The following is a 72,089-nucleotide window of genomic DNA, read 5'->3' as shown; positions in this document are numbered from 1 at the left end:
CTTCAATTGCCACATCACTCACGGTGCTGTGATGGTCCAGGCTGAGGGAAGACTTTGGAAGATCAATATCAACACTTTCAACCCTCTGTGTGTGGGAGGGCGCAGGGTTCCTACAGGTGGTCTAGTGCAGACCCGTTGCATTCGCGTCCTGTTTTCGAGTGTGTGGAGGAGTGAATGAGATCTTTCTCTCTTCAATTTTGCACTTGGGAGAGTCTATGGGAGGTTTTAGGTTTCCATGGATGTGTGTGTGCAAGGAATTGAGGGAAGAAGGTGCGGATTTCTGCAAGACTATGTGACCCTGTATCGGTGCCATTAGGGTTGGCGCTACTCCAAAGAGTCCAACAGAGTGGAGTTTGATGAAGCTTTTGCAATGGTTTGAGAGTGGCCTTTTGTGGCTGGAGTTTTTGGTTTTTTGATGGTTTTTCTTGTATATTTTGGTCACCATTAAGCGTGATTTCAAGTGTTGATCACCTCGACTCACAATGTAGTGTCGCGGGCAGGCAAGGGCTTGTAGGTCGAGGCGTTTGGAGTTTGAATTGAGCTTGTGGGTAGAGTTTTTAGGGAGTTTTTGAGTGGTAGTGAGTGAGGTGAGGAATCCAAGTAAATTCCTTGTGTTGTGTTGAGTAGTCTGGGTGTGTGAGTGTGCGCACGACATCTTTTTCTCCATCATTCTTTGGTGATCCCATTGTGGAGCGGAAATTTGCCGATTGTGCACCCAGGTGAAGCGGTTTTGCTGTGAAGTTCGAGCTTCATTGAAGAAAAGTGGTGGTTTGGTTGAGGGGCAAGACTTCAAATTTTTTGAATTACTCACGCAAGGGAGAAGGGACTTCAAAGGGATGGCGTATAGTCGGCCAGTGTTTACAGGGAAGGAGGATGTGAAGGACTGGATTGCGGACTTCGAATGCATACGCTTGGCATGCACATTGTGAATGATGAAGCAAAGCTTCATGTATTTCCTCTTGCGCTCAAAGGAGAAGCTTGCGAGTGGTTTGAAGGTTTAGAGGAAGACAAAAAGCAAACATAGGAGCAGGTGAAGCTGGCAATTTTTGACAGGTTTGGGAAGAAACTAACCGCAACAGAAGCGACGACAAAATTGAGAGGTTTGAAACAAGATGTTCATGCTAACTTTAAAGAGTTTTCGCAACACTTCAAAGGACTTTGGGTTCAATAAGAGGCGGCATCCCAAGTACCTCCAGAGGATTTCTTTAAAGTGCGTCAGTTTATGGATTGTCTCCATCCAAGTGTAAGGGAGAAGGTCGATCAAGATGAGCCTGCTACATTTGAAAGAGCTGTGGAAATTGCCGAGGCCAAGAGCAAGAAGATCAAGAGAAGGTGGGAGCAAGGCATGAGACACGCTGAGCCATTTGTGGTGCAACCAATGGTCCCTGTGACAACGGATGATAGAGTGGAGCGAGTGGTTCAAGGTCCAGATCTTGTTACGGCCCGGGTTCTACATGATCTTGCTGGTCAGTTGCAAGAATTAAGAATTAACATAATGAATAGAAACCAAAGAGAAGAGCGGCCAGTTGGAAGAGGTAGGGTACAAAGGCTACAAGGAAGATTCTACAATTGTGATGAAGAGGGTCACTACGCCCCTTATTGTCCTGAACCACCAAGAGAGAGAGAGGAGGGATATACCCCCTATATGGACGTTGTCAAGGAAGAATAGAAGAAAATCATCAAGAACGGGGAAGCACCGCCGTCGCAACAACAACCGCAACCGTTGCCTGCAAATGGAGAAGGTAGGGCTATCAACATCATTACCCTTGAGCATCAAGACGTGGATGTTTTGGCCAATAAGAGAGCTAGGCATGATAGGGAGAAAGAGATCACAGAAGAAGAGAGGGAAACAAGAGAAAGGAAAGGAAAGGCTAAGGTAGAAGACAAACCAGAAATTAGTAAGAGGCGGCGAAGAAGGAAAATTGGCCCAAAGGACTACCTCCTTGGCCAAGGTGTTGAAGACTATGATATTGTCGACGACATACGAAATCAAAAGGCAAATATATCTTTTGGTCAATTGGTGGCTTTGAACGCTAAATTGTGGAGGCAGTGGACCAAGTGTGTGAGTATGCGGCTTCCTTCCAAGAAGGAAAATCATCAAAGCATGGTGTCATCTTTGAGGGTTGGTCACCCAGTGGATATGGTGCCAATAGTTGAAGCTATGCTGGGAAAGAAGACGGAAAAGCAAACATATGTGGATGGTGGTGCCCAGGTGTGTGTCATGACCAAGGCTATCATGAAAGAAGCAGGTGTCAAGATGTCAGTGAATGCTTCGATCCGTATGAGAATGGCCAACCACAAAAATGCACGGTGTCTTGGAATAGCTGAAGATGTGAAGATAAAAGTCTTGGGGATTGAGTGCTTGGTTGATTGCTACGTGATGCAAGCGGGTGAGAATGAGTATCCAATCATTTTAGGGAGGCCATGGCTTATAACCCTTGGTGCTAAGGAGGATTGGGGCACGGGCTTGATCACCATCCCCGACAAAGAGAAAGGAAGGACCATTGTCTACAACATGAAGACACACGAGAGCCGTACACAGCCCCTAGTGGAGATGCAAGATACGAATTCGATGGAAACTACATCATACGATAGTGATGCTTCGTCTACATCATCAGAAGAAAGTGTAGAGGAAGGCTTGATGCAATTATGTCCTGATCTTTTTGGGATAAGTGTTGAAAAGGAAGCATCGATGCATGATGTCAAGGTCAAGGAGGATAAGGATAGTCCAAAAGCAATTGTAGAGCCTTCCAAAGTGAATTTAAGGAGCATGCTAGGAGAGGACTTGACAGAAAAAGAAAAAAAGGAGTATGAAGACATGTTTACAGAGTTTCCAAAGCTATTCGCCACTGAATATACAGAGTTGCAAGGAGCTAAAGGAGTCGAGCATAGAATCAATCTAAAAGAAGGTGCCAAGACAAAGGTTCAAAAGCTTAGGAGATTGGGGGTCATTCATGAGAAGGCACTTCATGAAGAGGTGATGAAGCTTTTGGAAGCATATTTCATCTTTCGAGTGGAGGAGTCCGAATGGGTCTCTCCAGTTGTTATTGTGCCCAAGAAGAACGGAAGATTTAGGATATGTGTTGATTTCAAACCTTTGAATGCTGCCACAAAAAGGAATCATTATCCACTACCCTTTTTAGATGAAATCCTCAATCAGCTTGCAGGTCATGAACGTTACTCAATCATGGATGGATTTTCTGGCTACTTTCAGATCTTGATAGCGATTGAAGATCGATTGAAGACGATCTTCATTACTCCTTGGGGTTGTTTTGCCTACAAAAGAATGCCTTTTGGGCTGGTTAATGCATATGCTACCTTCCAAGGATGGATGAATAGAGTATTTGGTCCCTACTTGGGTAAGTTCATTCGTGTTTTCATGGATGACATTGGGTGTTATAGCTCAAGGGTCACACATTTGGAGAAGCTGAGGTTGAGTTTTGAAAGGCTTCAACAAGAGGGTGGGCAACTCAACCCAAAGAAGTGTAAGTTTGCTCATGCCAGAGTCCATTTGCTAGGACATGTGGTTTCCCAAAATGGAATAGAAGCTGACTCAGAGAAAGTTAAGGCTTTATTGCTTATGGATACGCCCAACAACACAAAGGATTTGCATCATTTGTGCATAAGCTCAGGTACTTGTCACGTTTTTTCTGGATGCTATGTCAGTATGTGTATCCTCTCCAGAAATTGAGTCAAAGAGTTCAAGGGTTTGAATGGAATGAAGACATGCAACAGGCTTTTGATGGCATCAAGGAGGTATTGTGTGCTTTACCAATAGTGAGTCCTCTCGACTTGCAGTCGATTTTCTATGTATCTATTAGTGTGGGGTCAGTAGCTTTTGGGTCGGTTCTCTTACAAAAGCAAGGAAGGAACTTCAAACCAGTTTATTTTGAGAGCAAGATGAAGAATATAAGCGAGTTCTCCTACACGGAAATGGAACAGTGGGTATTCGCCTTGGTTCTTGCTTGTCGAAGGTTTAAAAGCTATCTGTTGCCCCCAAAAGTTCTATGTGCTCACCACATCAAATCTTTTGCCGGATGTAGTACAACATTTGAAGCCTAGCAAGCGCATCTTAAAGTGGACTTTGGAGCTTCAAGAGTATGAGTTTGAGTTTAAAGTGGATCATTCTGTTAAAGCTCACTTGGCATACATAGTCGTACATAAGGGGGGCGAGCTTCCATCTTACCCAAGGGTTGACAAGGATGATCATGAAGAGGAAGTAGATATTACAGATGTGTATACAATGATGTTTGATGGTGCATACACGAAAGCTCTTCAAAAGGCAAGTGGTGGGGTAGTCATTAAGAACCCAAAAGACGATGTAATCTTTTCTAGAGCTTACGATCTTGATGAAGCTGAAAGTAACAATGAGGCCGAGTACCTCACGCTTTTCCTTGGGTTGAAGTAGTGTGTTGAGTTTGGACTGAAGAGGGTCATTGCAAAAGGGGATGAATTGCTAGTCATGAATCAATTGCTTGGTTTGTGGAATGTTAAGAAATACAATTTGAAGAAGTGGTTCTATGGCATCAAGAAGCTTTTGCATGAGTTTGAGAAGATATAGTTTAAGCATGTTCCTCATGAGCAGAATAAAGAAGCTGATGAGTTGGCTAGGGACAACTTGGATGCCTTGGTAGCTCCTTTAAAGGTCAAGGAAGCCTTATATGCAGGAAGAATCATTGCAAGATGTAGAAGTATTTCTTGGAAAAAGGCAATGTCCAGAGGGCATGTCAAAGGTTCGTCGTAAGAGAATAGTTGCAAAAGCAAGAAACTACACATTGGTAGGTGAGGATCTCATGCTTTATGGCAAGGATAGCATTTTGAGAAAAGTGCCGTACAAGAAGAGATAGGCTTGATTTTGGAGCACTGCCATGAAGAAACAAGCCATCAAGGCAAGGATCAGGTTGTCTTTCGTGTTTTGAGAGCAGGTTACTGTTGGCCCTCTATGATGAGAGATGCTTATTTTTGGTGCAAGTCATGCCATGAATGCCAAGTGTTTGCAAATCGAAAGCTTTTGGCTGAGCCTCAGAAAGCTATAATGTCTTTTGATGCATATGCAAAATGGGGAGTAGATGTTGTAGGTCCAATGCCAAGGACCAACAATGGTAAAAGGTATATCCTTGTGGCTGTGGACTATTTGACAAAATGGGTGGAGGCAAGAGCAGTAAAAGATGTAAGAGCAGGAAGAGTGGCCTCTTTTTTATATGAACAAGTGTGTTGCAGGTTTGGAGCTCCTATGGTTATTATTTCTGATTGTGGACCAGGATTTAGGGGAAAACTTGTTGCTGCTCTCATGGAGAAATTGAAAATTCAACATAGGAATTCTCCTCCTTACTACCCACAATGCAATGGGTTGGTTGAGAACTGCAATGGTCAAATTGTGAAGATGCTATCAAAGTATGCTAGAGAGCATCCTAAAGAGTGGGACTTGGACTTGGAAAAGTGTTTGTGGGCTTATAGAACTGTGTATAGAGTGTCAACACAGTTTACACTATATGAGCTTGTTTATGGAAAAGAAGCTCTTATGCCCATACAAGTGCAGTTGGATGCCTTGAAGTTGTTGTGCAGAATGCAAGGTGAGCATAGTGACAAGCTGCAAGAAAGAATTCTTTCTCTAGAGTTGCTGCGAATGAATAGAGAGAAAGCCAGTGATTATTATTGTCAACAAGCAGAGACAAGGATGGAAAAAATCAATAAGAGGCTGCCAGAGAAACAGATCAAAGAAGGAGATTTGGTGATGAAGTATGATTCTCGCTTGGATTTTACTTTTCAGAAGAAATTGAGGGACAAATGGTTGGGTCCATACAAAGTGAAGCATGTATTTTCTAATGCCACCTATGAGTTGGAAAAATTATCTCATGAATGTTTGCACTACAGAATAAATATGTATCGATTGAAGAAATATTTTGCAAGGGATGTGGTTCCAGATGCAAATAGTCTCTTGGTTGAGCATAAATGCTCTACCTAGAGGGTGGGTAATGATGATAGACCGCTTTTGGCGTGTACAAAGTAGCGTTTATATGCATGGTCATATGTACAAAAAGATGTAAATACATGCATTTGGGAGCTTTGCAAAGATGTTTCAAGTTCGAAAAAAGGTGCAACGTGTGCAAATTGTAAATATGCGTGCTTGCGTGTCGGCAGACGAGCATACGTATATGCCTGGAAAGGGTATCGGGGCCTTGGATATGGTTCTAGGTGGTTTTCTTTGGCTCTAGATACTGTTTTTGAACTTTCTAGAATGTAAATAATGCAAGTGACAAGTGTAGGTACTCTCATCCCGCTCGAGAAGTTTGGCACATGCGATAACTGTCTATTTGCGGCGCCTGATCTACCGTGATACGTGCATCACCCTAGAAGTGGTCAAAAATGGAATGTGGGGATGTGAAAATGTGATTTGGGTATCGAGGATCAAGCGTGCAAAATTTGATGAATTTTGGAGTCCGTTTGGGGTTTTTCCTGCGAAAAATGCCCGCCAGGGGTCAAAACAAGCCAAAACTGGGCCAAAAAAGGTCAAAAAATGATCAAAAAAGGTGTGAAATGGCTTTAAATTTCCACATCACTCACGGTTCCGTGATGGTCCAGGCTGAGGGAAGACTTTGGAAGAGCAATATCAACACTTTCACCCCTCTATGTGTGGGAGGGAGCAGGGTTCCTACAGGTGGTCTAGTGCAGTCCGTTTGCGTTCGCGTCCTGTTTTCGAGTGTGTGGAGGAGTGAATGAGAGCTTTCTCTCTTCAATTTTACACTTGGGAGAGTCTATGGGAGTTCTGAGGTTTCCATGGATGTGTGTGTTCAAGGAATTGAGGGAACAAGGTGCGGCTTTCTGCAAGACTATGTGACCCTGTATCGGTGCCATTAGGGTTGGCGCTACTCCAAAGAGTCCAACAGAGTGGAGTTTGATGAAGCTTTTGCAATGGTTTAAGAGTGTACTTTTGTGGCTGGATTTTTTGGTTTTTTGATGTTTTTCTTGTATATTTTGTTCACCATTAACCGTGATTTCAAGTGTTGATCACCTCGACTCACAATGTAGTGTCGCGGGCAGGCAAGGGCTTGTAGGTCGAGGCGTTTGGAGTTTGAATTGAGCTTGTGGGTAATGTTTTTAGGGATCTTTTGAGTGGTAGATTGGTAGCAACCCCTACCCTATCAGACTAGTAGCTACCTTTACCGAGGACAACATGGACGCTGCCAAAGTCTAACAGTGGTAATTATAAGGATCACAGGTGGTAGCTACCAGTCATGTATAGTAAGCTACCTATTTGGCAGTGGTAGTTACTAGGTCTAAAGCAATGTGCAACAATAATCAAATTGTACAACATTCAACTGAAGTACAACCAAACCAGTGCCATAATTGTCAATGAAAATAAGCTTGTAGTTACTTAAGAAGTCAAAACAAACCTGGGGTTGCTCAAGAAGATGCACTGGGTGTTTATTGAATACTTTGCGTGCAATACGCTTTCGACACACATCCTTTTTGTTGGGCGATACGCGAGTATTGTGAGTCCACAAGCTCATCACTGTGGCCTTCACTTCCTCTGTAATTACACTATTTGTGTATGGTTGTCGCCCACACAAATGCAATGGCAGTTCTGTATGATTATGTTTCAATCGAGATCTAGCTGCATAGAAGTTCCTTCGATGGATACCAAGAATCCTCGATGCAACTGCTATATTTGGTTTATGCTTGTGGAATTCATACCCATCATGATACTCACCCGTTTAATAAACAACTCTGCCGAGATTTTTGGTCTCTTGATTACCTTGAGAGTGTTGCGCATTCCATTAATCAATACCCTCTGCTCATCATTGGAAACCTCACCTCCTGTAGATTGAATTTTCAGGTCTCTCAATGCTCGATGCTTGAGAATGCTCCTAATGATTTCCTCCTTTGCCTTGTTGTCAAGACCCTCTGTGCACTGCTTGAAAAACTTGATCACCTGTGCAATAATTTTGCGGTGCTGAGATTCATTAGTATCGACCTGTTTAATTCTAGCTTCCCTTTCTTTGATTCTCTCACAATATGCGCGCTTTTGGTTTGATTCATAATCCTTGATTACACTCTGTTTGCATGAGCTACACTTGACTGAGTCACAACAAAGGCATGTGCTACTTGTTAAACTCACAACATCCTCAACTGGAATGATTTCCACCATCTTGTGAGTCTTTGAGAGGTGGAAAGAGGATGCCAAAGTGGGTACCTTGTCCAAAGCTAATCCCTAAACCCCAGCTAGGGATTCGCATGCAATGTGTGTGTGTGTGTGTGTGTGTGTGTGTGTGTGTGTGTGTGTGTGTGTGTGTGTGTGTGTGTGTGTGTGTGTGTGTGTGTGTGTGTGTGTGTGTGTGTGTGTGTGTGTAGCTGTTTAAATTTTAACTAATAAGACATAATTGAATTTTTACATTCAAAAGACAGCTGGCCAAGGAATAATGACCTCATATGTACAAAAATTACTCAGTATCAGAATTATTTAGGTACAATGATTTTAGGAAAGAGATCCTCTTTCAGTAAGATTAGTAGTAAAAGAATTCCCCGTTCCTCGGTGGGTATTTCGTTACAGTAAGGTTGCCTGCCAAAAAAAAGAAAACCCTCCAAGATAAGATAGAGTCCTTACCTGCATCCATCCACACAAGACAACAATTCAGTTAGCCTTGGATGTGTTTTACAGGTATCAATGGACCATATCAATTGTTATCCCTGTCCATCTTATAGGATTTAATTACTTTAGACAAGCTAGGTTATTTAGTAGTCTTTTAAAAAAAATGAGTGGTACATTTTACTTTCTAATGCGAGTGGTGAAGTCCACCAAGAGTCCAAATATTTCAAGATCCATAGCTCAATAGCTATGCTTAAGCCCAAAAATAGCAACCATATACTTACCTTCAGACTTAGTAATCCCATGGTATCATTGGTATCCCTTTAGACAAAGATAGGTTATGTCCGACCTTTTCTGTATAAGATGCCTAATCATTTAATTTCTATTTTTTGGCAAGAGACGATATCAGCTAAAACCACTAGCATAGCCAGTTAGCAGGGTAGCAAGACTCCCTTTTATTAATATGGAATCCCATTTTTTGAATCATAGCTTGGAAGCTATGCCAAAGCTGAAAATACCAGCCATATACTTACCTTCATAATGCCAAGATATCCACAACTCATTATCAACTTTTAAAGAACGACAATGGCCGGCCCTTGACTAAGTAAGATACCTTACTTGTTTATGAACCAGAGGTACTAGATGCAGTGAATAACACCCCAACCATTTGTTTTATATGAAATTACAAGTGCCAAGCTGTACTTAAGCCCAACAATTTATCACGCCAAGCTAATCACAAATTGTTTTTAACACATAACTTCCAACCCTGCACATCATGCAATATGTCATATTGCTTTAAAAAATGTGTAAATTAACGTCCTGTAATGGTTAAGAACAGAGCCCCAATCAACCAGTATGCGCACAAATGCCAGTATTACAACCAATAGTGCACAGCTTGCAGAACCATAAACAACCAGTAGCTACAAACCTGCAACTGCTCGAGAAGGAGCCAGTACAACACTCAGTAGCAAGAAATAGTTTGAGCATGTATTTGACAGTAACTCAGCCCCATTCTATGCATACGAGGCCTGAAGGCACATGCTACTCATGCCTCGGCCCCGTAGTTTGAAAAAACCCAGTTAACCGTGTTTATATCAACAGGCTCCCTAATTGAAGCCAACCATGCCAAAATCCATAACCAGGTACCTTACTACAAAAACCCATAACCAAAAACCCATACTGAGGTACCTTACCACGAAATGCAAGTAAGGTCCTAAAGCGGCAGAAAAAACCAATATGGCCATTTGTAGAGCTAACACCATTCCCTCGGGTGTTTTTCGCCATTGGTACAGTAAACAAGATAAAAAAACATCTTCTTTTTATGCACAAGCAGTCCCAAGGCCAACAATAATGCCCATGTTATGATTATGCAACGGTTTTTCTTAGAACCGACACCCAAATTACATGCAGGTGCTTCAAAAAGCTTCATAATTTTGCTCAAATGCTAGGCAAAAAAGTTTGTCTCTCTAAGTCTAAGACATATACACAGTGTAGACGACATCTTTCTTACCATGCAAGGTACTGCAACAACATTAAAACAAAAACCAAATCTTTGTAGTAAGGTACCTGTGTTTCTTGACTTGCAAGCTCCATTTTATCAAGATCAGACAGCAGCAAAAAAATGAGCAGAAAAAAACCTATTCCAGGGCTAAGTGAGGGCAAGAGTATGCCCTCACCTCTGTATATAAAGGATGTCATGCACGCTCCCAGAGCCATCAGTTTTGGATGCAATCGGCCACCCTCAATTTGCACAAGCCTGGAGGTGCCATAGCCTGTGGAAGGTGATCGAGAGTGGACAGGGGCCGCCTACCCCATGTAATGATATTACTTCACACTTTACAAGTCCTAGGTTGTCTTTATTATGCAACCATTGGGGGGGGGGGGGGGGGGGGGGGGGGGGGGGGGGGGGGGGGGGGGGGGGGGGGGGGGGGGGGGGGGGGGTGGGGGGGGGGGGGAAGGGGGGGGGATTTTGTTTTTTTGGAAGTTTTTCTTTAAAAAAACACTTTATGACTAGTATACTAGTGTGTGTGGTGTGTGTGTGTGGTGTGTGTGTGTGTGTGTGTGTGTGTGTGTGTGTGTGTGTGTGTGGTGTGTGTGTGTGTGTGTGTGTGTGTGTGGTGTGTGTGTGTGTGTGTGTGTACCCCACCCAAACGAGGCACCACACACAATGGGTCGGTAGTAGGCCCATTGTTTATGGGCCTACTACCTTATGAGAGAGATGAGACTCTCTTTCTGAAACAAAATTCCAAGCCAGTTTTGCCGACTGGAAGCTTGTATGATGGTGTTCTGGATTGATTATGGTTAAATCCGTTCTGGCAGTATTTTTTAACTAGTACAGATATCTCTTCCCAGGCCAAAGAGGGGGTAGATTAAGAGTAGCAAATTAAGTAAAGAAGTCCAATACAGGAGCAAATAGAGGCTTTGTATGGCTTATTGCTATTTCTTTTTATGAATTCTATGTGAGGAAGCTTAAGAAGATCCTTTCTCCAGATAAATCTAAGGTCATATCCACCTGTAGATGGGGTGTGAAGAGATATTGAAAGGTTCAGAAATTGGGTTGATTTGCAAAAGTCCCCAAACACAGTTGAATTATCTAGGAGGGAAGTAGGCTCAATTTTTAGGCAGTGGGGGTAGATTAGATCAACCTCTTTGCAGAACATTCTGTTGTTAACACTCAGCAGGTCATCCATACATCTAAAAGTATGACTGAATGATGGAAGTATTTTATGGTTAGTTTTCATGTTCTTAAGACACCATTTGTATTCGAAAAAAGCCAGGTAAATATTACACATAAGTGGTGAGCAAGAGAACTTAGAGAAGCCCATAGGGATGCCAAGGTATTGGTTAAAGCAGCAGCTGCCTACAATAATAGTGCAGTTATTCAACATCCAGAAAATATAGGAGCAGAGTTTTGTTTCATTGAAGTGTAGAGGGTGTATGGAGTGAGATGCTTGAATCCATCTAGGTTTCTTGGATAGGGAGATAAAACGATACTTTCTTTTTTTAGCATTGGTAAAGGATAAATTAATAACCTTAGCTAAAACAGTCTTAAGGCCGAGATCTCCACTAAGTGGAATGTTTTCGTAGCATTGTGTAATATCAGTTGTAAAGATGTGGAAGATATGTTGAGGAAGGTTAAGTGTGACTTTTGTTGCGTTTTTTGTTAACCAGAAGGGATTATATTGGATATTTAGGAAATCCTTGCAGATTCTCTACTTCTCTGCACAAATGAGCTCAAATTCTGTGAGAATAATATCAAGGCAAAGAGTAATATCTTTGGTGATATCTGTGAAGATACAGTTAGAGGCATCAGATATCCATCTGAATTTATGTTTGTGGAATTTATATGTAGGAAATAGTATTGGTAACCTGGTGTTACTAATAGAGTAACCAAGCTGTCCTAAATGTTTAGAGATCTTGTTAGAGATATCTTGCGGCGTTTTGTTAGTATGAAAGAATTCTTTCCCTGATACTCGATCCCGAGCTGCTTTCCAAGCAAGGTATTTGCACATAATAGTATGATAGTTGGAGCTTTTGTCAAGCCCAACCACAAGCCATTTATCTGAGATTAGTTGAAATCAAAAGCTAGTTGAAGTGTAAGCTTTGTCGCATGCATCTGCAATCACTTTCTAAGTCGAGACCGCCTACTTCAGACGCACAGAACTCATGATGTACAAGTCTGATTCACAAGCTATAAAGCATGACTAAAAATATTTATTGAAAACCCCGTTTAGGGGACTCGAACGACCCAAAATGCTTGTACCTAAGCTTGAAAAAACCAACCCTTTGTACCTGAATTTTTATTGTTACCATATACATGTGGTAGTGATGTGTGTGAACACACTAGGACCGCCGGGGCATTTTTTCCCTCTTTAGGAGGTTTTTTCCCCCGTGCATTGATATATACGCCCATCACTCTAGGGCTATCTATCTTTCCATTGCACACTTAGTAACACACTCTCTATTATGTGCCTTGAGCTTCCTTCGTCTTCTCCAACCTATGTGTGTTTCTCTGCAACCCTAATTCCAACAATTGGTATCAGAGCAGGTCACGTCCTCCCGGGCTTAGTCGCCAGCTGCTCCAGCACACGCCTGCTCACTTTCTCCGATTTTAGTGAGCTTTGGCGAGCGTTCGCAGGTTGACAACTATTTTGGGCGAGCTCGAAGAGTCCGGTATGCTCAGAATTTCGATTTGGGCTCATTTTAGCCTCCGTTTCCACTATAGGCAGTACTGCACAGGCTATTTTGTCATTTTGTGCAGAATTTTTGTCAGTGTCATTTTTTGCATAACAGGTGCCTTATAGTCTTCTACGGTTTCTACTATATAGCACAGGTTGTTCCGTTTCTCCTATTTTTGGGCAATTTTCACATCAAGTGCAGCATGTACCATGGCTGACAACAACAACACAGATGCGTTCAAGATGTTTCATGCTGAGGACAGGTTGGATGGGGACAACTACCCTATGTGGGCTTATATGATGCAACATGTTCTTGTGTCAAAGGGTGTCTGGAACATTGTGTAGGGCATTGATGTACGTCCTGGTTCGGAGGATGTAGGCGATGTTGAGGATGTTGCAGGTCTTGCTGCAAGGATTGCAGTTGTTAGAGTTGTTTTGCCTATGGCAGAACAACCTCGTTGGGATGTTAAAGATGCGCAGGCTCATGCATTGATTGTGTTGTCTATGACGCGCACCATTGTTCCTCACATTCTTTCAGCAAAATCTGCAAAACAGGCTTCGGATATACTAGCAGGTCTTTATGCAAGCCGCAATGAGGCTAAAATTGCTTTGCTACGTAAAGAGCTGGAGTCGAAGATTATGCATGAGGAAGATGATATGGACACTTTCCTTGCTAGTGTCAAGGATATCAATAAGCAACTTATTTCTGCAGGTGAAGTTATTTCAGACAGTTCCCTTGTGCAGACTGTTCTTGATGCCTTACCAGATTCTTACCAGACTTTTGCTAGTACTTGGAGATTTATGACCCAAGGAAATCCAGAAGTTGTCAAGTTTGATGTATTGTGCACATTGCTGTTGCAAGAGTCACTTTCCAGAAAAAACAAGACTAGAAAGCGTGCAGTCGAACAGGCTTTTATTGCTTCTCGAAGAAAGGGTGGTAACAGCAATGCAGCCACTTCTTATGGTTCTGCTGCGAGTGGCAAAACTTATGTTCCTAATGCTTCTACTGGCAGCAATTCATCTGGAAATTTTGGTGATAAGGGCAAAAAGAAGATGCGTTGCCATTATTGTAAAGCCAATGATCACTTGATCAAGTCGTGTCCTAAGTTGACGGCCAAAGAGGCTAAGAAGACAGAGGGTGGTTCCACTGCAAATGCTGGTTCCACTACAAATGCAGCCATTGTGGAGTCTTCTGTGATAGGAGACTGTAATGCTGATGTTGATGCAAAATGGGCTTTTAGCGAAGAGTGCACTTACAATCCTGTTGTCCATCATGCATGCTTGTCAGTTGCTGCAGATTCACATGTGTGGTATTTCAACAGTGGTGCTACAAAGCACATTACCTCACATCATGAATTGTTTACCTCTCTCGAGTCTGCCCCTCATGGGAATTCAGTCACTTGTGCCAACAATGCCTCTCATCCGGTTCAGGGAGTTGGAAAGACTGTGCTTAATGCTGCTAATGGTAGTCCTTCACACTTGTTGATGCACTTTATGTACCTGGGATCAAGAATAATCTATTGTCTGTATCCGCACTTTCTAGACTTGGACTTGTAGTCAAATTTGTGGATGACAGATGTACAGTTCATGATCTCAGTTTTGGTGATGAAATTGTTGCATCTAGGCTTTTGTGCCGTGGGCTGTATAAGCTCACTTTGTATGACAAGTGTGGACAAAATTTTGCAAATGTTGTTGTAGATTCAAGGGCTATTTCAGATGCAAAACTTTGGCATGCATGTTTTGGTCATCTGAATTTTTCCAGTTTGCTACGTTTGCAGAAATCTGATATGGTTGCTTCTTTGCCGCCTCTTGAAGCACCTGTCAAACATGTTTGTGAAGGCTGTATTTTGGGTAAGATGCAGTGTTCTTAATTTTCAAAGGATCGTTCAGTTCGGGCCACATGCAGGTTGCAGCTTGTGCATAGTGATGTTTGTGGGCCCATGCAAACTCTGTCCTTGGGCAATTACCTGTACTTCGTGAATTTCATTGATGATTACTCCAGGCATGCATGGGTATTTCCGCTTAAAGTGAAGTCCGAAGTTTTTATGTGCTTCAAACAATTTTTGGCTATGGCTGAAAATGTCTCAAAATGTACTATGGGCACCCTCCGTTCCGATCGAGGGGGGGAGTATATGTGTCATGAATTTAATGCATTTCTGGCTAGTCGTGGGATAAAACACCAATGTACAGTGCCTTATACACCTCAGCAAAATGGTGATGCTAAGAGAAAAAATAGGTCACTGACGGAAATGGCACGATGTATGGTCAAAAGTCAAGCTTTGCCGCATTCTTTTTGGCTTGATGCCATCATGTGTGCGACTTATGTACTTAACATGTGTCCTACGAAATCTTTGCAATCTATTACTCCATATGAAGCATGGCATGATAGAAAGCCTTCTATTGAGCACATGCGTGTTTTTGGCTATTTGGCATATGCTTTGGTGCCACAAGTGCAGCGCAGAAAATTGGATGATAAGGCTGTCAAATGTATTTTTGTTGGTTATAGTGCTGAAAGCAAAGGTTACAGGTTGTTTCATCCACAAACAAAACGTATTCTGGTTTCTGGGGATGTAGTGTTTGTGGAAGATTCTGTTCAGCCCTTGCTGTCATGTTCTAGAGACAATAATGTAAGCTCACAGGACATTTATGACACTTTGTTGCCTCTTTTCAGTGGTGGAAATACGAACGTAAGATCCAATGAGGCAAATGTACAGCCTATGGGGGTTTCTAAAAATGTTTTAAATCATCCTATTACTGATGGAGATGTACATGATGTACTTGATGAGGAAAGGGCTGAAAATGAGCAGGCTAGAGGTATGCCAAAATGGTTGGTGCACACTCTGCGTGACAGTAAATTGGATGCACCCTTGTCTAGTTGTACTCGTTCAGGCTCTCACCATGCATCTTATACATCAGATTGTTATGCTTTGGCTGTGTCTAGCTTACATGATGTTGAGGAGCCTCTGTCTTTTGATGAAGCACAGAATTCAGAAAATTGGAGTTTATGTGATTTGCCTCCTGGCAAAAAGGCCATTGGTACGAAGTGGGTTTACAAGTTGAAACGCAAGCCGGATGGTGAGATTGATTGCCATAAGGCTGGACTTGTTGCAAAGGGTTATGCACAGCAAAAAGGCATAGATTATGAAGAGACTTTTGCTCCCACTTGTCGTATGACTACTGTGCGTTTTCTATGTGCATTGGCAGCTCATTTTGGTTGGGATGTACATCAATCAGACATTGTTACTGCTTTCTTGAATGGTGACATATTTGAAGAAGTTTATGTAACGCAGCCTCGCGGTTTTGTCATAAAAGGACAAGAGGACAAAGTGTGCAAATGTAACATGGCTTTGTATGGGTTGAAGCAATCTCCTCCTGCTTGGTATGAGAAAGCTGACACTCATTTGGTCAAACAAGGCTTTCGTAACAGTCCAATAGAAATCACATTGTATGTAAAGCCTGAGGGTGATGTACTTCTCATTGTGGTTCTTTATGTTGATGATTTGTTGATCACTGGACCAAATGAGAGACACATTGCTGAATTTAAGGCTGATTTGAATGCTACTTTCAAGATGAAAGATTTAAGGCTCTTGCATCATTACTTGGGTATACAGTTTAAGCAGTGTGATAGTGGTATTGCCTTGTGTCAGAAAAGTTACATAGAGACATTGCTATGTAAGTTTGGACTTGAGGATTGCAAACCTATTGCCACTCCCATGGACACAGGTTTGAAGTTGAGTCTACATGATGCTGGTGATCCTGTCGATGTCACTCTTTACCAAACTGCTGTTGGCTGCCTCATTTATGTATGCAACACGAGGCCGGATATTCAGTTTGCAGTCTCACAGGTCAGGAGATTTATGCATAGCCCAAGGTCTAAGCATTGGCAGGTTGTCAAGAGGATTTTTTGCTACCTTAGTGGCACTTTACATCTTGGCTTGTTTTATCCCAAGGGGGGATCATTGCCGCCAGACTTACATGCTTTTTCGGACTCAGATTGGGCTGGTTGTTTTGACACGCGAGTGTCCACAAGTGGTTTTTGTTTCATGCTTGGAAGTTCATGTATATCATGGTTGAGCAAGAAGCAACCTACTGTGGCCACTTCGAGGTGTGAGGCTGAGTACAGGGCAGTCTTCATAGCTACGGTTGAGTGTGTATGGCTCAGATGCCTTATGGCTGATTTGGGTGTTGGATAGGACACTGCCAACACTATCTACACTGACAGTCAGAGCGCATTGGAAGTTGCGAGGAACCCAATTTTTCAGGCTCGCACAAAGCACATTGAGTTGCATTACCACTATGTCAGGGAGAGGCTCTCACCAGGAGAGATCAGCTTGGCTTATGTGCCAACGCAGGACAACCTTGCAGATCTTTTCACAAAGGCATTGTCTCGTGAGAAGCTTGAAGCTTTCCGCAAATCTTTGGGCTTACTCCCCTTTGTGGACTGATCCTGTCCTCAGGGCATGGCACTTCCCTTTACTCATGTGCCAGCTCTCGTTGACCGCATCACTCCAGGGGGGATTTGTTACCATATACATGTGGTAGTGATGTGTGTGAACACACTAGGACCACCGGGGCATTTTTTTCCTCTTTAGGAGGGTTTTTCCCCCGTGCATTGATATATACGCCCATCACTCTAGGGCTATCTATCTTTCCATTGCACACTAAGTAACACACTCTATATTGTGTGCCTTGAGCTTCCTTCGTCTTCTCCAACCTGTGTGTGTTTCTCTGCAACCCTAATTCCAACATTTACATGGTCCCAGGACATATATACATGAGCCTAGTTAGCAAGCTTTTTGGCACAATCTACTGCTTTTATGCTCATCCAAAAAATGCCTGACAACATGATATGTTGAATGTTGTCCAACCTAGGAATTGGGATTTTTCCACTTTACGTAATATAGTCTTAGACAATAATGTAAGCTCACAAGACATTTATGACACTTTAGTGCCTCTTTTCAGTGGTGGAAGTTTGAATGTAAATTCCAATGAGGAAAATGTACAGTTGTGGGGGCTTCTAAAATGTTACATATCAGCCTATCACTAATGCAGATGTACATGATGAGGAAAGGGTTGAGAATGAGCACGCTAGAGGTATGCGTAAATGGCTGGTGCATACTTTGCATGACAAGAAATTGGATGCACCTTTGTCTAGTCGTACGCGTTCAAGTTCTCACCATGCATCTTATGCATCAGATTGTTATGTTTTGGCTATGTCTAGTTTATGTGATGTTGAGGAACCTCTGCCTTTTGATGAAGCACAAAATTCAAAAAATTGGATGGCTACCGTGATGCACTTATAGAAAATGACACATGGACTTTATGCAATTTTCCTCCTCGCTAAAAGGTCATTGGTACAAAGTGGGTTTACAAGTTGAAATGCAAGCCGCATGGTGAGATTGATTGCTATAAGGCTCGACAGCTTGTTGCAAAGGGTTATGCACAGCAAAAAGGCATATATTATGAAGAGACTTTTGCTCCCACTTGTCGTATGACTAATATTGGGATGTACATCAATCAAACATTGTTACTGCTTTCTTGAAAGTTGAATGGTGACATATTTGAGGAAGTTTATATGACGCAGCCTCGCGGTTTTGTCATTAAAGGGCCAGAAGATAAAGTGTGAAAATGTAAGAAAGCATTATATGGATTGAAGCAATCTCCTCGTGCTTGTTGGTATGAGAAGGCTGACACTCATTTGGTCAAACGAGGCTTTTGTAGCAGTCCAATAGAAAGCACATTGTATGTGAAGTGTGAGGGTGATGTACTTCGCATTGTGGTTCTCTATGTGGATGATTTGTTGATCACTGGACTAAATCAGAGACATATTGTTGAATTTAAGACTGATTTGAATGCTACTTTTAAGATGAAATATTTGTGGTTGTTGCATCATTACTTGGGCATACAATTTAAGCAGTGTGATGGTGGTATTGCCTTGTGTCAGACAAGTTACATAGAGACATTACTATGTAAGTTTGGACTTGAGGATTGCAAACCTATTGACACTCCCATGGAAATAGGTTTGAAATTGAGTCTTCATGATGCTAGTGATCTTGTCGGTTTCAGTCTTTACCGAACTATTGTTGGTTGCCTTACTTATGTATGCAACACGAGGTCAAATATTCAATTTGGAGTCTCATAGGTCAGTAGATTTATGCATAGCCCAAGGTCTAAGCATTGGGAGGTTGTCAAGAGGATTTTCACTACTTAAGTGGAACTTTAAATCTTGGCTTGTTTTATCCCAAGGGGGGATGAGCCAAAATGAATGGGGAAAGGATTGACTTTAACTTGACCATACATTGTGTCATCTCCATAAGCGACCTATTTTTCCTTTCAATAACATCATTTTGTTGAGGTTTATATGGCACTATTCATTCGCATTTTATCCCACAATTAACCAAAAATGCATTAAACTCATGAGACATATACTCCCCCCTCGATCTGAGCAGAGGGTTCCCATAGTACATTTAGAGACATTTTTCAACCATAGCCAAAAATTTCTTGAAACACGTGAACAATTTGGACCTAGCTTTAAGAAAATACACCCACAAAGTAATCATCAATCAATATCACAAAATAGAGGTGATAGCCTAAGGATGGAGTTTGCATAGACCCACAAACATCACTATGCACAAGTTGCAACCTGCATGTAGCCCTTACTGAGCCATCCTTTGAGAACTTTGAATGCTACATCTTACCCAAAATACAACCTTCACAAACATGCTTAGGTGCTTCAAGAGGTGGCAAAGAAGAAACCATATCAGATTTTTGCAAATGCAACAAATTGGAAAAATTCAAATGCCCAAAACATGCATGCCAAAGTTTTGCATCTGAAACAGCATTTGAATCCACAAATGCATTTGCAAAATTCTACCCACACTTGTCACACAAAGTGAGCTTATATAGTCCACGACACAAAAGGCTAAATGCGGCTATTTCATTGCAAAAACTGAGATAATGAAATATATATCTATCATCCACAAATTTGACAACAAGGTCAAATCTTGCAAGTGCATATCTAGACTAAAGGTTCTTTTTTATCTCTGGTACATAAAGTGGATCAAAAAGTGTGAAAGAAATTCCATTTGCAACAGTGAGCACAATCCTTCCAACTCCCTTGATCGGATAAGAGACATTGTTGGCACAAGTGACCGTATTCCCATGAGGGACAGATTCGCGACAGGTAAATAAGTCACAATGTGAAGTAATGCTCTTTGTAGCACCATTATTACACATGGTTCTATATCAAATGATATACATGCATCATGGATAGAAGGATCATAAATACAATCTGCACTAAATGTCCACTTTGCATCTACATCCGCATCACAATCTCCTTTCCCAAAAGATTCAACAATAGTTGCACTTGTTGTGAATCCCACCTCTTTCTTCTTGACCTCTTTTGCCTTCAACTTAGGATATTTCTTTATCAAGTGATCATTAGCCTTGCAATAATGACAACACATCTTTTTCTTGTCCTTTTTCCAAAAATTCCCAGACAAGGTCCTGTCAGCAGCAGAAGCATTAGAAAAAAGTGATTTGCTGCTCACTAAACAACCATGAGAAGTGGCTACATTGCTAATCACCTTCAGCAACAAAAACCTATTCAACTGCACACCCTATTGTTTCATGAAAGTGAATCTTACAATAGCAATGTGCATAATTCATCAAAATTAAGAGCTTGAGGGGTTCCTTCGGTCATAAGTCTTCAAGTAATAGCAAAAGTTTGGTAAGAATCTAGCAATGCATCGAGAATACTCTACACAAGTGAACTGTCAGAATGACTTCACCTATAGAAATGTGTTGCTCATTAATATCATTGATACCAGTAATAAAAGTGTCCATGTCATCTTCCTCTTGCATAATCTTAGACTCCAAGTCTTTACGCAGCAATGCATTTTAGCCTCATTGCAACTTGCATAGAGATCAATTAGAGTATCCCAAGCATGTTTCACTGATTTTATCGAATGAATGTGAGGAGGAATAGTGCGCTTCATAGATAATGTAATCAACCATGGTCCTACGCATCTCTAACATCCCAAGGAGCCTGCTTAGTCATAGGAAAAACAACTCTAGCAACGATAGACCTGCTAGAACTTGCAACATTCTCAACAAAACCAGAAGGAACTACATCAATGCCATGCACAAAATTCCAAATGTGTCATTATGTAAGCCCACATTGGGTAGTTATCCCCATCCAATTTAACCTTAGTAGCAAACATCTAGAAAATATATATGTTGTTGCCATCCATCACGAGTAATTGCACCAATGTAAAGACTACTTAGAATGAGGAAAACAAAGCAGGACTAACACGTTCTATATTGCACAACCCAAAGAGGACTGTAAGGGACCTATTTTGCAAAAAATTGCATTGAAAATAATATTGCACAAAAGGACACAATTGCCTGCATAGTACTACTTGTAGTGGAAAAAAAAGATGGAAATGAGATGAATTAAGATTTTGAGCAAACCAAGCACTATGAGTTGTCCCAATAATTGATCTGCTGACGCTCACCAAAGTTCACCCAAATCAGGGAAAGTGAGCAGGCACGTGTTGGCAATACTGGAAAGTAAGCCCAGGAGGACACAACTTGCTATTATACCAATTGTTGAAATTAGGGTTTCAAGGATGCACACATAGAATGGAGAATATGAAGAAGTTCAAAGCACACAATAGAGGGTGCAACGCATAGTGCACAATAGAAAGATAAGTTAGCCCTAGAATAATGGGCATATATGCAATGCACGGGGAAAAACCCCTTCTAGTGAGGGAAAAATGCCCTGGCAATCATACGTGTGTTCACATACACCACTACCACATATATGGTAACAAAAAATCCAATAATGTACCATATACACTTTGTAAGTAGGCACAATCTTTCCAATTCCTTGATATTATCCATGACAATATTCCCTTAGGACAGTCTCAAGAGAAGTGAACAAATCAAGATGAGAATAATATGCTTAGTTGCACCATTTTCAAAGTACCACACATGATCCATAGCTTTTTCAATACATGCATTATGAACAATGGGTCATATTGGCATTGCACACTAAGAGACCATTCTACATCTTACAAAATGTTTGCTAAATTTGCATTGGTAGAAGCATTTGCAATGGGTGCATTTCACTCTTTCTTCCTAGTGCCTTTGATTTCATATTTTCCCTATAGTGATGACATTTCAACTTCTTCTTACCTTTATCACTAGACTTCTTTGGCATGTTGTTGTTTGAAGAAGCAATAGTTGTGGAGGCAAGCATATTACCTATAGAACACATTGAAAGTGGCAACAGTAGCATTCTTCTTTTGATGTACAACCACAAATGCCTATTCAACAACACACTACTTAGCCCTATATTTTTAAATAGGGCTCCTTGCAACAATACAGAGATAAGACCATCAAACTTTCTATCATCAATTTTACACTCTATCACAAGCCTAAATGTGGAGGCAAAAGTCAGAGCAGAATTTGGCAAAGCATCAAGAACTGTTTTCACAAGATTACAATCATGTGAGCTCACCAATTGCATTAACTACTCATTGATATCTTTACTCATCCTTCTCATGCATAACCTTGGGCTCTAAATACATCCATATCATCCTCTTTGTGCATAACCTTGGACACTAGCTCTTCACGTATATCACTATGAAAATCTCTAATTGTATATCACGGCCTTTTACCGTGATTTGTAGAGAGAAAGTCCAAAATCCAACTGGGAGGGAAGAGAGAGGAGGGCAAGCGGGGGGGGGGGGTTCATTTCAAATATTACCATGCTTATTTGCGCGCTCATTATCGCGACATTTGCCTCGTTATTGCCGCAAAATTATAGCGACTATTCTCGAAACCCGCTTTAGCGCCTAAACATTCAAATTTTATCTAAAACATTCAACTTTTAGTGTTTTGCTTTGTTTTGGTGTTTCCCTCCCCTTAATAAAAATCAAAGAACATTATATGAAATTTTAAAATCTATACTATATATTAAGCAGATAGACATTCAGGGGGCCACGTAGCGCAGTTTACCTCATCCGGTAGTGTGGCTCCCTAGCTGATCCAGTAACGTTGAGAACAGTGCACGCTATAGAGAGAGAGGCAGTCGAAGGCCACTGGCCACACTAGTAATAAAAAAGTACAAAAACATGGAACAATAGTTATCAACATGAAACTACAAAGGGCCTGCTCCATCCTAAAGTAGTGCATGCGGCTCCATGTAAAGCAAGCATTGTATGGGATGAGAAGCTAAACATGGATGACATCTTTGTCGAGGCATGGGTATGATATAGTGAAGTGTGTCCACATTTTACGATACGGTAGCACCTACGTTAGTTTCCTCAAGTTTTATTTTGCAGCAATGTGTACATGGTCTACACTTTTGTTATCAATTAAATTAATCACTACCACAATTAACATAAGATTAACATAATTTAGCATGCTTCACAAAGTTAGAGAGAGAAAGAAGGGGGAGAGAGAGATGAATGGATGACACGACAAAAAATTTCCTAACTTAAATTATACATAATTTTTATGAATCATCTTCCAAAAAATCCCTACAAGAAATGTCATCCAATTCCAAGCCCATGGCTCTTAAATCAATAAAGAGAGAAATAAAATTGTCGTTTGTGGATGTGTTGGCTTCATCATCTTCGAATTTGTCATCCTCCATCTCATCATCATCATCATCATCATCATGGCAATCATCCTCGCTAAGACTTCCGCCCGCCGGACTTTAATCATCGTCTCCCTCTCCTCTGTCTCCCCCTCATCCAAAGTAGGAGGTGGAAGAGGGTCAAAGATGGTCTCCACTTCATTACTGGCAAAAATGGTTCTCCCCCAAGGTGTTATGGGAATTACAAACCAAAGTTTTGGATGGTGGATTGCTGGGATCCCGTGGAGGTCACCTAATAAAAATGAAACCTATCACGTGAGTTCAATAGAAGGGTATTAAAGTTCTTGATACTTACAAAAATATATATACACAAGGGCATTATTTTTTCAAATTTGAAAAAAACTTACAGATTTTAAAAGAAAAGGGTACATTATATTCCTAACAAAATTCACAGATGAGGGGTTTTACAAACATGTTTTGAACGCACGTGATATGGTAGTTTTACACATAGTGAACCCCCCGAGGCTGGGATATAGATGACCTATAGAAGAGAAGATCAAAATGAGTAACATTGGTATAATTAATTTTATAAGCAAATAAGAATAAAAAAGGTAGTCACTCACCTGCTCACAATTGCGTGGCAAAACTAAATTTCCATACCTCCTTATGTGATGCACACTAGAGGACACTATGTAGAGGCCATTCTCATGCCGTCTAGACACATTTGCAAACCACTTGCACTTTAAGATAAAGGTATGAAAGGTTCTATAATTAACCTTTTGTATCCTTTCAATAGTTCACAGTACCTGGCTTCATCACTATCTGTGTAAAAGTTGCCCATGATGCCACAATCCATAGTGGTTCTATGCTCGTCAATGTGGCACGTACAAAATTGATGACCCTTTGACCACATAGAGATGAAGAAAAGGCACTACAAAATAAGAAAATATCTTTTATCAATTACAAAGATAAAATCAAGAAAAAACTATACAATATGGTTTAGGTATATGAGTACTCTACCTTTGGTACGCAACCTCATGCATACACCCATTCTTTGTCGGTGATGTCTTCTCCATGCGCTTTTGCTTTGGTCATTCTCTCATGAATCCACTCCACACTAATGAGATCTGGGAAACATGCAAGGTTTTTAGGCATTGGGGGTGCCCTCTTTCCTCCATGTACTTGTGTCCATGCTTCTCTCTCCTTCAAACACGTTGCCTTTGCCATTCTCCAACCACTTGGTCATAACCTTTGCATTGAGAATAGAAACATTATTGACCACTCAGGATAGATTCATATCCATGTCAAATAATTTTCCCTTTCCACTTGGAAAGTGTGAATTCATCCTTGCATCCTCTTCGTCTAACCACATGCGAGGCATTGACGGATAAACTTGTACCAAATACTCTGAGATGTAAACAAATTCCTCTTGCACGATCCACCCTTCAGCCATACATGCCTCTGGTTGATATCGTATCCCACAAAAGCTTTGAGAGTCTTAAAAAACCTCTCAAAAAATAACATCATCGTGGGTGCACTACTCTGCAGATAGTGATCTCCTCAACCACGTGAACCAAGAGGTGGATTTGACTAAGAGGAACCGATCAAGGAAATGCATCCTCAATGGCACACACAATTTCTGTGGTAAGTGTTTGAGCAATACGGATAGTATATGTTTCAATTTCCTTGGAGCTCACAAATATGCAGGAAAACACACAAGAATACACTAAGTGCTAGTTGATGTTATTGTGTACAAAAAAAAAAAAGTGTAGTTGAGTGGAGTCTTGTGGTGTACCTTACTAGCTCTATTCCTCACTTTCTTGTCCAGGAATATGCACATACTCACCGGCAGAATGAGCTACAATGTAAATTAGAGGAAGGGGAAGTGACAGAAAGTCATACACACAAATCATATGTGTCCTAAAAAACAAACAATAGAGAGAATAGAAAGAGGGATATTGTAGTTGACGATCACCATAGGCCAAGTGCTCCATGAAGTAGACTAAGTGCCAAAGGGGTTGACATCATCACTTGCTAACCCAAGCCTCAAGTGTCGAGGCTCCAACCCAAACTTTGGCCATTATGTTTTGATATCCCTCCATGCAGGTGAATCAACAAGCACACATCATTCCACCATTTGAGCGGTGGTTGGCATGCCACGTGAGAAGCTCTACGAGAGACTTGCTTTTAAACATGTAATGAATGCGAGGGATTAATGGAAAATGTCTCAATACCTTGCGGGGTAGATGCGTTCCGCTCACTCTGGTCTTGTAGCATGCTTCCCGCACACAGGACATGAGGTAGAATTTGCATGCTCATTGTGGTATAGTATGGAGTTGTTGATGCACGCATGGATCCGCTCATACTCCATGCCAAGTGCAGTGACATACAATCTAACTCGTCAATGATCCGAAGGCATGTGGTGATCTTTTGGCAATATTTTTTCCATCAAAATACAACAAAATAGTGTATTAATACAATTGCAAGCAAGGACCATGACGCGAGAGATGTATAAAAAGCCATATAACAAACTTACCTAAGGAGTGCACCTACACTTGCATTGCTCCAACCAAATTTTTCTTGCAAGTTGAGGACTTCCAAACGATGCCCGGAGCACCAAGTACTATGCACCATCTTAAAGAGGTGTTTGGGCACTCGTTAGCAATTTGTCCTTTGTTGTCCCCATCAGGTGCAAGGCTGACAATCCTCCTCGCACACGTCGCATTTATGAGCCAGTAACTCATCACACATGTCGAACATGTACTTATCCTCTAACTCAAAGTGCTCCTGAGACGCCAGAGGAGGAATTGTCGAAGGAGAGCTAGTATGAGGGTCACCATGCGCCATGCCTAATTCTCCCAATAGCTCCAGCGCACCACCATCAAACACACACCATGAGTGCTACACTTTTAAAAGTAAAGTGCATCAGAACTTCTACTAAATGGCTTACTTTTTAATCACAAATAATACAAAAGAAATAAAAAATTATATTAAAAATCTCTAAAAGTGCTACAGATAAACATATGTCAATTATTTAAGTGCATGTTAGTATAAAATATTCAATACTATCAATTCAAAAAAAGAAAAGAATTATTTTTTTTTAAATGATGTATGAAATTATGGTGATCTAAGGGTAGAGGGGGATGGTTCATACCCCCCCCCCCCCCCCCCCCCCCCCCCACCTCCTATATGTTTGTATCCGTTTAAAATGACACAACGCGGTAATACTTGTAGTAATGAACGCGGTAGTATCCACGGTAATCATCACTGGCGCCTAAAAAAAAGAGAGAAGGGCTATGCCACTTATTTGCGGCATATTTTGCCTTTCTCTTCCCGCCATCACACCTGCATCTTTGCTCACCCTCCCCACTCTACCTCCCACATCCTCTACCTCTCTCTCCTTTGTCTATCTCTCCCCTCCTCCCTCACACACACACACACCCACAAACACACTACGATCAAAGCACACACACACACATATACATTCTATTCGGATCGATTACGAAGACGATTTTGGAGTGGGGTTATCCACGAACGAAATTGGACGTTTAACCTCGTTGGCAACCAACTCTTCAATGCACAGTAAATACCTAATCCCCCCCCTTCCCTGTTGTTTTTTACCGCCACGCACACACACATACACACTGTATACACACACGCAATAATGAAAATAGAAAAAATGCATTGATCACGCATACCTCCTCTATTTGTAGGGATTTACGAATGTTGTGAAAAGTAGAGCCTTCTTTTCTTCCCGTGATTTTTGTGAACACGCGGTAATAATGCTTGTTGTTGGTGTGTGATTAGCTCGTAGGTGTTGGTGTGAGATTTCTTGTTTTCTTGGTATATGATTAATAGAGAGAGAGAGAGAGAGAGAAAGAATGAGAAATTAGGAATGATTTAATGGTTATTGTTCCTAATCATTGATCCACTCATGCATGGATTATCCTCTTATAGTGGTAGGTGAAAAACATTTCCTAAATTTGTACCCGCACAAAAAAAAGGTGGTGTGCTTTAAAAATCTTTGGAGTAATGAAACGCTTAACAAAAAGTGCACCATCATCCACAAAACATGTATCCATAGAACTCAGTCTTACATCATAACCCTACACAATGTTCAAAACACCCTTTGCAACAATAAGAATGTGTTGCATCATATATGCCCAAAGTGGGTAGTTGTCCCCATGCAGAGTTTGTTCTCAGTTGACATCATGCCAAAAAAAAAACATTGTTCTCAGCCATGGTGGGTGGTGACTAAACCTGATGCAACCTGTATCAAAGAAAAAATTCGCAAACGGATGAAGTTTCTTGCACAAAAGGAAAAAAATTCCTACCCAAAGTCTGCACATTACTGCTGGTAGCAGAAATGGAGATGAAAATGAGCCCAGATCTAAGTATTGACAGCCTCAAGTTCAAAGATCTCATTCAAAGGTTATGTTGGCCCTACGAATGCTCAACCAAAAGCACCCAAATCGAAAGAATGTGAGCCGAAATGTTGCTAGTGATGTTTCCCTGGATACAAAAGCCTACTTTGATACCAATTTTGTTAGCTATGTAATTCATTAAAGCAGTCAATCAACTTATTATACAAATTTCCAAATACAACCAGTCAAAAAAATGAATACATTCCTTTGTAAACAACCTAGAAAAATATATGTAATCTCCCTTTCATTTGAGACTTTGATTCCCTAGGTCATTCGAACCATCCTCTTATGCCAAAGGAGGGAAGCCCAACCAAGGGATTTCTATATATTCACAACCATCACAACTACCGTCTAGCAATTTTGGGACTTATCGGGAGACCAAGTTGAACATAGAAATTTGGGAAATTATATAACCGCACTTTCACATAAAAGCAAGTTGATTTTCCTATTTTGACCAAAAGACATTATTTTAAGCCTTTGCTATAAAAACCCTTGAATACGAGGAATGTTCAAATACATTTAGCATTGTTTAAATGTAAACTGATAGCTTATTATAAAAACCACAAAAGCAACTAAGGAACAAAAGTCAAAATCTAAAATAGCAATCAAAATTAATCTAGATCTTTTCTAAAATCTACTAACATAATATGGCAGAGCACATAACCCTTTACACGTGTTTCTCTCTGCGAGATGAAAGCTAAACGCCAAGTGAGATGAAGGGGAGCGGAAGAGAGAGAGAGAGCGAGATCGCCGAAGGTGGCCGGCAATACTCGTACCTATAATATCAAGGATCTTACAAAGAAGGTGCGACATACTTTTAGTATCACAATTATTGTAGCTTCATTACATTAGCAAAGGACATGATATGATAAGCTTTTCAACCTTCAATCTCTCATTAAGGAGTCCCTTTACTATCAAATCCATCCCTAAATTGGACATCTATTCACTAACTTCACATGACAACTTTGGTACAAGATACTAGTGGGTCTCTATAGTCCAAGGAGGCTCCATATGATACAATATCTCCTCTCAGCACTTGTTAATTGTCCTTAATATGAAAGTGGTCCTTAAAACCTATGGCTTGTGGATGTTGTCTACTCTATTGTCTTCATCAAAGATTTACTCTCTATACCCCTTTAGGCCTAAATGCTTGTGTCTACAAGATTTTTTTGACTCTTCTGAGTGGCATGGCTAGCCCGTGACCCATCCTTCCCTATACCCCTTCAAATGCTTGTGTCTATGATATTTTTTTTATTTTTCAGAGTGGAGTGGCTACCCCCTCCTTCCTCTTCCCCGGAGCACATTATTTTGTAACTCATTCAATTGTTGACACATTCTTGCATTTTTGCTCATTAAATGGTATTTATATATGTTGGAAAGTTTACATAAAATGGATAAGGAAAGCATCTAATGCACTTGCAAACATTGTTTAGAGCATCCATAGATCATCCTCGAGGTCCACTCAAGCATATTATACATATATGTATGTGAATGCATCTATGATCACATCGAGCAAACCAATGAGCAAGATGATAATGAGATGGGAATGTATCATATGACAATCCATGTGAGGAAGAATTTGTGAAGTTATATAATTTCACAAGCAAACAGTAAATAAGATTATTCAAATGTATGTAAGATGGGAGGCAACACAAAGAGATACATACATGAGTTTTGAGCTCAAGACCTTGTCCTCTGAACCATATTTAGAGAGCCCTATATTGATCCACTGCGCCTAGCTTCAAAGGAGGGAAAAAAGGGTAGATAGGGAGGAGCCCCCATATGGGCTTTGAACTTAGGACCTTGTCCTCTTAATCATATCCAATCCGACGAGACGCATATTGATACATATTGATCCATTGTTAGCAGAGGAGGAGGAGACATGCACATAAGGGTTTTTGAATTGAAGACATTTGTCCTCTCAAACCACTCAATAATATGATATCACAAGCAAACAGTAAATAAGATGATTCAAATGTATGTAAGATGGGAGGCAACACAAAGAGATACATACATGAGTTTTGAGCTCAAGACCTTGTCCTCTAAACTATATTTAGAGAGCCCCATATTGATCCACTGCTAGCTTCAAAGGAGAAAAAAAAATGGGCGGACAGGGAGGAGACCCCATATGGACTTTGAACTTAGGACCTAGTCCTCTTAACCATATCCAATCCAAAGAGACGCATATTGATGCATATTGATCCATTGTTAGCAGAGGACAAAAGGAGGAGGAGACATGCACATAAGGATTTTTGAATTGAAGACATTTGTCCTCTACGAGAGAGACCCAAATTCATTCATTGCTAGCTTCATATATGGGATTTGAGCTCAAGACCTTATCTCTCTTAGCAATATTTATATTGGGTCATATGGGATTCGAACTCAGGCCGTTAGCTAGGGCTTGGAAGGGCAGCGTTTGGTAAGCAAGGTGGCAGTGAGGATGGCGCCGACGGTACACGAGAGAGCCAAAGCGATGAGGATAATAGCCTTGTTAGGCCCTCTCTGCCTTATGTGCATCGCACTGAAAGTATCATCGGCATCATCATCATCAGGCTCTGCTGTGTTGAAAGGCGATGGCGCATCTGCAGCTGGCCACTCCCTCTCACACTCCATCACCCCTTCTACAAGCGCCACGCTCATCACAATAATGCTCTTGTTGTAGCACAAGCCGGGGTTCCCACCCAGCTTCAAGCTGTTCAACCCTTGCAAAAAGCTCTCTGTAAATGGCACCTCTCCCTCCAATTTGTTCGCCCTCATGTCTATGTACCTCAAATTTGGCATGTTTGTGAAGAAGCTGGGGATCGAACCTGAGAACTGGTTATTACTCAGATCAAGGTATACAAGAGAGCTTAGGTTTTGGACGAGGTTGGGTATTTGCCCACTTAATTGGTTGGATGACAAGCTTAGGTATTGAAGGTTCTGTAATGTCCCTAGCTCTTCTGGCAGCTCCCCTTGCAAGCCATTGAAGCTCAGATCCAGGGACTGCAGCTCTGCAAGCTCTGCCATTGAAGGTGGGATATGGCCCCCCAGCTCATTATTGGACAAATGCAGCTGAGAAACTCTCTCTGAGGGCCATGCTGATGGAAGCACGCCTCTTAGATTAGTATGCATGATCGAGACACGCTGCAGGTTCTTCATTCCAGAAACCATAGCATGCAGGCCGCTTGCGTTCACTTGAACATCTGATACAGAAATTTCCACAAGGTTGTAGAAGCTTCCAAGCCATGATCCTGGCAGGGGAGGGGCCATCACATTCGAGACAGACCTTCCGAAGCTCGCAATGATGGTGAGGGACTCAAGAGAGTGTGCCAGAGCAAGAGGCACATGAAAAGGCCTTGCTGGACACTCTTCAAAATTTAAGGCTTGGAGAGAGGAGAGTTGAAGCCAAGCAGATGATGGCAAGATGGCACCCTCTGTACAATATTCCAAGTGCAAAGAGAGGAGGTGCCTATACGGCACACCTCGGTCGCATATGAGAGTATGGTGCGACTCGGTGTTGCAAGGGTCTGGGCCTGTTGCAATGCCAAGTGAGTGTAGGGCTTGTGCCTGTGAAGGATCAAGGGTGCCATTCACATTTTCTAGTCTTGCTTCTTGGGGGGAAGGTGCTTGTGTAGGAGATGATATATTTACACTTGTGCCTCCTCCTCGTAGCTGCGCGGGATTGGATGTGGGAGGCATCACACCATGGTGAAAATGACGTCCTTCTACCGCAGTCAGCGGGCTGCATCTTATCAGCAAATATGTTAGAACCTTCAGCAAGAGATATACAAGTTGCTGCATATTTGCACATGGAAACCTTTGGCCTCTTCTTTTGTGGTCATGAAATGAAGCTCATGGATTTAAGAGGATGGAAAGCATAAGAGAGTGGCACATTAGAAGATGAATGGTAATGAATTCACCCTAGCCTCTTCAATTTTTGGCCTCAACACATGGGTGCGAATCCGGCTCTTGAGCATAGCGGTGCAGCCATTTGGGCGGGCATCCGGCTCTTGAGCATAGAGGTGCAGCCGTTTGGGCGGGCGAGACCTTAGGAACACAAGGCAACAAGATGCCCAAGCTTGTGCAGTTGAAGTAAGCCCAGAAAGCTATGCTGGTGTGATTTGTTTGAAGCTCCTCTTCATGTCCATGGGTGCCAAGCAGCTAAGAATGAACTTTCTAGGGGGCTGGGTGTGTGTGTGTGTGTGTGTGTGTGTGTGTGTGTGTGTGTGTGAGAGAGAGAGAGAGAGGATTGCTGGTGATGATCACCCCCATTCCCCAGTTGAGAATTTGCTCATTGCTAAAGACGCACTTGCTAAGAGCTGCGAGTGGGGTTTCTCATTGCAGCTTATTATTTTTTATATGCCAGCAGCAGCAGCTAGCTAGCTAGCTGCCTTGCAGGCACTCCTCTACAGTTCAACTTCTGCCTGATGGACATCCACCTGCACCTCTCTCTCTCGCTGGGCCTGCTTGCATGAGTTCATTTCCAAGCTCCGTAACACCGTGAGTGTACTTACCCTCTGGAGACCCTCGCTAGGTGCCAAACGGTCTTTAGCTACATGAGACTTGAGCCCAAGCTCTCGGATCGAGGTAGGGGATCGATCCCACGATCACCACATTCGCCCTCTTTCAGCCCTGCCGTCTTTCCATTTAGCCTATCAAAGAAGAGCGCTAATTCCCATTAGGGAAAATTACCAAAATGCCCTTCTAATTTGTGGAAATTCCCAAAATACCCCTCAAATTTCAAAAATTCCCAAATTACCCCCGATATTTTGTCATAATTTCACAAAATGCCTCTCAAATTTTCCAAAATACCCCTGGTTGTGAGAATAAATTTTTCCAAAGATAAAAAAATTGTACCTTTCATAAGAAGAATGATTGTCTATCAATACAAGATACTAAAACTAGAATTTGAGTAGGTTATGTAGGTTTTGGAGATAAATTGCTTCATTATTTTTAGATATAATTGCCCTTTTTTGCGAGATAATTTGTGACAAATTACATGCTAAGCACTCAAAAACGGATCTTGCTTGTCAAAACAGAATAAAGAACTGATAAGCTTGAATAATCTACCAAAATAGATAAAAGGGTATTTTGGGAATTTCCACAAATTAGACGGGTATTTTGGTAATTTTCCCTTCCCATTACCTTTTTGGCATGCCTTTGAGGAGGAGAAGGAAAGGAATCTTTATTCTTAGGCTTGTGTCACACATGAGTGGCCAACAACTTGGACAATGTCGTTGGCTGACTCTCTTGATGTTAAAAACGATGCGCATGTTTCAACAAAACCATCTAGGGTAAAGGAGTCAATTGAGAGACAAAAAAATTTGACCCCCAAGTTAGAAACGATACCACCTCCAATTTAGAGACCAAAATTTTGGCATATTTTAGAATCTTCATTTTGTGTCTTGTTGTGAATTGTTGAAAAGTGTACCATTAGGTGACATGGATCCACATGCTTAGCAAATACCGCTTCTAGAAGTGTGAAAAGTGTAGTGTGTTGTATGATTGTGGAGTCTCTCAAATGTGCGTATGGGGTCAATTTGAAAATGAAAATCGGTAGCAATCTTATTTCATAACTCAATTTGTTTTGGTAGGAGAGCATAGTCCTCATTTACTGTCATATAGATTGACTAGGTTTGAGTAAGAATTAGTCTAGTATACTCATTCTGTTTATGTTTGAGAGAAAGTCGTGTTTATTATTAATAAATTGCTTCTTCTTTTTTTCGGAGAGAGTAGGAACTTGAAATTACAACTCACACACCCGACTCCGTGAGGTGGAGCTTCCCATCCGGATAAGGTTGGCCAACCCATCATAGGGTAGAAGCATGTTAACGTGCACAAAAATGTTGTCTCGAACAATGCTAGTTAGTAGTGCTTGCTAGCATACATTCTCTAGCCAAAATTAATGTTAAATTTACTCGACGCCAAGTTCAAACGTGGCATCTTTTTCAATTACTGAAGTCATGGTGTAGTGGATGACCTCTGTGTGTGTGTGTGTGTGTGTGTGTGTGTGTGTGTGTGTGTGTGTGTGTGTGTGTGTGTGTGTGTGTGTCTCTCTCTCTCCCTCTCGCTCTCCCGACATTCTCCATGCTCTGTGTAAGACAAGCTCTCTCTCTCAAACAGTCTCACCCTCTCCCTTTGCCTCGCATTCTCTCCGTGTAGCCCACTTCCTCCCTATCTCATACAGTTATGGCGAACTATACCTTGCAATCTAATCTAGTAGGTTTACTTACGCGTTCAACCCTCTCCCTCTCCCTTTGCCTCGCATTCTCTCCGTGTAGCCCTCTTCCTCCCTATCTCATACAGTTATGGCGAACTATACCTTGCAATCTAATCTAGTAGGTTTACTTACGCGTTCAACAGAAGCAGATGAAGGTAGCAGAAGGGATCCTTTACAAACAATGAATCCGAACTTGGACGACCCAACTTCTACTGTCATTGAGGATTATGAGAGACAAAGAAAGAGGAAACAACGAGAGAAGATAAAACTTAAGCAGGTTCAGGTTTGAGAGCTTGCCTTTGAGGAGGAAAAGAAGAAGAAAATTTTGTCTGAGATTGTGGCACTGTTCAAGAGGAGGATCGAAGGAATTAGTAAAGAATACAAGCAAGAAATTTGGAATCTAGTATTTCATCATCCTGTCGTGCAAGCAGTGTGTCCAAAGGAGTCTACTATTCGAAGTGCGATCATGTGCAATGTTCGTAACACCTTGGCGCTTGTGAAGCGGCCAAGTTGTAATGAGGAGTTGTATTTGAAGCATACACAATTGTCCATGATTTTGAATTCAAAGGAGAACATGCATATGTCAAAAGTCTCAAGACTCCTTAAAGTTCCGCGTCGATCCTTGCACAAGGCTAAATTGCGGGTGACATCAAATGCTGACTGTGGAATGTTTTCATTGGCTGCATGTCAAAAACATGCTCGTCATAGCACAATCACAAATGAATTGAAAGAGCTGGTTTACACATTTTGGAGGGAAGAGACCCATGTATCCCCCAACAAAACAGATGTTTGTCGAAAGAGGATGGGGAGAAAAAATTACATAAAGCACCGTGTACACCTCCTTGATGAACCTCAGGTAATTGATCTAACCAAAGCACCATTATTCGAGTACACTAAAAAGCATGTGAAACTTTTTAGTTAGCATACTGGTTGTTATTTACATTGTGGTTGTTTATGGTTTATTCTAGCTAGAACATGCTATACTATATATGCAAGTTCAAATCTTGAATATGTTGATCACCTTATAGAGTGTGTTATTTATCATATTAGTAATTAGTAATGCTAATTAGTATACAAGCCATACCTGGAGGCACACTATAAATGCTAGTTAGCATAATGTAAGTGCATCTTAGCATACAGTAATGCTCGTTAGCAATCTGTATGTGCTTACTAGCATATTGTAAGTGCATCTTAGCATATTGTAAGTGCTAGTTAGCATATTCTAAGTTTAAGTCCCCTTTGTAATCAAGGTGATAGTTAGCATATTGTAAGTGCTAGTTAGCATATTCTAAGTTTAAGTCCCCTTTGTACTCAAGGTGCTAGTTAGCATAATGTAAGTGCATCTTAGCATATTGCAATGCTAGTTAGCACTCTGTATGTGCTTACTAGCATACTATGAGTGCTAATTATCATACTTTAAGTGCTGGTGAGCATATTGTAAGTGATAATTAGCATAATTTGTGCTAGTTAGCACTGTTTGTGTTAGTTAGCATTGTTGTGCTAATTAGCATACTGAATATCCAAATTAGCACACCGAATGTACCAATTAGCTAATTGAATGTGCTACTTAGCGTACTGAATGTACCAGTTATCATATTGAATGTGTTAGTTAGCATATTGTCAGTGCTAGTTAGCATATATTAAGTGCTAGTTAACATACTCAAGGTGCTAGTTAGCATAATGTAATTGCATCTTAGCATATTGTAAGTGCTAGCTAGCATATGATTAGTGCTAGTTAGCACTCTGTATGTGCTTATTAGCATATTGTGAGTGCTAATTAGCATACTTTAAGTGCTACTTAGCATATTAAATGTGCTAGTTAGCACTTTTTTTGCTAGTTAGCATACTAAATGTGCTAATTAGCACACTAAATGTAACAATTAGCTTACTAAATGTGCTACTTAGTATACAATATGTGTTAGTTAGCATACTGCACGTGCATGGAAGCATACTGTAAGTGCTAGGTAGCATACTATAAGTGTTGGCTACATACAGTATGCTTTCGTGCATGGCATGTATACTAATTAGCATAACTAACGTAATAACCGCCTTCTAACTCTCATAATTGCACGTTGAGATCTTCTACAGATTCAAAGAAAAGCATCCAGATTACAAAATAGTATGAGAATGTTTGAGATAATGAAGCCATTTTTTGTACGGCGGTTGAAAGATAGATACACCTGCTGCTGCGAATATCATGTGCATCCTTTTTAAAGGACACATTTAACCATATGCAGTCTACATCATTCGGGCTGCATGGAGCCAATGCAGATGTACATGCAGCGTTTGCGTCAGTGGTGATGAAACTAGCATGGGTTGCATGGCTTTATGTAAAACTTTCAAAGGTGTCACACATCTGTGGGAGTCGGTTCTATGCCCGAAGCAGATAGATGTTGGTTACTAGAACAATGAGTGTTTGATGGGAGAATGTACGAAATGTGGTGTGAAAAAGCTAGAAACATGCTGCTTAGAGACACAAAGCCCAGGTAATAATATCTTGATAAAACATTTGCATATTGAAGGAAGCCTGAAGACAAAAAAAAAAAGAGAAAAGATCTTGTGACTAAAGAAATGCAGTGCTGGGAGTTTCTTCAACTCTTACAGACCAAGCTGAAGGTTTTTATCAAACATAACTATATCGTTGGATGGCAAGCACAACAGTTCAAGGATTTTATTCTTAGATTTCCTCACGATGTGGCCCTTTGTCGGTTGTAGACTTTGCAGAAAACTATGCATTCAAGGAGAAAAATGAGATTTAATCCATGCACTGGCACTCAAGTCAAGTAACCATTTTTTGTGCACATGACATACTACCGCAGGGAAGGGGAAGTAGTCAAGACAATCCACTTCTTCATATCAGATGACAAAGTGCATGACACATTGTTTGTCCAACATCGTTTTATGCTGCATTGCGGCTGGTTACAAAGAGAAGGTGTCACTCCAAAACGCCACTGGGTCTGGTCAGATGGTGCTGCCTCACAGTTTAAGGCTGCTAGGCCTTTCTATTTTGTTGCAAGGTATGCTGGACTGACAGGAATGGAGATGAGCTGGCTCTTCTTTGGATCGAGACGTGGCAAGGGAGAGCATGACGGTGCATGCGCAGTTGTTAAAAGAACATTGACACATGAATAGCTGAAGCCTAATGGGGCCACTTTAAAGTGTGTTGTGTAGATGTGGTTGCCTATTGCCAAGCCAACCTATCAAAGGGAGCGGCAGCATCATATCCTCTAAAAGAAAGGGAATGTGCCCGTGTGTCTTGGGAGATCAAAATAGGTGATTTAAACAGGGAGGTTAAATGGAATTGTGCCACGGTTGAGAAGTCTCGCACCTTGCATGCTTTTCGCGGTCACAACCGGCAAGATGCAACTACCATTGCCACAAGACCATTGGCATGCTTTTGTGATGCATGTATGAACCACAATTGGAATCACTGCACTAACAAATCTCATGTGAAGCCTTGGGATTATCACATTCTGATGCGATTGTCGGATGACGTTGAGGATGAAGAAGACACTCTGATAATTTACCATAGGTAGAGAATCTACTTTTTTTTTCTTTTTTATCAAACTAGTGCTTGTGGAAAATTTTGAGTGTTGATAAGGTGAGGTAGGAGGTCAAGAGTAACTAATGGAGTGGCTTCAACAATGACTTCGGGCATGTGGGTATCAATGCTTGACTACTCCTCATGTGAGGGCTTGTCCAGGGTCAACTTCTCCCTCAGGGGGGCAGGAGAGGATGGATTGTTGCTCCGATGGATCCACCTGTGTGTCTATTAGCTCTTGAGATTGTCTTTCAGACCCGTCATGAGGTGCCGACTTGAAGACAGTTTCCTTCTCTTCCCGATTTCTCGAAGAAATCGGGCAACTATCCTCCTTTGTTCCATCCTAATCCCCCATCATGTCATTAGCTAGCTCTATAGCCGTGTTTAGAAATTCATATAGGGGCTTCTTAAGATCTCTTTCAACTCGCCTCCACATCGTTTTCACCACTAGCTTGTTGACAATCACAGCCATTGGGCAGTTTTGAGCATAGTGCCCAATTCAGTAGCATTTGTAGCACGATGTGGGAAACAACGCAAACGCCAGTTCTTCATGGAAGGCTCCAAAACTTCCCATGTTGAGATCTACAAACCTAGGAATAGACTTGTCCATGCTCCAGAGAATGCATACCTTGATGTCGAAACGTGATCTCATTTGCAAACGCCAGTTCTTCATGGAAGGCTCCAAAACTTCCCATGTTGAGATCTACAAACCTAGGAATAGACTTGTCCATGCTCCAGAGAATGCATACCTTGATGTCGAAACGTGATCTCATTTGCTATAGCTTGGGCATAAAGAGTAGTCGGCCTAACTTGGCAGCAATGGATTGAACGTCATGCAGCCATAGCGGGAGACTTTTGAAGGTGACCCACATGGGACAAGAGCACATGATCTTTTCTTCAGGGTAGAACTCCGGGGTCCACGGCATGACATATGCAAAAGATGAAGCACCCCAAATTCCTCCTCTTATGACTAGACCTTGAACCGCGAACTCCGAGGCACACACAGTAACATACAATCCCTTGCCAAAAGCCATAAAGTGTTTCACTTCATCCCTATTGTGGAACACTACAACTACCCAATCCCAAAGGCCTTGGATGGTCATTTGCTTGCCCATGAAATAGAGCACGACAGACTTTGCACAGCACGCCTTCAAGCTTTGGAGAGCATCCTCGAAATTAAAGTCGACCTAGATTGAGGCGCCATCACCTCCTTTAGTTTGATTGAACACATTAAATCCGTGCAAAATCTCTTCCCCCATTTTTCGCTCGCCAAACCGGGTCAACTTGAAGGTTTTTTCATGGGCTCTTGCATATGAGCAGTGGTCAGTACTACGCTTCTTGGCCTTTGAAAGGTAAACAAAATCTGCCTAGGACGAGTAAATCGCACCCAAGACCATTTGTGTTCTACCATTCAAGAGAGGTTTCCCACGGCTCCTCCCGTTCCCACAGTTGATCCTTTTTAAAGAAAACCACTTATAATGTGCCCATCACGAGCACTAATGAAGTCCAGAGTGAGCTCAATGAGTGATTATTATGTATAATCATCACACTAACATAACGAGGGCAAGACTTGAAGCAGTGGTGTGTACCCACCCTTCACAATGGAAGGCATGAGCACCCCCAGAACTCCCAACGAGCGTGAAGCACTGATAGCAACGGCCCAATTCCCACCCTCCTGTGAACCACTTTTTTAAAACCATAGAGGGCACGAGCAGATTTATATTAAAGAAAAAGGAGCAAAGTTACAAAGGGCTACCACTTGGGGTATAGATACAAAGCTTGGGGTGATCAAATGCTTCTGTGCTTTTTACTGAATGGTTTCACTTAACACTTTTCACCTGCACATGCTAATTTATATCGAGGCAATATAATAAAAAGTTAAATTACGGACATGGTGACCATAGGATTTGGACCCAACTTGGGAACCCGGAAGAGTTGTTAATTTTGGCGTTGCATTTTGATGGACCGATTGGAGTAGGCCGTGCCAATTTTGGATTAGAGCCTTCCTCAAGGATAGGCAATACCTAGAGAATGTCAATAGTATCTTTTGTCTCTTATGAGAGATTACCTTTACAAATTTATGATACATTTAGCCTTGAGAGGTCATGTACTTCCTCTTAAGCCATGAAGTTTTAGTGACGTCTTTGTCCATTCTTGAAATTTGAAACGAGGGTGACCGTTTCAACTTTCACTACCTTCTAAACCTTTTTGCCTCATGTAAAAGTGCTTTGTTAAATTTTGGTTTTTGGAATGGTTACCTTTCGTACCTTCACTTGCCACTAGCAAAAAGGCTTGTATTGGATTAGAGGGTTTCTAGGTCTATGCACAAGCGCCTTCACTCCTTCATGCAACCTTTCTCGCACGTTCTCTCTTTCGCGACTCACGCACTAAGGACAAACCCTGTCTTGCTCTTCTGATATCTCCTACTGCCCTTCCCCTTTGGGGGGGGCTCTATTGAGGGAAGCCTCTCCAAGATGCACTGATTAATGGCATCATTGGCAAGGAAACCAACCCCATGAATGTCTTGCTTACATCTCCGACCTCCCCTAAAAGGGGTTTTCCTCAGTTACAAACATCGGGAGGTATCATGCCCCCAACTGAGACCTAGAGGACATACCCCTCTTTCGTATGCTCAGGATGTGCAAGCGTGCCCTTCTTTCAACCCCATGGCCTTCATGCATCAACACCTACAGCGGCAGAATCTCTTCCACTCACCAATGCCCAACATTGCTGCTCAATGGGACACGTCAACACCTCTAATGGTCAACCATAACCAACATCTTCAGGTAAACTTCAACCCACATCCACATAATGGTCATTTTTTTCTAATTTCCAATGTATGGCAAAACATGGATAATGCTCAAGAGGTAAACCACTTCAAGCCCCAATCTCCTAATGCTGAGAGTGTCCAAAACCCGTGTAATGTTGAGGAGGAACACAATAGTGCAGATAAAGAACATACAATACTAGAGGAGAATAACACCAATACTATAGAGCTAGAAGCTACAGAGGGAGAAATAGTGGTTAACCCTGCTGAGCTGACTCAATGGTTTAAGCAGTTGCAAGAGAGAGTGGTTGTTGGTATTTGCCATGGGATTCGACCTCCAGTTGAAGTTTTGAAGCAATGGATTTCTCGAGAATGGGAATCAAGGAACATCTTCCCATCTCAGGTACAATATCTCCCTAACAATTATTACTTGTTCTTCTTCGAAGACTCTCGCAATGCCTTACAAGTAATTAGTAGAGGCCAATGGTTATTGAAAAACACTCCAATGTCAGTCTTCAGGGGTTTGATCCTAAAGGGAAAAAGGTTTCTAACATTCTTGTTTGGGTTGATTTTCTTGATTTCCCTATTGAGTTTTACCCATGGCTTAAGCAACTCGGTGGACAGGTAGGGAAAGTGGTAGGGCAAAAGTCCTCCAATGGCATTAATCCAAGATGGGAACTCTAACTACTCATTGAAGTTGATATTGAATCCCCTTTAAGATCAAAGACAATTTTCAAGGGTTCCAGCAAGTCAGTAGTAGAGGCAGGTACATAGATAGGAACAACGACAATAGACAAGTAAACAAATTTGGAGCTCTCTTAGAGGAAGTTTTTTACCCTCCCCTGCTAGATGAGGTAGGAGAACCTGAAGAAAAGACATCTTTCTCTCAGAAACCTATTAAAGACAAGGGAAATAAAATCCCACCTCAGCAGGAGTCAGACAAGCCAACAATGTAGCCAAATGAATTTGTTCCCTGAGAGAGCCCTATGGATAAATCTAGAGAATTATCCTTAGATTCAGACTCCTCAAATAATGAGTTTAGCATGCCAGCTACCCAAATCCTCTGACCCTATACAACAAGTGGAAGCCCTATCAAAGGGGATTGCAGGTCAAGATCACTTCAATAAAGAACTTCAAGAGCACGATAATGCTGATCTGAATAAATTTTCTCAATCCCTTGATGCCTCAGTGGATATTTTAATGAGTCAAGCAGAGGAAGAAACCCTGCCTCATCCAAGAGGTAAACCAAAAGGAAAAACAAAAAAAAAACAGTAACCCAAAAACAGCCTCAGTTGCCTTTGTTAAACCTTCCAAAGCTTCCAAAAAATGACTCAACCCATCAAAGGTTTATCCTACAATTGCAAGGGCTTAATGACCCATTCATATCTATAAGCATTAAAAAATGGGACCTTGATTCTAACCTTCAACAGATTTTATTTGCCTACAGGGCATTAAAGTCAAAGGCTTTGTTCTAGAAACTAGCCTTTAGAGAATCAGTAGAGATCACAAATGTTTTAACTAGCCATCTTGCAGGTAAATGATGTGTTGTGATTGGAATAGTCTCATGCATGAACATGCTATCACCAATGTTACACAAAGTCAAAGGGGTCAATGGATTTTTGGTGTGACATTAAAGGATCCCTTCAATTACATAATAGTCAGTCTTTATATGCACCTAATTCCTCGTCTGAGAGGACTAACACATGGGCAGAACTTACTGCTCTTAACTCCCCTTTGCTCATTGTTGGTGATTTTCACATGGTTAGTTCCCATCAGGGCTCCTGTTTCTAAGATGGAAAGTTGGATAGGATGTATATATCTTCTGATATCCTACAAAAGCATTGGATGGTTAACTGTAAGGTTGATGCTTCTATCTATATTTCTGATCATAAACCATTACTGTGAGCATTCTTTTAAAAGTTGGTTGGCCACACCTGGACAATTCTTTCTTTAAACTAGCTTCTATCAAGGCTACAATCAAGGAAATATTTCAGAAGTCATTTAGTCTAAAGAGATGTGTTTTCAACTTGGGATGATTATTAAGGGTACTCACAAGAATTAACCGGTTTAAAAAAGAGAGCTAAATAAATAAGATATAACAGAATAATGATGATATGTAATGAGATTTCTCTACTTGAAACAAACTTTGAGTGAGAAAAGTCATCCCTTGACCTCAAAAATTTAAAGGACCGCTCGAGGTGCCCTTGCTTGGACCATGCAATTTTGGGTTGGTAAAATAGACAAGCCTAAGAAAGAAATGTTTTCTCTTTTAAAGAAGAATAAGTGCAATGATTATATTTCCTTTTTAAAAAAAATATGATGGGCATCATGCTTCCTCTCACAAGGAAAATATGGAGATCACCAAAAAGTACTTTTCTCCACTCAAGATTTCAGGACATCACTAATGCAAGGGCAAAGATTGCCCAAGTAAGAAAGAGAATTGTGCCCAAACACATTACTAGGTTGTTGGACTTACCTATTTCAAAGGGGGAGATCAAAGAAACTATTGGAAAGTTAAAATTTGGTAAAAATATCCTTGCCTAGATGGTGTGTCCAATGAATTCTATACATATCTTATCAAGATTTTTTGACTCCCTATCTGCTACTGTTCTGGCAAGAAGCTCTAGAAATAGGATATTGGAAGATGAAGATATGGTTACTAACCTTGTGCACATAATTGTTTCCCGCAAGAAGGTTGTGCCCGTTACATTGACAAGATTGTTGTTTGAATACCTTCCAATGAAACAATTAGGACACAACAAGAGAGATGAAAGGAGGAGTAAAGATAGAATTAGAGATAGATCTAAGTGTGGTGGTGGTATTAAAGATAAATAATGAGAGATAGAGAAGGAGTTAAAGACAAGTATTGGACTAGATATGCAAATGAAAGAAAAACTAGCAACATATATCTTACATGAGAGCAATCGCCACCACCTTAATGGAGAGAGAAGATGAGGCAAGACTTCAGCCTTTCTTCAAGGGAAAGTGTGGCACTAATATGAGTGTGACACTATGGAATTGAGCTATTCTCACTCACTCATAACTTGCCCCAATGAAGAGAAGGTTGCCCTTTTTATAGGTGAGGGAGCCATGTTTTACATAATCACTTGATTAGGCTAAAGAGTTAGCCCAAATCAAATATACTTTGGATATTTCTTAAAATGGGCAATATAAGAACTCAAAATATCATGAAATTCAACATTTTTGGTCGTTGAGGCTCCATGTGGGTGCATGATGTATGAGGGCCCCACCTAAGCATCTTCTGTGTGGCTCCAGCAAGGGGTCCCAACTTGTGTGTCTTGTCCTTCAAGGCATCTTTGAGGTGTCACATTCACATGCTTATGTATTTTATCCCCCAAATATTTTATTTAATGGAAAAAGACCAAGATTACCTCTTTTCACTTGATTCACATGTTTACCATCTCTTCTTGCAGTGTAGTTGTGAGAGGGTTTTTCATTGGTTTCCCTATAACTTTTGACCTGTAACTCGGATTGACATGCTTCAAAAGGAAAAATTGGCCTACTAAAAGAGCTTGACTTGGTTTTGGCCTTTTCTCCATGCCTTTAGGTCAGGATTTTCAAATTGGGATGGTCCAAAAAGCTTTGGATCTTCCTTTTCATAAAGTCTTCTAGTAGGCCCTTCCCTCTTGTATGTATCCAAGAAGGTATGCATTATTGAAGGGTTATATTATTAAATAAATGTGAAAAGAAGAAAATAATTTATATATAGTAGGGTATAGCTGAGATATTAGAAGAAATATACAATTGCTTTTCCCCCAGACAAAAAGAGGCACAATCATTGATACTTCTCTTGCAGTACTTTCTAATAGTAATGTACATTTATATTACCTCAAAGGTAATACTAAGGTATGGTAGAAAGCTTTTATTTATGCATATGAGTATTATATGAAGTATACTTATGCGTTAAAAAGTCATAAGATAAATCGTTTAATGCCCGTTCCCAATATATACGTGCCACAGCACGACATCCACCCCCTCTAAACCTGCACATCCTCCGGTATGTACCACATTGTCTCTTTGTAAGATCATACCTCTTGTACATCTTCCTTGATTTCTTCTTCACTGGATGATTCCAGAGCTTCATGTTCACTTTGATCTTCACCTGTGTTTTGCTCTTCATCCTCATCAACATCTTCTAGATCATTGTCTCCTCTTCTCTTAAACATTTTGATCCTTTTTCCTGCAATGGGAATCTTTACTTATGTACCATCTAGTTCAGACAAGCTGTAAGTAGAATTTTCATGCACATGCTTTACAACATACGGTCCAAACCATCTTTTTGAGAACTTACGCATGACTGTGTGCTGGTTATCAAGGCTACTATCATACACTAAAACCCAGTCACCTTTGTCAATTGCTTTGCTCCTGAGTCGATGTCGCTTATCAAAGTAGTCCTTGTTTTTCAACCTTGCATTTTTTAGTCGTTCTTTTGCAGCTTCAATGTCTCAAGGTCTTCTCTCGAGTTTCCTTATACGCAGTGCAAGGAGACCTTCCCTGCTAAGCCCCTCTTGCCAAGGTAGTAGATTCCATGCGGGAATTGTATATTCAATCGGCATCACTGGCTTTTGACCATACATTAGCTCCGCATGCATGTAGCCAGTTACTGAGCTATGTGTTGTACGATCAGCCCATAAATCATATGGTAACAGTTTTGGCCACTCACCAACTCTTCCTTCGCAACCCTTGGCCAAAGCTTTGATGATAGGAGGATGCCCTCTTTCACTCTTTCCATTGCCTTCAGGGTTGTAAGCTGTAGTAAGAGAAAGCTTGATTCCTAATCTAGAAAAGAACTCCCTTGCTTCTTCGGCATCCAGTTCACCTCTATCTGCAGTGATCTTTCCCACACAACCATAACGGCAAATCACCTCATCAAGAAGGAATTTGCACGCAGCTTCTATGGTTTTAGCTCTTAATGCTCTTCCTTCAACCTGATTAGTTAGGTCCTCTCGTGCAAGAACCAAGTATCTCATCTGCCAGAGTCCTAAAGGCATTGTGACTAGATCCACAACCCATTTATAGTGCATGGCTAGTGGATATCTAGGGTGCAATCCATCACGATGTCGAACATTTGAATACATTTGACAAGTTACACATGACTCTACAAACTGAGATACATCTTTATACATACCCTTCCACCAGTATTTTTCTTTCAACTTGGAGAAGGTTGCCCACACACCCCTGTGTCCAGCCCATAAACTCTCATGAAACTCTTGCATGAGCTTTACTTGAGTCTCTTTTTTACATATAACCCGTTGTGGTGTAGCACCCTTTTGTTTAGGATTCTTCCACAAGTAACCATCCCTTAAAAAGTACCCATATGCTTTTCTGCGTATCCTCTTGAATTCTTGTTCATACCAATCATCCTGTTTTGTTAGAGTATTCAAGTAGCTTCCAATAGAAAGCCAATCACCTTCATAAAGATCTTTCAAGAACAATTCAAGTGAATTAGTCATGTAGACATCGTTACCTTTGACATGAGAGATAGAATAGAAGTTTGTACCTACATCATCTCCCTCATCAATCATTTGTGATTCATCTTCATACCTTGCCCTTGATAGCATATTTGCCACTGTATTGTCTTTACCTGCAATGTGCTTAAACGCGGGATTTAAGGACTTAATGTAGGCAATCCACCGCAACATAGCAATGTCTAACGTTGAGCAGCTTCTAATCATCCCAAGAGGTGGTAGACAATGTGTTTCTACAACCACACATGCACCAATTAGGTACTCTTTCCCACTTTTCAAGGTTGTAACCATACCCCATAACTCTCTCTTTATCTGTGGATAGTTTCTTTGGCGAGCACTTAGTACCTTTGCTCCAAATCTTACCACATACCTGTGTCCTTCTTTGTCATCTTGCCCTATTGCCCATCCAATCCCTGTAGGATTGGTGTCTACTGTCACAATTACTGGCCTTTGACACTCATGGTCTACCTTTCTCAAAGTTGTTGCTGACTAGAGAAACTCCTTTAGATTTTTCATGGATTTTACATGTGCTTCTATCCATTTAAACTTCTGATTCTTTCTAAGCAGCTCATAAAGAGGATCAGCTACATGTGCATAATGTGGAATCCAAATAACATAGAAGACACATGCTCCCAGAAACCTTCTAACCTCAGTGATGCTAGTGCATGTTTCTTTCATTCTTTGGATGGCATCTACCTTTGATGGACAAGGTTTCCTACCATATGGCCGGCACATGTGCCCCACAATGAGCACTTCTTTGACACCAAACATAGACTTTTTCCCTCACAATGTAAGATTCACTTCTTCCAACCTAGACAAAATTTTATCACAATCATTTATGTGATTTACCACAAACCTGCGACATGCCTTGAGATCCAAAACTTCATCTTTGTCACTTTCTTCACATCCTTTGATAGGAAAATCATCAATGAAATGCATTGTGATTTGAGGAATAAAGTCACGTAAGACCTTATTCATCCCATTCATCATATGTGCAACCGAGTTGGTTGCTCCCTGTGGCAAGGTACACATCCTTACCAAACCCAAAGGTGTCCTCATGGTTGTCAAGTCTGCTTTCGATTGCAAGATGAAATTTATCATACCATGAGTAGAGATCCCCCATTGAGTAGATTGCCCTCCCTACAAACACCTCTGCAAACTCATCCACAATTGGACATGTACCTACATTTCTAATTGTCACCTTGTTCATTGGTTGCATATCTTGGATGAAGCGTAGAGAACCATTCTTCTTTGGAACTGTGAACCACCTGTTTGAGTATGGAGCACAAGAAGGCTCCAAGATTCCCATTTTGATTTTCTCATTCAGTAGCTCTACTAACTTTGGCAAATGAGCCTTTGGAACTAGAATAGGCCGCAGATTCCAAGTCACATGAGGTATTGTGAAAATTACCATAGGAGCTACAATAGAAGGATCAACACATCCTATCTCATGTCGCTCAAATGCAAAAGCCTTACCATGCTTTGAAAGTATTTCTTTGAAGCATTTTGTCTCCTCCTGTGTTAGAAACTCCTCGCAACCAATCTGTAACTCTTGGAAAGACTCCTTTGTGAAGGTATGCCCAATCTTTTTAGGATTCCTCAAACTTGGTTGTAAAGAAGCCTGTTCAATCTTTTCCCTATTGTTGGGTGCTAAGGGTTAAGCTACTGGTTTCACCTTCTTTGCTACACTCTTGTATTTAGTTTCAACGTGGACTTCTGGGCCAACTGTTTGATTTTCTTTAAAGTCTTCTATTACTTGATACATTTCCATAGAGCAAACTTCCACAACTTCATTTTCAAGATGCAAACTAGACCCCATTATAGCATCAAGCTCACCCATAGTATCTACAAAAGAAACTTGTTCACACAAACCCAAAACATTTTCAGTAGGCTCTAGTAACCCAGTTTTTTTCATGCCTTTTTGTACATTATGCACATATTGCCTCTCACATCTCTTCAAATCTTCAAGTTTTGTAAAACATACTGATCCATTCCTTGTTACCAAGGAGCTCGTTGAAAAAGTTTCACCTATTTTTGGATCAGGCGAGACCCTTTTTCTTTATGTACCACTGCAATCCCTCTTTACAATGGTACTTGGCCAAAACCCATCATTTCCCTATGGTCATGAAACTCTTTGCTCACCTTTGGTAGAGGATTTTCTCTGAGGTTGTCACGATTTCTTTCATGGTTCACACAAACTGTGACAAATTGGACAGCTCGTTTACCATCTTTGCTACGTATCCTAGCATACGCCGAACCATCATCCATTTCCTTTGTTTTCATTCGAACTCCCACAATGTAGGGTTGTTCAAGGATGAGATGATATGAAGATGTATCCTGTACAAAGAATTTTTGGTCAATCTTTATATCACCTATTGTCACCTTCACACCTGGACATGCTGCATACAATTCACCGGATGAATTGATTGCCACTTTCACCATCCAACCATGATCTGTGTCCATCGGCCATTTGCACTTGTTGTAGAGACTCTTTCACATTATGTTTATTTTTGAACCATGGTCAATCAAGGCAACAAATGGCTCTTCAAGATCACCTACCTTGACCAAAGTTTTTGTAGTAGCCCTTGCCCAGTGACATCATGAATAGTAGCTCCTAGGAATAGCTTCAACTTCTTCATCATCATTTGAGAAATGCACTCGCTTCACTCTCCCACTAGATTGGTAGCATCCTACCACAGCTCCATCATCCTCCTTATTTTGCAGCTGCATTCCTTGTGTCTTCGAGGTTTCCCCTTCAACCTGTGGTGGACGAGAAACTTCAGCAAGGATTTGCCTCTTCCTCTTGATGATGTCAATGATCTCCTCGTGGAATTCATGCTTTGCAATGCCAAGAACTTCTCCCAAAGTAAACTCAATCTTGCTATTCAAGATCCTTTCCTCCAAGACTTTCTTTAAATCTGTAGCAACCTCAATATCAGATTGTAGTTTATAAGTTGGGCCTTTTGTCTTACCTTTTGTTGGCTCTTTCTTCTTTCCTGTTGTAGACTCCTCCATGAGTACTTCAGGTGGAGATGCTCCTTTTGTTGAGGGTGTTTTAGAAGGCATTGAGTGGCTTCTTCCCCCACCTGTAGAAGCTCTTTTTTATGGTCCTTCATCATGTTAAGTATGGAGCCTGATTTACCCTTGTAATTTTCTGGGGTAAAAGCGCACATTTGTAAGGCCCCCATTATGAGGAGAAGCCATCGTGCGTGAAGGAAAATACTCATCGGAAACCAAAATTTTCACGGACAAGAATGAGGGGCAACAAGTGCAAAACTACCAACACTGAAGTGGGCAGTTCGATACAAAATAGCGGTGGGCACAGCACGGGGTTTAAATTATCTTCATTTGGGTGGTCAACGTCGTATCATCCACGGGATATAAAGGCCTCGAACATCTTATTGGGTTCAGACTACGAGCCTCAGGTTTGTATTTGGTGAGCAAACAACAAGTATTGTCACTGTATCATGCTGTCCGTGGGATTTGAAGTACTTGAAGTTTACCTCATCAATATATGGATGGAGACAAATTTCTAGCTTGTGTATTCATTACAAAGATTCATAGCAACATCACACCTGGTTGACCTAGAGGTACTATTTTTTTGTTCACAGATTTTTGATTTTGGACTTGCTAAATGGTTACCTAATCAAGGATCCATTCACATAACAACTCCTATTGAGGGAACCTTTGGGTAAGTTATTTGATGAAGCTCCCCATCTGATGACGGATGGTATCTTAACAAGCATGACTTTTGCCAAAAGATATTGCCCTCTGTGAAAAGGTTGCCAAACTCAGACATTTTTTAAAGTTGAGCTCTGACTGTACGGACAGTTCAGTTCACAAATGAATAGTTATGTGCGTTGTTAAGAAGGGTTTGGCATGCTTTGATCAGGTACCTTGCACCCGAGTATTTTATGCATGGAATTTTTGATGAGAAAACAGACGTGTTTGCATTTGGAGTTCTGCTTCTGGAGCTGATTACAGGGCGCAAGCCAATTGAAGGCGTGGTGATGTTGGTATGATGTTTAATTCCTCAGTTTTTCATGGGCTTACATGCACATAGGTGCTTCACTTCCATGCATAAGCGGCACGATTTTGCTTTTTTGCTTTTGCAAATAGAATTGCATAAAAATATCTGGATGTGCAATCACTTGTGTAAGTTGACATTTGTTGACAGGCAAGGCCATTTTTGCAAAGTATGAATGGGGAGAAGCTGGTTGATGCTCGATTAGGTCGCCGGAATATTCTTTTTCGCCGGAATATTATGGCCGGACGGCGGCCAGAAAGTGGTCGGAAAACAACCGGTCGGTTGGCCGGTGGCCGGTAGTCAATGGCCGATGGCCGGTGGTCGGAAGTCAATGGCCGGTGGCCGGTGGCCGAATTCAAAAGCGGACTTGTCTTCTCAAGGGCGGCCACACATGGGCGGATTGGAGGGTCCGATTTGGACTTATTCGCACAAGGGCGGCTACACATGGCCGTCTCTCATAAGAGAGGGCAGCCCTTTTGGCCTATAAAAGGAGGCCATTTCTACACACATTTCATAGTGTGAAGTTGATGCAACAAGGTGAGTGTGAGGTGGTGAGAGTGAACAAGGCGGGAGCTCCATTAAGGGTATAATCCCTTTGTAAACTACTTCTTGTTTTTAAGTACTAAATCCATTGAGTGGCTACTTTCCCGTGGACGTAGCCCACATTGGGTGAACCACGTATATCGTGTGTACTCTCTCTCTCTCTACTCTATAATCTCGTGTATATAAATCTATCTCTCTCCATTAAGTAATCTACTCAATTATCTATTTAGCTACATCTTATTTCCTAACAACTGGTATCAGAGCAAGGTTTGCTCGTAGCTAAATTATCTCAAGGAAAGGATTCCTTGAATTGAGTGGGAGTTATGGCGGAGGAAGGGAAGCTCAAGATTGAGAAGTTCAACGGCAAAAACTACCAACATTGGAAGATGCAGATTGAAAACTATCTCTACCAGAAGGACCTCTATTTGCCACTAGGCGGTCTTGCGAAGAAGCCCGCAACAATGGCAGATGAAGCATGGATTGTCCTTGATCAAAAGGCACTGGGAACAATCCGGTTAAGCTTGGCGTCAACGGTGGCCTTCAATGTTTCGGAGATGAAGACCACGGAGGACTTGATGAAGTCACTTGACGACTTCTACGAGAAACCATCGGCATCCAATAAGGTATTTCTCATGAAGCGCTTGTTCAATCTAAAGATGGCAGAGAATGGTTCAGTTGCAGAACACCTAAATGACTTTAACACAAACATAAGTCAACTTCGATCAGTGAAAATCAATTTCGATGACGAAGTACGAGCTCTCCTTATACTATCATCTCTACCTGATAGTTGGGACAGCCTTGTGATGGCTGTAAGTAATTCTATCTCTGGAACAAATACTCTTAAGTTTGATGATGTTGTGGGTGTTCTCCTAAGCGAGGAAATGCGAAGGAGAAGCACGGGAGAATCATCAAGTGCTGCACTATCAGTGGAAACAAGAGGAAGGCTTAAGGAGAGGTTCAAAAACCAAAAGGGTCGTGATTGCTCAAGGCGGAGCAAGTCACGCACAAAGTCAGTTCTTGAATGTTGGAACTGCGGCAAGAAAGGCCACGTCAAGAAGGATTGCTGGTCCAAAAAGAAGAAGGAGAAAGAGTCTCAAGACAACAAGCCAACATCCGAGGCCAATGTGGCAGGTAAAGTAGAGCAAGATGCTCTAATTCTCTCATTAGACAATGTGTCTAATTCCTGGATAGTAGATTCCGGGGCTTCATTCCATGCGACACCACACAAGCAACATTTCCAAGACTACACCAAAGGTAATTTTGGGTATGTATACTTGGGAGATGATGAAGCTTGTGAGATTGTCGGCAAAGGTACAGTTTCTGTCAAAACTGCTAACGGAAATGAATGGAAGCTTAAAGATGTTAGGCATGTTCCTTCTCTTCGCAAAAATTTGATCTCTACAGGACAATTGGACGATGAAGGTCACAACATTGCATTCGGAAACAAACGGTGGAAGATCTCAAAGGCATCTTTGGTGGTTTCCAAGGGTGAAAAAGTCGGTACACTTTACTTGTGTACTGTTAGCACGCAACCTTCAGCTTGTGCAGCAACTACAGAAGTTGACAGTGCGGTGTGGCACTACCGACTTGGGCATATGAGTGCGAAAGCAATGCAAATCCTTCAAACAAAGAAGATTCTACCAGGTTTGAAAGAAGTGGACTTAGAGTTCTGTGAAGATTGTGTTTATGGTAAACAAAAGAGGGTAAAATTTCAAAAATTAGGAAATGAAAGAAAAAATAAAAAACTTGAGTTGGTTCATTCTGATGTTTGGGGTCCTGCAAGTACACCATCACTTGGTGGCTCATTGTACTATGTAACATTCATAGACGATGCGACTAGAAAAACATGGGTTTATGTCATGAAGAATAAATCCGATGTATTTTCCATATTTCAAAGGTGGAAATCCTTTGTGGAGAATGAAACAGGTACCAAGGTTAAATGCCTCAGATCCGACAATGGAGGCGAATATTGCAGCCAAGATTTTGAAATCTTTTGTGCTAGCAATGGCATTCGGAGGCAAAGGACAACCCCAAGGACACCTCAACAAAATGGGATTTCGGAGAGGATGAATAGGACAATCATGGAACGAGCACGAAGCATGTAATGGAATTTGCCTATTCAATTTGAGAATAGCGGAATTTAAAGAGAGTACTTTCAAGAAACGATTTTGTGAGCATAGCGGGTATACATAATTGAAGATAGCAACATAATCATAGCAATTAGTTAACTTGGCATAGACAATACTTTTTCAAGAGAGAGAGTTTAGAGAACATGACAACAATTGAGGACCGGATTTATGTGGAGCCGGTCCCCCCTCCAATAGGCATTTGTATTATGATTTCTCCCATAAAGAGAGACTTGTTACAATACAGTCTTTGTGTTCCTTGTGACCTAAGTGATGCCATGAAGATGGAAGGCTTCATGCACCACAAACATAACATAAACTTGAAGAAAGCTTTAACTATCCCAAGCCTCAGTCCCAAGACCTCAAACACCTTCGAAGGTGGAGAGAGCTAGCAGGGAATGAGGGTAGGGAAGAGGAAGAAGAAACATTTCGTAGGAGAAAGAATTAGTTCCTCACTTATCATACTCTTGTTGCTAGCATACATAATAGCATAGTAATGAAGAAGAAGGAGATGGCAAGCTTAAGCATTGAAGCATGGATCTTGCTTGGATTTGCACTCCATAGCCAAGAGTGTTGGTGTAGGCTCTCAACCTCTACTTGCTTGGAGAGGGAGCTCTTGCACTTTGCATATCACACAATGAGAGTGCTTGTGAGTGTGTGTGGGTGAGTATACCCCCTAGGCACCCCCCTAGCTTGCTTGGGTCGACCCCCCCTTGTAGCTCATGCCTGAAGCTCATTGGACTCCTCCAGGCCTAGCCAATCACAAGCAGGAGCCATTACAAGCAACATGGGTAGCCTTGGGACCATTTCCCTTTTGAGAGAGAGGACTTGATAAATGCTAAAACAATTAGATAATTCATGTAATTTATCATTGGACCCCTTTGAAGCCTAGCCAATAGGCTTCAAGCAACACATGAAGGTAACATGGGTAGGGGCCTGACATGTGTCCTTGCTGCCTCTTCAAGATGGGCTTCCCTTGTGTGTGTGAGTAGGTGTTCTCTCTCTAGGCCCTAGGAAAAGGGCTCTCCCCCCCTCTTGTAGGAATGCTTTTGACTTTTAGGTGATCAAGCACCTTACTCACCAAGCATGACAAAGCACTTGAACTAGGGGGGGTTCCCACAAGCATCTCAGGCAAGCTTCTCAAGGCACCTCAAGTACTTTAATCATGCAGCAAGTCAAGCACCTCAAGCATGGAGCCAGTCAAGCACCTCAAGCATGACAATCAAGCACCTCAAGCATGAAAAACACCTCAAGCATGACAAGCACCTCAAGCAGGACAAGCACCTCGAGCTTGGGCCGGGTTCCCACCTCAAGCTCAGCCCTAGCTTACTTAAGGTCAAAAGGACTTTTACACACATTTATTGGAGGTCTTCAATGAAGCTAACCCTAAGGTCTTATGCTCCATTGGTTAGCCTTGCTCTTTGATAGACCATCTCCCTTTTGGGCCCCTTTACATTGGCCCCGTGTTGAGATAGATCTAAAAGCACATACCTATATCTTAACACTTGTTCCCGTTTATTCTCCCACATTAAGTGATCAATTTAATATGAGAAAATCATTTGGGTTAGTTAGATATTAGATTTTATGACATTACCTCTCTCTTGAAATCATAGTCGTCCTCGACTATGAGGTAGAAGAGATAAAGTCTTAGTCATTAGTCAATCGTACTTAGCGGGTAAAGGATCCCTTTTTACCCTACGACATCTTTCCAAGATGGATGACTAATCCATTTGGTGCTTGGGAGACATAGCTGCCGCAAGCATGTCTGCTCTTTAGTCCATTTCATTCTCCCAAAGTAGAGTGACAAATTCTACTTGGTGTTTGAGAGACGTCGTCATCACAAACATGACTCTAAGCATGCATACTAGTTAAATTTGTGCACAATTAAAAAGAGGACTAGTCATACAAGACAAAAACATGAGTTATTTAAAAGAAATTTGTACATTTGCTTACTCTAATGTAGCATTGTAAGCATTGACAAGGTTCATACTATCCTTAAGTTGTACTCCTTGCATCCATTTAGCATCTTCAAAAGGATAATTTTTGAACTTAATAAGATACCGTCGGATAATCTTACCATGTCGTAGTACCTTGTCTTCATGCCGAAGGATAGCTTCGGGTTGTAGCACCTCTTCTTGGTCTTCAACTTCGGGAGGGTCTTCAATAATTGGTTCAATTGGTGGCTCTCCTTTGTAGGGCTTAAGTAAGCTTACATGAAAGGCATTGTGTATAAGCCAATGGTTGGGCAACTTGAGTTGATAAGCCGTCTCATTGATAGGCTTCAAGATTTGGAAAGGACCATAGTATCTTTTTGCTAGTTTAGCATAATACTTTTGATGGCCCGTAGGATTTTTGCCCGTCGTTTGCCTTAATCGAGCCTTAGAAAACTTGAGTAAGACCCAATCATTTTCTTTGAACATTAAGGCTCTTATGTGCTTATCAACAGCAGATTTTTGCCTTTGTTGAGAGATGGCTATAGCCTCCCTAATCTTTTGAAAAGATTCTTGTAGGTCACGGCTATACTCATCGGCGGCGAAGATCTTCCCATGTACTTTCAGTAGCAAGGGACTTTTAGGTCTTCCTTCTATGATCTCGAAAGGTGCTTTGCCCGTAGAAGTATGTACAGTATTATTGTAGGCATACTCTACTAGCGGTAAATACTTTTCCCATTGTGAGCGTTGATCTACTTCGGTAACATAAGTCTTGAGTAGATCGAGTATCGTAAGATTGGCTATCTCACTTTGGCCATCCGTTTGTGGGTGATAGGCCGAAGAGAAATTCCATCTTGTTCCTAGATTTTCAAAGAGACCTTTCCAGAAATTACTGGTCATTCTAGGATCTCTATCTGACACGATGGATGTGGGTAATCCATGGTGTTTGAAAATCTGAGATATGAAGAGAGTTGCCATTTGATGTGCTTTAATAGTCTTTTTGACAGGAATAAAATGTGCTTGCTTGCTAAACCTGTCGACTATTGTCCATATTCCTGTATTCCCATGGATAGACTTGGGTAATCCAAAGATGAAATCCATGGATATACTCTCCCATGGTGAATTTGGAATAGGCAATGGCTGGAGTAATCCAGGTTGCTTCCCTCTATCATACTTGGTCTTTTGGCATACTACACATTTTGAAACATACTCTTGTATGTCCACTTTCATGGTAGGCCAATAGAAATACGTCTCTACTCCTCGGAGAGTAGGTTGAATACCTCTATGCCCTGCATATGGAGGAGCATGGGATTCATACATAACCTTCTCACGAAGGGAATGGGTAACACATAGCCTATTGCCGTGGAGAAGATAACCATCCTGCAAGGTGAATGGTTCGGTTCCTCTTTCTTCCCCAAAGCAAGGGCTGACATTATGTCTCTAAAGTCAGGGTCAGTAGCATACTCATCTATCATAGAGGATAGATCATTGTGAGTAGCTATAGACACCGCATTAACTTTTGGTCGTCGTGAAAGTGCATCGGCAACTTGATTGTGCTTACCAGCTATGTGAGCAATATGGAAATTAACAGCTTGGTCACCGGTCAGTGATTGCTAAGTCTAGATAAAGGAAAGTTAAAAAGAACATATAAACCCCCTAAGCTAACAAGTCTAATATAACTATGAATAGTGTTGTACTAACTTGTCACTGACAGATCTATTACAACAAGCACACAAATAATAAAAGTTAAATAACTGAACAGTATAGTCAGAAGTAAACCACCTGTTTAATCTGCTTGAAAATGCCCCGCTTTAGAGCTACATCCCCAGAGATAGCTTTGACAGTCAGCTCCAATTTGTAACAGGTACTTCTTCGCAAAATTGCTCGGTTCTGCAAAAAGATTAGACTACACTCCCCTAAAGAAATGTAGTTATCCTACTCCTAAGTTTTAAGGGTTTTTGTTTTGTTTTGTTTTTGTTGGTGTTTTTTCCTTTTTAGTGTTTTGTTTTCAATAAAACCAAAGAAATCAAGCATAAAAGAAATGATTCTTTTTGGATTTTGCAAAACTTTTTTTTTTTTTGGGTGTTTTTGTGGTTTTGTTTTGTTTTGATTTTTTAAGCCTCTCGCTACAGATGACGGAATAGTGCAGGTGCATTGGCTAAGCCAAAAGGTGCTACCCGTTATTGACTACAGGTATCCATACATGGTCCAGTTACCTACTTTCGGTAAAAGCTTCAGAATCCTACTCGTAAACCATGACCTGGTTAAAGACATCTATACGAGGTCCAGAAACCTACTTTTATTAAGAAGCTACAGCTCCCTACATGTATGTCAAACCCTATCCACTTTCTTCTATTATGCTATGGATTCCAAACATGTATACATGCTACAGACACCTACTTTCCACTAGAAAGCTACAATGCCCTACTTGTATAATGCCCTATCCACTACGCATATTATCTCCTATCTTGCACCACTGTTTGTTGGGATAATTTCTTCTTTTCACACGATCTAGCAATATGGCCTGCTATACCACAATGCTTACATTTCGGTTGATATTTAGGTTTGATAATTTTCAACTCACTTGTTCCCTTAGTTAGCTCTTTTCTGACTTCTAAGGAACATGAAGTATTGGGTTCTTCCATTTGATAGACACAATAATTATTACTATCTATTTCTCTTAATGCAACTATACTCTCATCTCCCCTATGGCCACTTGTCACTTCACCACCTAATGCTACTTTTCTATACTTTTCAAGTTCCCCTCTCATTGCTTTAACATCATTTCTCAAGGATGCTATCTGTTCAAAATGAGATTTATGTTCGTGGTTAATCATCTGACACATCTCTCCTATTTCCTCTTTTAATGTTATGACATCATAACTATAACAATCATCAATTAACCTGACTAGGTCCTTGTTATATTTAGCTTCAAGCAAAGCTTGGTCCTTTTCAATTTCTAATATGGATATTTTGGCCAAACAATCTCTAATCACACAACCCACATTATAATCTTCACTATTCTCTTGCTCCATTGGTCTAGTTCCTTTAGACCAAAATTAATCAGCCTAAGCAATATACTCTAAATCACCTAAGATGTATCTTGAGCTTTACTCACACCATGTCAACTTTAGCTAAGTCATTTTGTCCAAGGTTACAAGCATGAAAAGTATATATAATATTGAGATAATCCCAAGTCAATCTAAGACTCGCTCTTTTCAGCGTTACTCCACAGACATTGCCTCTTCTTGATTGGCCAAACCCTAGGTACCAGCATGCAAAATATATGCAACGGGGTGCCCCGTAGCTTTACAGCTAGCTGGTTCCCGGCGGACGCACCAAATGAGCGTCGCCTTCCAAGTCATCTAATTAACGTTCAAGTAACCCAACGGTCCCCTAACTAGCCTAGACGTGCACTAATTTGCCATAATTGTGTGGCTTTCAAACCTATTTATCAATTTTCTAATTATGCGTTCGTATTTTCCTTACTTTTCTATGCTTCGTAGTCCAACTCTCTAATATGCAAGATTACTCATGTATGCTCTCCAGATATGCTATTTATGGTTAAAATCTGAGTTCCCATATACATTTTTAATGGAATTTTTAGTCAAAATTCATCAGCATGCAATTATCCAGAATATCTATTTGACTGCTATAATTCAAAACTACACATCAGAACTCACAAAACAAATCAATCAATTACTGGACTTCAAATTATTGAACAATGCAACTAGAGTCATTCAACAGTTTTGCAAATTTTCCAATGAAAAAACACCATAATAGTCTAGTAAAATATAAATTTCTATTGAAATGCCAAAAACTATCAATAATTCAATTCCCCTTCCCAAATGCCACTTACCATGCAAAAATGTGCAGCATTTCATTTCCAAGTATGCTTTTAATGCAGATGTGTCTTCAAACAATGAGATTTGTTTTCAATTATGAAGCTAACAATGCAAATAATGAAACTAGCAATACTTCTTTCTAATGTTATGAACTTGTTTGGAAATCAATAAAAAGACTAACCAGTGAATTTTAACTTTTGATTGCGTGTATTTTGCTTTCTGTCTCCGTCCGAATTCAAGCAGCGGCTCCTCTCACTTGAAAGTGAGTCACTCCGCAGCAAGATTGTGAATTTGCTTTCCAAATTTCTCTTTCTTTCTCTCTTTCCTCTAACTCTAACTCAGCAAGGTTTTATATTCTCTCTCTATCTCACTACACAGAAACAATCTCTTTCTAGCTTCTCCTGTTTGTAGCGTTAACCTCCTACTCCCTCTTCTTGGAAAGAAACGCTACCACACTTCCCATTCTCTCTCTTGCGCTCTCTCACTTCTCTCTCTCTCTAATACTCTGCATACATCATAGTGCCTTGCACACTTGGCAATGGGCATCCCTTTACATCTTCGGCCCCTTTCCTTCTCCCCTAACTACCATATGGCGCAATTCAGGCCAGTGCCTTTTCTCTCTCTACTCTCACTGACGTGTTCTCGATCTCCTCTCCTCTCTGACGTCTACACTGCAGTCCGTTTTTCTCCCTCACATACACAGAGACACACCTAGGATACATAAGGTAGCCCCTTGCGCTCTCCTGGTGGTTCCCTATCTGGCGGGAATACATGGAGGGCGTAGTTAGAGAGTGAGAGCCTAAGCTTGAGATATAGAGTCCCGAGTGAGTGCAGGCAAAGCCATATTGGGAGAGCGCCAGTAGAGAGAGAAAAAGCATTGTATGTAAAGAGAGAGAGAGAGAGAGAGGAAGAAGAGGCAGATATTACTCTCTGTAGCGCTAATGACAGAGAAAGAAAGACCTTACTGTAGCGCAAGGCAGAGTAATTAGAGTAGGAGAGAGAGAGAATGGTTATACCAGTGTGTGTGTATCCATTTGATTGAGAAGGTCTTTGTGTGTAACTGTGTGTGTTATACTTGGCTGCATAGTATAGTAATACACAGAGAAAGTAGAGAGAGAAATGGGTAGCGCTGAAATTAGGAGAGAGAGAGATTCCGTTTTCAGCCACCTGTGTGTGTGTATTACTTGCTTGACTGCATAGCATAGGTCGCTACACAGAGAAACCTGAGAGGGAGAGAAAAACGTTGTAGCGCAAGTTAGAGAGAGAACTGCCTGAAGTGGTAGCGAGGTAGAGCTGAGAGTGGGGTAGTGTGATTGAGGAAGGCGTGACCAGAGACGCCAAGAGACGAGGGTAGTTAGAGAGTGAGAGCGTGAGCACGAGGCCTGAGGGTGATTGCTAGAAGTCGCAAGCATGCTGTGAAAGGAAGGGAGAGAGCATGAACCGATTTCAAGACCAAGTAGGATACTCTGTGTGTCTGTGTGATTGATTTATTGAGAGTGTGTGTGTGTATCATCTTGAGCGTGAGCAATTAAAGAGAGGGAGAGTCACGAGCAGTTCGTGAAAGAATTGTGTGTGTGTGTGCTTGCTTCCATTGGGGAGAGAGCCGAGATATATTGCGTGCTGTTCATGAACGGCTGAGGAGGCTGAGAGGAGAAGGGGTCGCAAAGAGAGAGAGGCAGACTGCTCTGTGTACTCTATATGTGTATGTACTTCCATTGGGAGAGAACAAGTTAGAGCGGTCGTCAGAGATCGGGAGCATGAGCGAAACAGGAGGAGCCCATGAGGACTTCCCTTTGTGTCTATGGGTGTGTGTGAACTTGAGAGAAAGAAGAGTCGAAACTTGTTGATGTAGCGCAGTTAAGACAGAGATAGGAGTTTCCATGAGAACGCAGGCAAGAGGAGATCCTCCAGGAGGCAAGGAAGCCAGATGACGAGAGGGGGGTTGTCGCCAGATGAGTGGGGAAGAAGGGAGCCCAAGAGGGCTACCGTTGCGTGTACTGTCTCCGTGCAGAGGAGATAGGAGCCGAGGGGTGGCGTGCTTGACGAGAGTGGCCAGTGCCGCCAGATAGGGAACCACCAGGAGAGCGCAAGGGGCTACCTTATGTATCTTGTGTGTGTCTCTGTGTATGTGAGGGAGAAAAACAGACTGCAGTGTAGACGTCAGAGAGGAGAGGAGATCGAGAACACGTCAGTGAGAGTAGAGAGAGAAAAGGCACTGGCCTGAATTGCGCCATATGGTAGTTAGGGGAGAAGAGAAGGGGCCGAAGATGTAAAGGGATGCCCATTGCCAAGTGTGCAAGGCACTATGATGTATGCAGAGTATTAGAGAGAGAGAGAAGTGAGAGAGCGCAAGAGAGAGAATGGGAAGTGTGGTAGCGTTTCTTTCCAAGAAGAGGGAGTAGGAGGTTAACGCTACAGATAGGAGAAGCTAGAAAGAGATTGTTTCTGCGTAGTGAGATAGAGAGAGAAATTTGGTGCATCCGCCGGGAAAGTGGTGTGTATGAGAATGAGTGAGATAGAGAGAGAATAAAGACCTTGCTAAGTGAGAGAAGAGAGAAAGAGAGTGAAATTTGGTAAACGAATCCAAAGTCTTGCCGCGGAGTGACTCACTTTCAAGTGAGAGGAGCCGCTGCTCGAATTCAGACGGAGACAGAAAGCAAAATACACGCAATCAAAAGTTAAAATTCACTGGTTAGTCTTTTTATTGATTTCCAAACAAGTTCATAACATTAGAAAGAAGTATTGCTAGTTTCATTATTTGCATTGTTAGCTTCATAATTGAAAACAAATCTGATTGTTTGAAGACACATCTGCATTAAAAGCATACTTGGAAATGAAATGCTACACATTTTTGCATGGTAAGTGGCATTTGGGAAGGGGAATTGAATCATTGACAGTTTTTGGCATTTCAATAGAAATTCACATCATTACAAGATTATTCTGGTGTTTTTCATTGGAAAAATTTGCAAATCTATTCAATGATTCTAGTTGCAATGTTCAATAATTTGAAGTCCACTAAGTGATTGATTTGTTTTGTGAGTTCTGAAGTGTAGTTTTGAACTCTAGCGATCAAGTAAATATCTAAATGATTGCATGCTGATGAATTTTGACTAAAAATTCCATTGAAAATGTATATGGGAACTCAAATTTAACCATAAATAGCATATCTGGAGAGCATACATGAGTAATCTTGCATATTAGAGAGTTGGACTACGAAGCATAGAAAAGTAAGGAAAATACGAACGCATAATTAGAAAATTGATAAATAGGTTTGAAAGCCACACAATTATGGCAAATTAGTGCACGTATAGGCTAGTTAGGGGACCGTTGGGTTACTTGAACGTTATTTAGAAGACTTGGAAGGTGACGTTCATGGCCACAGTAGGTTGCTTCTTGCTCGACCATGATATACGTGAACTGCCAAGCATGAAACAAAAACCACTTGTGGACACTCTCGTGTCAAAACAACCAGCCGAATCTGAGGCCGAAAAAGCATGTAAGTCTGGCGGCAATGATCCCCCCTTGAGATAAAACAAGCCAAGATGTAAAGTGCCACTAAGGTAGCGGAAAATCCTCTTGACAGCCTGCCAATGCTTAGACCCTGGGCTATGCATAAATCTGCTGACCTGTGAGACTGCAAACCGAATATCCGGCCTCGTGTTGCATACATAAATGAGGCAGCCAACAGCAGTTTGGTAAAGAGTGACATCCGCAGGATCGCCAGCATCATGTAGACTCAACTTCAAACCTGTTTCCATGGGAGTGGCAATAGGTTTGCAATCCTCAAGTCCAAACTTACATAGCAATGTCTCTATGTAACTTTTCTGACACAAGGCAATACCACCATCACACTGCTTAAACTGTATACCCAAGTAATGATACAACATCCCCAAATCTTTCATCTTGAAAGTAGCATTCAAATCAGCCTTAAATTCAGCAATATGTCTCTCATTTGGTCCAGTGATCAGCAAATCATCAACATAAAGAACCACGATGAGAAATACATCACCCTCACGCTTTACATACAATGTGCTTTCTGTTGGACTGTTACGAAAGCCTTGTTTGACCAAATGAGTGTCAGCTTTCTCATACCAAGCACGAGGAGATTGCTTCAACCCATACAAAGCCTTGTTACATTTGCACACTTTGTCCTCTTGTCCTTTTATGAAAAAACCGCGAGGCTGCATTACATAAACTTCCTCAAATATGTCACCATTCAAGAAAGCAGTAACAATGTCTGATTGATGTACATCCCAACCAAAATGAGCTGCCAATGCACATAGAAAACGCACAGTAGTCATACGACAAGTGGGAGCAAAAGTCTCTTCATAATCTATGCCTTTTTGCTGTGCATAACCCTTTGCAACAAGTCCAGCCTTATGGCGATCAATCTCACCATCCGGCTTGCGTTTCAACTTGTAAACCCACTTCGTACCAATGGCCTTTTTGCCAGGAGGCAAATCACATAAAGTCCATGTGTCATTTTCTATAAGTGCATCATATTCTGATTGCATGGCAGCCATCCAATTTTCTGAATTCTGTGCTTCATCAATAGACAGAGGCTCCTCAACATCATATAAACTAGACACAGCCAAAGCATAACAATCTGATGCATAGGATGCATGGCGAGAGCCTGAACGAGTATGACTAGACAAAGGTGCATCCAATTTACTGTCACGCAAAGTGTGCACCAGCCATTTTGGCATACCTCTAGCCTGCTCATTTTCAGCCCTTTCCTTATCAAGTACATCATGTACATCTGCATCAGTAATAGGCTGATCTAAAACATTTTCAGAAACCCCCATAGGCTGTACATTTGCCTCATTGGAACTTACATTCGTATTTCCACCACTGAAAAGAGGCAACAAAGTGTCATAAATGTCCTATGAGCTTACATTACTGTCTCTAGTACATGACAGCAAGGGTTGAACAGAATCTTCCACAAACACTACATTCCGAGAAACCAGAATACGTTTTGTTTGCAGATGATACAACCTGTAACCTTTGCTTTCAGCACTATAACCAACAAAAATACATTTGACAGCCTTATCATCCAATTTTCTGCGCTGCACTTGTGGCACCAAAGCATATGCCAAACAGCCAAAAACATGCATGTGCTCAATAGAAGGTTTTCTATCATGCCATGCTTCATATGGAGTAATAGACTGCAAAGCTTTCATAGGACACCTGTTAAGTACATAAGTGGCACACATAATGGACTCAAGCCAAAAAGAATGCGGCAAAGCTTGACTTTTGACCATACATCGTGCCATTTCCGTCAGTGACCTGTTTTTCCTCTCAGCAACACCATTTTGCTGAGGTGTATAAGGCACTGTACATTGGTGTTTTATCCCACGACTAGCCAGAAATGCATTAAATTCATGAGACATGTACTCCCCCCCTCGATCGAAAAGGAGGGTGCCCATAGTACATTTCGAGACATTTTCAGCCATAGCCAGAAATTGTTTGAAGCACATAAAAACTTCGGACTTCGCTTTAAGCAGAAATACCCATGCATGCCTAGAGTAATCATCAATGAAAGTCACGAAGTACAGGTAATTGTCCAAGGACGGAGTTTGCATGGGCCCACAAACATCACTATGAACAAGCTGCAACCTGCATGTGGCCCGAACTGAACCATCCTTTGGAAATTTAGAACGGTGCATCTTACCCAAAATACAGCCTTCACAAACATGTTTTACAGGTGCTTCAAGAGGTGGCAAAGAAGCGACCATATCAGATTTCTGCAAACGCAGCAAACTGGCAAAATTCAGATGACCAAAACGTGCATGCCAAAGTTTTGCATCTGACATAGCCCTTGAATCTGCAACAGCATTTGCAAAATTTTGTCCACACTTGTCATACAAAGTGAGCTTATACAGCCCACGGCACAAAAGGCCAGATGCAACAATTTCATCACCAAAACTAAGATCATGAACTGTACATCTGTCATCCACAAATTTGACTACAAGTCCAAGTCTAGCAAGTGCGGATACAGATAAGAGATTCTTCTTGATCCCAGGTACATAAAGTGCATCAACAAGTGTGAAGGAACTGCCATTAGCAGTAGTGAGCACAATCTTTCCAACTCCCTGAACTGGATAAGAGGCGTTGTTGGCACAAGTGACTGAATTCCATGAGGGTCTGACTCGAGAGAGGTAAACAATTCACGATGTGAGGTAATGTGCTTTTGGTGCACCCCTGTCGAAATACCACACATGTGAATCTGCAGCAACTGACAAGCATGCATCATGGACAGCAGGATTGTAAGTGCACTCTGCGCTAAAAGCCCATTCTGCATCAACATCAGCAACACAGTCTCCTTTCACAGAAGACTCAACAATGGCTGCATTTGTAGTGGAACCAACATTTGGAGTGGAACCACCCTCTTTCTTCTTAGCCTCTTTGGCCTTCAACTTAGGACACGATTTGATCAAGTGATCATTGGCTTTACAATAATGGCAACGCATCTTCTTTTTGCCCTTATCACCAGAATTTCCAGACGAAGTACTGCCAGCATAAGCATTAGGAACAGAATTTTTGCCACTCGCAGCAGAACCATAAGAAGTGGCTGCATTACTGTTACCACCCTTTCTTTGAGAAGCAATAAAAGCCTGTTCAACTGCACGCTGTCTAGTCCTGTTTTTTCTGGACAGTGACTCTTGCAACAGCAATGTGCATAATGCATCAAACTTGACAACTTCTGGATTTCCTTGGGTCATCAATCTCCAAGTACTAGCAAAAGTCTGGTAGGAATCTGGTAAGGCATCAAGAACAGTCTGCACAAGGGAACTGTCTGAACTGACTTCACCTGCAGAAATAAGCTGGTCATTGATATCCTTGACACTAGCAAGGAAAGTGTCCATATCATCTTCCTCATGCATGTCATAAAATCTAATATCTAACTAACCCAAATGATTTTCTCATATTAAATTGATCACTTAATGTGGGAGAATAAACGGGAACAAGTGTTAAGATATAGGTATGTGCTTTTAGATCTATCTCAACACGGGGCCAATGTAAAGGGGCCCAAAAGGGAGATGGTCTATCAAAGAGCAAGGCTAACCAATGGAGCATAAGACCTTAGGGTTAGCTTCATTGAAGACCTCCAATAAATGTGTGTAAAAGTCCTTTTGACCTTAAGTAAGCTAGGGCTTGAGGTGGGAACCCGGCCCAAGCTCGAGGTGCTTGTCCTGCTTGAGGTGCTTGTCATGCTTGAGGTGTTTTCCATGCTTGAGGTGCTTGACTTGCTGCATGATTAAAGTACTTGAGGTGCCTTGAGAAGCTTGCCTGAGATGCTTGTGGGAACCCCCCCTAGTTCAAGTGCTTTGTCATGCTTGGTGAGTAAGGTGCTTGATCACCTAAAAGTCAAAAGCATTCCTACAAGAGGGGGGGCGAGCCCTTTTCCTAGGGCCTAGAGAGAGAACACCCACTCACACACACAAGGGAAGCCCATCTTGAAGAGGCAGCAAGGACACATGCCAGGCCCCTACCCATGTTACCTTCATGTGTTGCTTGAAGCCTATTGGCTAGGCTTCAAAGGGGTCCAATGATAAATTACATGAATTATCTAATTGTTTTAGCATTTATCAAGTCCTCTCTCTCAAAAGGGAAAGGGGGACACTTGTCCCAAGGCTACCCATGTTGCTTGTAATGGCTCCTGCTTGTGATTGGCTAGGCCTGGAGGAGTCCAATGAGCTTCAGGCATGAGCTACAAGGGGGGGTCGACCCAAGCAAGCTAGGGGGGTGCCTAGGGGGTATACTCACCCACACACACTCACAAGCACTCTCATTGTGTGATATGCAAAGTGCAAGAGCTCCCTCTCCAAGCAAGTAGAGGTTGAGAGCCTACACCAACACTCTTGGCTATGGAGTGCAAATCTAAGCAAGAGCCATGCTTCAATGCTTAAGCTTGCCATCTCCTTCTTCTTCATTACTATGCTATTATGTATGCTAGCAACAAGAGTATGATAAGTGAGGAACTAATTCTTTCTCCTACGAAATGTTTCTTCTTCCTCTTCCCTACCCTCATTCCCTGCTAGCTCTCTCCACCTTCGAAGGTGTTTGAGGTCTTGGGACTGAGGCTTGGGATAGTTGAAGCTTTCTTCAAGTTTATGTTATGTTTGTGGTGCATGAAGCCTTCCATCTTCATGGCATCACCTAGGTCACAAGGAACACAAAGACTGTATTGTAACAAGTCTCTCTTTATGGGAGAAATCATAATACAAATGCCTATTGGAGGGGGGACCGGCTCCACATAAATCCGGTCCTCAATTGTTGTCATGTTCTCTAAACTCTCTCTTTTGAAAAAGTATTGTCTATGCCAAGTTAACTAATTGCTATGATTATGTTGCTATCTTCAATTATGTATACCCGCTATGCTCACAAAATCATTTCTTGAAAGTACTCTCATTAAATTCCGCTATTCTCAAATTGAATAGGCAAATTCCATTACAATGCATAATCTTCGACTCCAGCTCTTTACACAGCAAAGCAATTTTAGCCTCATTGCGGCTTGCATAAAGACCTGCTAAAATATCCCAAGCCTGTTTTGCAGATTTTGCTGAACGCATGTGAGGAACAATGGTGCGCTTCACAGACAACGCAATCAATTCATGAGCATGCGCATCCTTAACATACCAACGAGCTTGTTTTGCCGTAGGCAAAACAACTCTAACAACTGCAATCCTTGCAGCAAGACCTGCAACATCCTCAACATCGCCTACATCCTCAAAACCAGGACGTACATCAATGCCCTGCACAATGTTCCAGACACCTTTTGACACAAGAACATGTTGCATTATATAAACCCACATAGGGTAGTTGTCCCCATCCAACCTCTCCTCAGCAGCAAACATCTTGAACACATCTGTGTTGTTCTTGTCAGCCATGGTAAATGCTGCACCTAATGTGAAAACTGCCCGAAAATAGGAGAAATGGAGCGGGAACAACCTGTGCTATATAGCACAAACCGTAGAAGACTATAAGGCACCTGTTATGTAGAAAACGGCAGTGACAGAAATTCTGCACAAAATGACGAAATAGCCTGTGCAGTACTGCCTGTAGTGGAAACGGAGGCCGAAATGAGCCCAAAGCTCACTGAAATCAGAGAAAGTGAGCAGGCGTGTGCTGGAGCAGCTGGCGACTAAGCCTGGGAGAACGTGACCTGCTCTGATACCAATTGTTGGAATTAGGGTTGCAGAGAAACACACACAGCTTGGAGAAGACGAAGGAAGCTCAAGGCACACAATAGAGAGTGTATTACTTGGTGTGCAATGGAAAGATAGATAGCCCTAGAGTGATGGGCATATATACAATGCACGGAGGGAAAAACCTCCTAAAGAGGGAAAAAATGCCCTGGCGGTCCTAGTGTGTTCACACACATCACTACCACATGTATATGGTAACAACATTGATGCTGGGCCAAAATGCATACCCTGTTGCTCAACATGATCACCGATGGTTACGCACAAACTCTCACCCTGGCAGTTTCGCGTCGGGTTCACCAAAAATATGTCAAGAAGTTGGCGGTCTTGCCAGGAAGGCACCGGGCCTCTTGCTGTGAGATTTTGTGAGGAAGATCAAGGGTTATGAGAAGGAGCTAAGATGTAGATAACATAGCTTCTAGAGCTAAAGAAAAAATGTAGCCAAAGAAGCCGCTCACTTTCCCTTACAAACACATACGTGATGGAGAGAACTCATGAAAGATAGTCAAAACAAAACAAAAATGAAAACATTGAGATTACGATCATATCGTATCATGGGTAGGATAAAAGGGTTAATGGATGAGTTAATGATATTTAATCTTTGTTGTCCAAATAAGCTACGGATTGCTCTTTGGAACTGTAGCTTTGTGCTTACTATAATGTATATGTTTTGTCTAGCGATGGGGATTAGTTGTGAGTACAAATCCTCTTGATTCATAATAAAATAACCACACTCACATCAAAAGAGAAGTTATAGTCAATAATAGGTAGTATGATGGGATCTGGTGAGAGAAGTATTTCGTTGAGCCTTTCAAGACCAAATAGAAACACTATGCGTTGCTGAAAGTGAATCTTTCGACTAATCCAAATGTTGACCCTAACAGATTGCACAGAATGGAAATGAAAGAAATCGCCTCTATGTGGATTATGGTTATTCATCGATGATATACTTAGTACGTTCAAAGCTAAAGGTATGAAAGAAGTGAAAGGAGAAGAAGAAGAGAGTTTCTCTCCCAAGCCCTATTGTTGCCCTTAGGCAATAAGGATACTGCGAGGAGAGAAGTACCTGTAGTAGCAAGGAGATTCTAGAGTTTGTGGAAGATAATGAAATCTTAAGAGAGAGAGGTGCTTCTGAAAGATGAAGATATGGTTACTAACCTTGTGCACATAATTGTTTCCCACAAGAAGGTTGTGCCCGTTACATTGACAAGATTATTGTTTAAATACCTTCCAATGAAACAATTAGGACACAACAAGAGAGATGAAAGGAGGAGTAAAGATGGAATTAGAGATAGATATAAGTGTGGTGGTGGTATTAAAGATAAATAATGAGAGATAGAGAAGGAGTTAAAGACAAGTATTGGACTAGATATGCAAATGAAAGAAAAACTAGCAACATATATCTTACATGAGAGCAATCGCCACCACCTTAATGGAGAGAGAAGATGAGGCAAGACTTCCGCCTTTCTTCAAGAGAAAGTGTGGCACTAAGATGAGTGTGACACTATGGAATTGAGATATTCTCACTCACTCATAACTTGCCCCAATGAAGAGAAGGTTGCCCTTTTTATAGGTGAGGGAGCCATGTTTTACATAATCACTTGATTAGGCTAAACAGTTAGCCCAAATCAAATGTTCTTTGGATATTTCATAAAATGGGCAATATTAGGACTCAAAATATCATGAAATTCAGCATTTTTGGTTGTTGAGGCTCCATGTGGGTGCATGATGTATGTGGGCCCCGCCTAGGCATCTTCTGTGTGGCTCCAGCAAGGGGTCCCAACTTGTGTGTCTTGTCCTTCAAGGCATCTTTGAGGTGTCACATTCACATGCTTATGTCTTTTATCCCCCAAATATCTTATTTAATGGAAAAAGACCAAGATTACCACTTTTCACTTTATTCACGTGTTTACCATCTCTTCTTGCAGTGTAGTTGTGAGAGGGTTTTTCATTGGTTTCCCTATAACTTTTGACCTATAACTCAGATTGACATACTTCAAAAGGAAAAATTGGCCTACTAAAAGAGCTTGACTTGGTTTTGGCCTTTTCTCCATGCCTTTAGGTCGGGATTTTCAAATTGGGATGGTCCAAGAAGCTTTGGATCTTCCTTTTCATAAAGTCTTCTAGTAGGCCCTTCCCTCTTGTATGTATCCAAGAAGGTATGCATTATTGAAGGGTTATATTATTAAATAAATGTGAAAAGAAGAAAATAATTTATATATAGTAGGGTATAGCTGAGATATTAGAAGAAATATACAAATACTTTTCCCCCAGACAAAAAGAGGCACAATCATTGATACTTCTCTTGCAGTACTTTCTTATAGTAATGTACATTTATATTACTTCAAAGGTAATACTAAGGTATGGTAGAAAGCTTTTATTTATACATATGAGCATTATATGAAGTATACTTATGCGTCAAAAAGTCACAAGATAAATCGTTTATTGCCTATTCCCACTATATACGTGCCACAGCACGACATCCACCCCCTCTAAACCTGCACATCCTCCGGTATGTGCCACATTGTCTCTTTGTAAGATCATACCTCTTGTACATCTTCCTTGCTTTCTTCTTCATTGGATGATTCCAAAGCTTCATGTTCACTTTGATCTTCACCTGTGTTTTTCTCTTCATCCTCATCAACATCTTCTAGATCATTGTCTCCTCTTCTCTTAAACATTTTGATTCTTTTTCCTGCAATGGGAATCTTTACTTCTGTACCATCTAGTTCAGACAAGCTGTAAGTAGCATTTTCATGCACATGATTTACAACATACGGTCCAAACCATCTTTTTGAGAACTTACGCATGACTGTGTGCTGGTTATCAAGGCTACTATCATACACTAAAACCCAGTCACCTTTGTCAATTGCTTTGCTCCTGAGTCGATGTCGCTTATCAAAGTAGTCCTTGTTTTTCAACCTTGCATTTTTTAGTCGTTCTTTTGCAGCTTCAATGTCTCCACGTCTTCTCTCGAGTTTCCTTATACGCAGTGCAAGGAGACCTTCCCTACTAAGCCCCTCTTGCCAAGGTAGTACATTCCATGCGGGAATTATATCTTCAATCGGCATCACTGGCTTTTGACCATACATTAGCTCCGTAGGCATGTAGCCAGTTACTGAGCTATGTGTTGTACGATCAGCCCATAAATCATATGGTAACAGTTTTGGCCACTTACCAACTCTTCCTTCGCAAGCCTTGGCCAAAGCTTTGATAATAGGAGGATGCCCTCTTTCACTCTTTCCATTGCCTTCAGGGTTGTAAGCTGTAGTAAGAGAAAGCTTGATTCCTAATCTAGAAAAGAACTCCCTTGCTTCTTCGACATCCAGTTCACCTCTATCTGCAGTGATCTTTCCCACACAACCATAACGGCAAATCACCTCATCAAGAAGGAATTTGCACACAGCTTCTGTGGTTTTAGCTCTTAATGCTCTTCCTTCAACCTGATTAGTTAGGTCCTCTCGTGCAAGGACCAAGTATCTCATCTGCCAGAGTCCTAAAGGCATTGTGACTAGATCCACAACCCATTTATAGTGCATGGCTAGTGGATATGTAGGGTGCAATCCATCACGATGTCGAACATTTGAATACATTTGACAAGTTACACATGACTCTACAAACTGAGATACATCTTTATACATACCCTTCCACCAGTATTTTTCTTTCAACTTGGAAAAGGTTGCCCACACACCCCTGTGTCCAGCCCATAGACTCTCATGAAACTCTTGCATGAGCTTTACTTGAGTCTCTTTTTTACATATAACCCGTTGTGGTGTAGCACCCTTTTGTTTAGGATGCTTCCACAAGTAACCATCCCTTAAAAAGTACCCATATGCTTTCCTGCGTATCCTCTTGAATTCTTGTTCATACCAATCATCCTGTTTTGTTAGAGTACTCAAGTAGCTTCCAATAGAAAGCCAATCACCTTCATAAAGATCTTTCAAGAACAATTCAAGTGAATTAGTCATGTAAACATTCTTACCTTTGACATGAGAGATAGAATAGAAATTTGTACCTACATCATCTCCCTCATCAATCATTTGTGATTCATCTTCATACCTTGCCCTTCATAGCATATCTGCCACTGTATTGTCTTTACCTGCAATGTGCTTAAACTCGAGATTTAAGGACTTAATGTAGGCAATCCACCGCAACATAGCAATGTCTGGTGTTAAGCAGCTTCTAATCATCCCAAGAAGTGGTAGACAATGTGTTTCTACAACCACACATGCACCAATTAGGTACTCTTTCCCACTTTTCAAGGTTGTAACCATACCTCATAACTCTCTCTTTATCTGTGGATAGTTTCTTTGGCGAGCTCTTAGTACCTTTGCTCAAAATCTTACCACATACCTGTGTCCTTCTTTGTCATCTTGCCCTATTGCCCATCCAATCCCTGTAGGATTGGTGTCTACTGTCACAATTACTGGCCTTTGACACTCATGGTCTACCTTTCTCAAAGTTGTTGCTGACTAGAGCAACTCCTTTAGATTTTTCATGGATTTTACATGTTCTTCTGTCCATTTAAACTTCTGATTCTTTCTAAGCAGCTCATAAAGAGGATCAGCTACATGTGCATAATGTGGAATCCAAATAACATAGAAGACACATGCTCCCAGA

General features: G+C 41.3%; 3 protein-coding genes across 9 annotated transcripts; 1 reads left to right on the top strand and 2 right to left on the bottom strand.

The window, feature by feature from the left end:
- Positions 1–23,251: 23,251 nt before the first annotated feature.
- LOC147450389 (uncharacterized) lies at positions 23,252–59,715 on the bottom strand. 7 transcript variants are annotated; one of them, XR_015189126.1, is made up of 8 exons: positions 58,445–59,715; positions 25,908–26,272; positions 25,606–25,798; positions 24,392–24,620; positions 24,178–24,302; positions 23,995–24,085; positions 23,859–23,912; positions 23,252–23,663 (listed from the first exon to the last, which is right to left on the bottom strand). XR_015189126.1 is itself a non-coding variant. In XM_086519636.1 (7 exons), the coding sequence occupies exons 4-7, from the start codon at positions 24,282–24,284 to the stop codon at positions 23,613–23,615; spliced, it is 318 nt and encodes a 105-aa protein (XP_086375762.1). In that variant the 5' UTR covers positions 24,285–24,302; positions 24,392–24,620; positions 25,606–26,272; positions 58,445–59,715; the 3' UTR covers positions 23,252–23,612. The 7 variants fall into 7 exon arrangements, 2 of the variants coding, with proteins under 2 accessions (XP_086375762.1, XP_086375763.1); XR_015189125.1 differs by having other exon boundaries at positions 25,606–26,277; XR_015189127.1 differs by having other exon boundaries at positions 24,392–24,832; positions 25,606–26,272.
- On the bottom strand, positions 29,153–32,208 carry LOC147450391 (receptor-like protein 51). Its single transcript, XM_086519634.1, has one exon. The coding sequence runs from the start codon at positions 31,573–31,575 to the stop codon at positions 30,190–30,192; it is 1,386 nt and encodes a 461-aa protein (XP_086375760.1). The 5' UTR covers positions 31,576–32,208; the 3' UTR covers positions 29,153–30,189.
- LOC147450390 (receptor-like cytosolic serine/threonine-protein kinase RBK1) lies at positions 48,371–50,080 on the top strand. The gene is made up of 3 exons (XM_086519635.1): positions 48,371–49,216; positions 49,403–49,482; positions 49,684–50,080. Exons 1-3 carry the CDS (start codon positions 49,046–49,048, stop codon positions 49,811–49,813), a joined length of 381 nt encoding a protein of 126 aa, XP_086375761.1. The 5' UTR covers positions 48,371–49,045; the 3' UTR covers positions 49,814–50,080.
- Positions 59,716–72,089: the final 12,374 nt, after the last annotated feature.

Source organism: Adiantum capillus-veneris, chromosome 9 (genome assembly GCF_014529385.1).
Source record: "Adiantum capillus-veneris isolate H3 chromosome 9, ASM1452938v2, whole genome shotgun sequence".
NCBI classification, from domain to species: Eukaryota; Viridiplantae; Streptophyta; class Polypodiopsida; order Polypodiales; family Pteridaceae; genus Adiantum; species Adiantum capillus-veneris.
The sequence above is the reverse complement of the archived record's forward strand: the minus strand, read 5'-3'. Positions and strand labels throughout refer to the sequence as shown.

Excerpts from the sequence above, each read along its gene's own strand:
- LOC147450389 (XM_086519636.1), bottom strand. The coding sequence starts at position 24,284 with ATGTGGTCAAAGGGTCATCAATTTTGTACGTGCCACATTGACGAGCAT. Across the intron at positions 24,086-24,177 it reads ACAGATAGTGATGAAGCCAG|ACGGCATGAGAATGGCCTCT; the intron begins GTACTGTGAACT and ends AAATGTGTCTAG. Across the intron at positions 23,664-23,843 it reads ATCACGTGCGTTCAAAACAT|GTGACCTCCACGGGATCCCA; the intron begins GTTTGTAAAACC and ends CATTTTTATTAG.
- LOC147450390 (XM_086519635.1), top strand. The coding sequence starts at position 49,046 with ATGAGGGGCAACAAGTGCAAAACTACCAACACTGAAGTGGGCAGTTCG. Across the intron at positions 49,217-49,402 it reads GTTCAGACTACGAGCCTCAG|ATTTTTGATTTTGGACTTGC; the intron begins GTTTGTATTTGG and ends TTTTGTTCACAG. Across the intron at positions 49,483-49,683 it reads CCTATTGAGGGAACCTTTGG|GTACCTTGCACCCGAGTATT; the intron begins GTAAGTTATTTG and ends TGCTTTGATCAG.
- LOC147450391 (XM_086519634.1), bottom strand. The coding sequence starts at position 31,575 with ATGCAGCAACTTGTATATCTCTTGCTGAAGGTTCTAACATATTTGCTG.